The sequence below is a fragment of the Aegilops tauschii genome, chromosome 3 (assembly GCF_002575655.3).
Source record: "Aegilops tauschii subsp. strangulata cultivar AL8/78 chromosome 3, Aet v6.0, whole genome shotgun sequence".
In the NCBI taxonomy this organism is placed as follows: Eukaryota; Viridiplantae; Streptophyta; class Magnoliopsida; order Poales; family Poaceae; genus Aegilops; species Aegilops tauschii.
Genome location: NC_053037.3, coordinates 525,095,959 through 525,168,047, shown reverse-complemented (window position 1 = coordinate 525,168,047; position 72,089 = coordinate 525,095,959). Strand labels below are relative to the sequence as shown.

Sequence of the window (72,089 nt, the reverse complement as noted above, 5' to 3'; positions counted from 1 at the left end):
GATTTCCTCTGGGGATGATGTTAGTTGTGGGGAAACGGTTAAGGTAGATTATGCCTCATTTGCATCCTACTAGAGTCTTGTGAAGTTAATCTCATTGCCTGGTCAGAGATCTTGTGTTTCCACCGGAGTGCATAAACTCATCGTTTAAGTCGTCTGTACTAGCATCTCTTATCCGGCTACCGACTCCTCGATAACCGGATACCTCTGGTGACGACACCGGAAAACAAAGAAGTCTCATACTGCCTGCCTCCCGCCGTTGTTGCACCACCTTCGATCCAGCAACAACAGGCTAAACATGACACCTCCGCCAGAGCCACCATGCATCACCTGCCTCTAGCAGGCATGAGTTGGCGCCTTTGGATGAGACATCGTGTGTAGCTTCGGCCAGTTATGCATGCGGCGGCGGCTTCACCTGCAGGCGACATGCATTGCTCGACGTCCCCGGAAGAGACGCTTGTGTCACCTGCCCACCAGCATCAAACCCAATTTGTTGATGGAGAGGACGTCCTATACTGCCGCCAGCCTCAGAAAGGTCATCACGACCTCGAGATCCAGACTCCGAGCCCACACAACCATGGAGTCCGCGCATCGAAAAAGAGGGGCCGCCGCCCCAATTCCAGGCGCTACAGGGAGCACCCACCGCCGCGCCAGCCGTTGTCGCTGCCTATACAATGGCAACCACCTCCCATCACTATGAAGGCCACCACTAGTTCTGCCACCGGAGGCATTTGCCTCGGCATCCACCGCCACGTTGCCAGAAGGCCATGCCGGCAGGGAAACGTGCCGCCACCGCCGCGAGGAGCAGCTTCCACAGCCACGATGTAGAGTCTACCACGCGAGAGGACGATGGATCCCCGCCGGCACCGGCGTCGGCTGGGCTTTGCCCGGTCGCGCCCTCTGGCGGTAGCGAGGGAGGAGGATGGCGGAGAAGGGGAGGCCCCGGCGGCTCGCGGGAGCGACGGGAGGAGCGGGATGGACCGGATCATGAGTGTGAACCTAGGACTCACAAAGTGTGTGGCCACAGATAAAAAAATCACCAGTTGTATTCTGGACTTCCACAGAACGACGATTGCTTTTGAGTTCTCTACGGGTGCCTCTTCACTAACAAATTTAAAGTAGTTTGGCGACTTGAAAAATCTGAAGCTTCTTGCAGGCCACTTATTTCTCAAGAGAGCAAGCCGTTTAATCCCGGGCCAAGATCATCAAACCATATGCTGACTCCCTTAGTGTGGAGTTGCAGTTCTTTTGTACATCGGATATTAATACATGTGAGGTTGTGGGCATGAAGTCAGTATATAGATAGAACATACATTTACCGTGTCACAAAATTTAAATTACAAATTCAATTCACAGCTGAGAAACAAAAAAGATAAATCATGCTATAAAATTAGTTTATTCAAAATCAGTTGTTAATTAGGGCCATCAGCACCACCACAACTTTATTTCTTATTTGTGTTTCTCGAATTGTGAATTGAACCTGTAGCTCATATTGTATGCCATTTTAAATGTATCCAATGTGTATGTACTGGATCATTTTCAGTTTTTTTGAACTTCTGGTATGTGTTTTTGGCGTTTGATGCACAGGTTGCACAAAAACTCTAGGCGGATAGGATCATAGGATACTGCCCTAGAGCTATTCATGGCAGAGCACCAAGAGCTCTTGTAATAACGCAGAAAGTCAAATACAATACTATAAGTTCTGAAAAAAAATCTGAAAATAATTGAGTACATAGACATTGTACAAATTTAATATGTCATAAGATTTCAGTTATAATTTCAACTCAAGGCTTGAGAAACATACTAAACAAATCTGGTTGGGGTAGTGTTAATGGTCCAGTTCATAGCCCAATTTGACTAAACTACCATATGTAGCATGATTTAGCTTTTTCCGTTTCTCACGTTGTCAGTTGAATTTGATTGAAATCTTTTGACATTATAGATGAACATTATATCTATGCTCATTCATTTTCCAAAACTTTTATCATATACTCCCTTTGTCCGGAATTACTTGTCGCAACAATAGATAAAATGGATGTATCTAGAACTAAAATACATCTAGATACATCCATTTCTTCGACAAGTATTTCCGGACAGAAAGAGTAGATTGCTAATGTAGGGTGCACCAGTTGCACAAGAACTAATTGCAAATCATGGCAACTGGCTGCAGAATAGCATATGTAGCGACCCGACCCAAATGGATCGAAGTCTCTGTGCTTAAGTGCCATCCCTGGATCGGTATGCTGACACACACAGTACACGAGGAATTATAACAGAGTTCAATCACACACTTTATTACATCGAGGTCCTCAAAAGAGTATTCATTACAATAATATGGCCAAAGGCCATCTAAATAAAAATAACTGCGGAAGTTTCGAAGATGAATGTTTCCATCCAACTCCACGGCAAACTGAGTGTAGAACAATGACCTATCGCACCTTTAATCCTCGTCGGAGAAGTCTGCAACATGAGACGTTGCAGCCGTGTAGGTCAGCACATGGAATATGCTGCCAATTTCACACCATAGAATAATAATGACAAAGACTATCTCTATATGCAAATTTAGCTGGTGGAGGCTCTAAGTTTAATTTTTTGCATAAAGCAAATTTTACCCTACAACAAACGAATAAATTTTTAATTACTACTAAATTAAAATGCCATTATTGAGAAGGTTCCTCCAACTCAATCCAAAATTCCCAAGTTATTAGTATCCCAATAATTTCATTAAAAAGGGTGATGAGATCAACCAATAATTTACTTCTAGATGCTCAAGTTGTCCATAACCGGGGACATGACTAATCAGGATTAGATTGTACACTCTGCAGAGGTTTGCGCACTTTTCCCCTACATCAGCTAGTCTACCACGGAAAGAGGTCACACAACTTACTCAACTATGGCAGAGCCCATAATGGCTTGTGGCTGCACACGGAAGTTTCTAGGCATGAAATATCATTTGATCCCTTTGAGCCTGGGTGGCGGACCTAGGGTAATCACACGGGTACTCCGGGATTCCCCTTGGGTAAGCACTGGTTACTCCAGGTGCCCCAAACAATCCACCCAGATGTGTATTAAAGTTGCCACCTTATGTTATCCCAAAATTATTATCTCTCGCAACTTCCTTGGATCACAAATACCAAACCCCGTCTACGAGCATGGCTAAGCAATATATGACATAACAAATATTCCCGGGGTGATCAAAGGTCATAGGTTCCTACCACATGAACTACATAGCATAACCACATGTTCCCCATCCTACTCATGCAATCTTTGAGGGTGAAACTAATGCATAGTAAAAACTGGGTATTGAAAATTATGATCAAAGTGTGAACTTGCCTTGCTGACGTTCGTTGAACTCTAAAGATTTGTAGTAGCAAGCCTCGCACTTCGGATGATCTAACGTAAGCAAGCAATAACATACATAAGCATACAAGCAAAGATCCAAAAAGAAAACAAATAAAAGACTTCGGAAAACTTCAAAAACAACCAAATGAAGTTTCTGTACAGAACGTAATTTTTAAAGCAACAAAAATAGATGGTTTTGGTTTTAACAGAAAGTACATGTCACAAGCTTCGATTTGCAAAAAGAATCACCCAAAACGGAGTTACGAAACTCAAGTTATGGCCTAACGAAGTTTGAATTTAAATCTATTTGAATTCGAAATTTAAAAATTTCAAAAATATTTTTCGTTTGGTTCTTTGGATAGAGGTTATTTTCATGAAACCATAGGAAAAAAATCAACTAAATCGGATCTATAGATTAAAAGATATACTAGAAAGAAGAATTGGTATGGAATCTGTGTTTGGAAAAATCCTGGAAAAAGAGAAGTAAAAGAATTCGGCCGGAAGCCATGTGGCGCTCTCTGATTGGCTGGGGTGTTTGCTGCGGCTATCATGGAGAGAACGTTTGCTAACTAAAGGTTTCGGTAGCACGGCTAAATAAAAAAAAACTAAGCGGCCGGTTCGAACTAAACTGAAGAAAAAAACCGATCTACAAAAGAAAACCAAAACTTTTTTTAATTGAACGAACATGTCCCCGTGCACTTAGAGAGAGGATGTGGGGAGATGGAGGCGATCCGGCGTGGTGGTGGCGGCGGCGGCTCCGGTGGTTGTGGGCGGTGGCAGGAGTGTCTGGAGGGTGCACTAATGAGTGGCTCGTCCGGTGGTGGAGTCGGTGAAGATCGCCCTTCTTTTTTTTACGTGGGCGCTGGTGGCCTCTGGCCACGGTGGGGCTGGGCGTTTCCTATTTGGCGCCTGCAGCGCCAGTTATAGCTCATTTTACAAACTTGTGCCTGCGCGCTGCGAGTTGGGCCGGCCCATCTACTTTCTGTTTTTCAAAAAAAAAATAGAACAGCATACTGCTACTCGAACCGGCAACCTCCTGCTACGAGCAGCAATGCACCAACCACCCCGCCACCAAACATCAAGTAACTAAATTCATATTTCCATTCTTTCCACCTTTCCTCTTTTCTTTTTCCTCCTTTCTTCTTTTTCATTATTCCTGGTTCGCGTACTTTTTTGTTAAAATGGATGAACATTTTTAGAATTTGTGAACTTATTTTAAAATTAGATGAACTTTTTAAAAATGAATAAACTTTTTAAAAATTGATGAAATTTTTCAAAGATGAACTGTTCTTTTCAATTTCGATTAACTTTTTCCAAATCAATGAACCTTTTTTCATTTTGGATGATCTTTTTTCTAAATCGATGAACTTTCTTCAAAATCGATGAAGTTTTTTCAAATCAGTGAACTATTTTCCAAATTTGATGAGCTTTTTTTTTAAATTGATGAACTTTTTGTTCAAAACCAGTGAACTGTTTTCATTACCGATGAACTTTTTTCAGATGGAATGAACTTTTATCAAAATCAATGAACTTTTTTTCAAAATCAATGAACTTTTTTAAAAAATCGTGAACATTTCTCAAATTTGATGAACTTTTTTAGAAATTCGTGAATCTTTCTCAAATTGATGAACTTTTTTTTCACTTTGTATGAACCTTTTCAAATTGATGAACTTTCTTCAAGTTCACTTTTATTTCATTGTGAATTCTTTTTTATTTATATCATTTAAAAATACGCATAACAAACTGGGTACGTATTACTCCTACCTGCTAATGTTGTATGAAAGGAAGGGTCAAATAGAGTATATTCCTCGCACTGCACAAGACAGAGGCATTGGCCTAGTGGTTATTGCCTAAAATGTTTGAGGTGAGCGGGCAGGGATCGAATCCTGTTTCTCCCTATTTCTGCAAATATTACATTCCTATTTTGTGCGGTACGAGTGGGATAACCTTTTCTCCTGGGCCGGCCCGCTATGGCTGCGCTGCGAGCGCCCGTTGCGATAACTGGCGCCTGAAGCGCTGAGCAGGGTGGCTGGCTGGGCCGGTTGGCCTGGCCTGGCGGACTCTTTTATTTTTGGAAAGAAAAAATATATAAAGAGAGAAAATAAAATTATTTTTATATAGGACATATATATATAATATATATATATATAATTTCAGAAAAATAAATCCTACAAGATGCACTATTTTTCAGAGGCTAAATAAGAACTTTATAGAAAACATTTTTTGAAAAAATCCAAATGAAACTCAAATTTGAATTCAAAACTTTTGGCATTGTTTTCTTCTGACTTTTCGGAGTGTCATGTTAGCTCCTCTCATACTTTTGAACAAGTATTTGTCAGAGATTTTTGAAATAAATTTCAAATGCCAAGTTGAATTCAAAGTCAGATAAAACTCAAATGCCTCTGAAATTTCCAAATGCCACTCAATTCAAACAAAATGCATAGATGCTTAGCTAATAATTGTAAAACATTCCAAATTGAAAATTTGGGATGTTATAGCATAGTATCGAGCAGGTCATAGAAGAACATGAGTTAACCGGAAAGCAATATACTCCCAGTTTACAACGAAACATTCAACTTGCGAATGATTAGAATAGGTAATAATAACTAGCTGATGTTTTTCATAGTTTGTTAAACAAAACAATCTTCTAGTCACAATATGGAGATAGAATATGAGGAAAACAGTGCGTTCCCCTCCTCAGCATCATTCATGACACCTCTTGTGGACATGATGCTTTCTGCTGCAGAGGTGCTGAGCGCGAAAGAGCAGGCGATGACCTCTGCAAACAAATTGTGACGAAGTAGGAAAACTGGGGGAGGTTTAGTAAAAATAATAATATTGTTACCTTAACCTCTGCGAGGTCAAATTTATTTGAAGTACTTGTCAATGTAACTTGAGGATGCTTCATACAGTATTGTCCTCTTGGGAGGATGTTGTCATAGTCTTGAGAAAAGTTGCATGTCACCATTTAGAACGCCTCATTTTTCTAATTATCGCCCTTGGATGCGCTATTTTGTTATACTACTATGATGCCGAGACGTCACCGTTGAATGCTAAAAGTTGCACGTGTCAGGCATCATTTCTCTCATAATCTCTCCTCACCCTGTCTCAATCTACTGGTGCATATCTGATAATGTGAATGTACACACCACTTTAAGAAGCCAAAACACTTCCAGTAGGACTAAGTTGTTTCAGGTAACTAATTGTTTTGGGTAAAACTTCTTACTTTCTGAAAGAACTATAGACATTTCAAGATTTTTTGCTAAAATTTACCTTGAGTAAAACAAATCAGACCATGAACAGCAAACAGCCAAAAGTTTCATCTTGAAATTTTCACTCGCTCTGCCTCCAACTATGGCTTGTGAGTCTTCTAGATTCGATGCCAGATAGGTTATTAGCTTCTGTTTTCATTTAAGTAAATAACCACAAAAGGCGATATGTAAAAATGCATATACTGTTTACATATCAATGTCACCGAGGTATGCACTTAACAGATCTATTCTTATAGTGTTGTGTACATTCACATTATCAAATATGCACCAGTAGATTGAGACAGGGAGAGGAGTGACTATGAGAGAAATGATGCCTGCAACGTCGAACAACTTTTAGCATTCAACGGCGACGTGTAGTGTAGCAAAATAGCACATCCAAGGGCGATAATTAGAAACATGAGGCGTTCTAAATGGTAACATGCAACTTTTCTTAAGACTGTGACAGCATCCTCCCAACAGGAAAATACTGTATGAAGCATCCTCAAGTTACATTGACAAGTAATTTAAATAAAATTTGACCTCCCAGAGGTTAAGGTAACAATTTTTTTTACTACTAGACTTCCACCAATCTTCCTGTTTCGTCATGGCTTGATTGCAGAGGTCATTGTCGCCTTCTCCGCCATCAGCACCTCTGCAGCAGAAAGCATCATGTCCACAAGGCATGTCATGAATGATGCTGAGGAGGGGAATGCACTGTTTTCCTCAGAATCTGTCTCCGTCATGGAAACTTCTATCGAATGTGTGGTCAAGGGTATAGAGTTCCTGGGCTCAGAGGCTGTTGCCATAGCCGGCTGCACAACAGTAGCTTTTTGTGCAGTCCACTTTCGCGGTTTCTGCCTCCTACTGCCCAACAAACAAACGTTTCATCTCATTGGAGACATGTTTGGGAGCAGATGGGCAGGCCCTTACCCTGCTACTGCCACCAGCAACATGATGCTTGAGGCTGGTGACACCACCGCTGCGCCCAACCATGGGGCAGTACTTACACTTCCAATGTCTGTTTCCGTCAATCATGGTACCATGCTCCCATCCTTTTCGATCCCTAATTTTGAAGAAACCATGTGCACTCTGTAAATTTTAGGAGTGTTAGATAGTTGTACAGATCGGATCAGATCAGGTTCTCTCTGCTGCAACCTAAAAAAGACTACCATGCCAGAGTTGGAGCACGTGAGGTTTTTGTTTATTGGTTTTGTGAATTGTTTTCCCTCATAATGTTAATTAGTTCAGGGATTGGATGAAAATTCACGGTAAGCCTTCTTTTCAGTCCACAGATTTGAATGATAAAATCTAGCAGAAATCTGCAAGATCTGTAGTTCTTCGAGACAAAAAGATTAAGGCGGATTTGCCTAGAATCCATTAACACAGAATTGCGTCGCAGAAGATAAAACCCATACAACTTTTCTACCACCTGACATTGCCAATAAACAAAAATCTCACGTGAGGAAATAGGAACAAGTAGTAAGAATCTCACAGGGCGGGCAATGTCAGGTGAGGAAATTACCGCCTAGCACTTCCTTTCAGAAGTCCCAAAAGGCTCGAGTTTCTATCCTTGCCTCTACGAATTCATGCATCACCGCCAGCGAGATGCATTTTCTTCTAAATTCATTCTCATCCGTGTTTCTTTCTGCATATAGATGAGCACAAAACTTGTAAGACACACACGCGTTAGGAATAGGATTACATTTCTGGTGGAGTTCAATTTCTTGGCTGGAATTATCAACGGCTAGCTACCTCTACAGAACAGCCGGATCCATGACGTGGACAGTAATAACATGTTGTCTATCTAAGGTAGAAGTATCCATTCTTTAGAAGTATTTGTTCTCTACTAGTCTCTATTTATGACTGGACGCTGACCCGGTTGCGGGGCGTCGTATCTTGTGCATCCAGCATCCCTCGTGCATCCCTGTATCCTTAGTGTTTTGGATATTGCTGTTTAAACTTCAGTTCAGGGTTCAGTAGAGTTTTAGGTGTCAAAAGTTTCAGTTTTGACAGTAGCTAGATTTCTTCAATGCCTCCGTAAGTTAGCCATGTAAATTTGCACAGGCAGTCAGGCACCCCTGCACATTCCAGACGTGCGAACCTCACGTCCCGATCACCACGGCGGCGCCCGACAGTCAGGCGTCACACTACATTGTGCAGCGCCTAACTGACAGGCGCTACACGCCTGTCTAGCGTCGCACTCCGAACTGTCTAAAAATTGGTAAGTCAGTGTACAACGCCTAAGAGCTAGGTGTTGCACTATTTGCATTATCCATGCCGCATTTTAGTTTTCTGTACCGTGGCAGAGACAGGCCTGCCACTGCTACGGGATGCTCGTCAGCAGCGTAGCTTGGCTTTTGTCAGTGATTGTATAGTATGGTCTACTGCTAGCTGCTATAGTATGCTAGCCAGCTAGGCTGGATGAGGTTTATTTTATATTTTTCTTGTTTCTCCACTAGATGTCTGCTCCCTTCCCATGTACGGCGCTACAACATCTTTCTTGGGTTTCATCAACTCTTGGATGTTTCTGCCCTCTCTTTACCACTAGTGGCGTTTGCTACATAATTTGATTCTAATTCATCTATCTACGTTACACCCTCAGCGCCTATGATCTAGGCGCTACACTATACTGTGTAGCGCCTAGCTCTTAGGCGTTGCACATTGACTTAGCAATTTTTAGGTATTCCGGAGTGCGACGCTAGCCAGATGTGTAGCGCCTGTCAGTCAGACGCTACATAGTGTAGTGTGACGCCTAGCTGTCGGGCGCTGCACGAAAGGGTCAGCGCAGTGGTTTTTTTTAAAGACAATTCACTTTGTGAATTTTTTTTTGTCCACAGGTCAAATTTGTCGTTGTTGCCGCGAACGGTGGCAGGCAGTCAGGTACACACATCTATGCCTGGGGCTGCGGGGCTCGCGCTCGGCGACCTGACCGCCTCCAGGAACACCCGCGCACTGGCCAACGACGAACTTGGACAGCGTTGCAGCCCACCGGAGAACAACAAGCTCGGACGGCTCCGGGAATGCGACGGCAGAGGCGCGCACCAAATCCTCGGCCTCTCTAATGCCCGGCGACGGCAGAGGTGTGCACCAAATCCACTGGAGCGTGCTCCTCGCACGCACGCCCGGAGCTCCAGGCTCGCTCTCACCGCCACCGTCGTCACCGCCGCGGCCAACTGACATCCCCGGGCAAGCCACATTGTCCAGAAGCTCCGCCATGCCACGCTCGACCTCGCGGTCAAAGTAATCGCGCCGGGAAGCCCTCAAGATGACGCCTAGGTCCTCTCTTCCCCGACCACGGCCGTCAGTCGCCGCGCCCGATCTCCGGCCATGTGATTCAGGTGAGCCACAGCCGTCTGCGGCAGGATGAATCCGACATGTGCGGCCCTTGGAGCTTGGCAGGACGATGCCGGAGAGGCACGGAGCGAGGGCGGCGATGCACGGACCTCCACCGCGATCCGCGGCTGCTGCTGGACTCGACACCTTCGACTGGTTCGTATGGAAGACGCACTAGAGGGCCGCAGGCGGTGGAGGAGGCTGCTGTCCTAGACAGCGGCGGCGGCGGCCGCCGCCGCCGCCTCCCCGGAGCGCGTCGACGGGAGCACGGCCCTGTCATTTAGCCCGAGGAGGAAGAAGGGGTGAGAGCGTGGACAAGAGTATGACGGGTGGGCCCTTGACAGCGGAGACAAACGGTGTCAGCTTTCACATGCCATGTCATCGGATCATTCAATACGACAGTATGAACACGATACCAAGGAAGAGCAGACACCTCCAGCTGTTCAAGAACTGCTACAGGAGTTTGATGCTTTGTTCCGGGCAGGCTGCCCATGACGGATACGTGTGGGGTGAACCAAATTCATTCTCTTGCTAGTATTCTACACATGCGGATAATATAGAATCAAAAAAATGGCAGCGGGACCCACCAGTCAGTTTTCGCATCAATCGTTGCTTACCGTGCATTTAGTGTTTTCTGAAAACTGTCAGCACAATATTGATGGTTTTTTGAAAATAAAACGAATTATGGTGGTTTTCTGAATTAGGGTCTTCAATTATGGTGGTTTTTTGCAATTTACTCCTTGTCGTGCGTAGTGTTCCAAAGCAGATCGCTTTGCTTCAGCCCAATCGTTGAGTAAAACAATGATCTGATTTGTATGTATACAGGGATTCTTCTTAACTTGATGTAAACAGGGGTTTCTGCGGTACACGTGATGCGATCTGGCTCATATTCATTGTTCGAAATTTTGCTAGTTTTTTAGTGAATTAAAACTTTAACCTGAATGTGCCTCTTCAAGCTGAAATCTCTGCGGGGTGCTGCCAATTTTGTTGTAAAGCCGGGAATTGTTGTTCCGAGTGAGGCACCAGGTTTCCATGGAGTAGCAGCAAGCTGTTTTATCTAGGATTCTTTTCGGCTGCTAGCATGTTAACTAGTGTCTGATGCAGAAACCTTGAAGATACATCAGACTAGCAGCATTTGAGTTATATTACATCATGTACTATGTAAGGAACACCTCAATTGTCAGTAGGAACAAGTAGTAAGAATTCTTAGGGGCTTATTTCTTACATTTCCACTCACAACTCTGAAGCTTATGACAGAGGAAAACGAGATCCTAACTGCGCCTTTCACTGAAAAGGAGGTTCTAGATGCGATATCACAAGTGAAACCGAACAAAGCACCGGGACCAGATGGGTTCCCTGCGGAGTTTTATAGAAAATATTGACATATTATTAAAGACGATCTTATGCCTATGTTTTATGATTATTTTAATGGGCAGCTAGAACTATTCCATCTTAACTTTGGTATGATTACGTTATTGCCAAAGAACGAAGGAGCGATTCGTATCAAGCAGTTTAGGCCGATCTATCTTCTGAATGTGAGTTTCAAAATATTCACGAAAGTAGGGACTAATAGACTGACACGGATCGCCCATTCGGTGGTGCAACCTAGTCAGACGGCCTTCATGCCTGGGAGGCACATCCTATAAGGCGTTGTCGTTCTCCATGAAATGCTCCATGAAATTCATTCGAAGAAGCTAGATGGGGTTATCTTCAAAGTGGATTTCGAAAAGGCATACGATAAAGTTAAGTAGCCTTTTCTTCGGCAAGCAATGCGCATGAAAGGTTTTAATGAGACCTGGCGGAACCAAGTGGGTTCTCTTGTCCAAAAAGGTAGTGTTGGCATTAAGGTTAACGATGATATCGGTCACTATTTTCAGACTCATAAAGGCTTGAGACAAGGGGATTCGATGTCTCCCCTCTTATTTAATATAGTGGCGGATATGTTAACCGTTCTTATCGGCAGGGCCAAGGAGAATGGCCTAGTAGATGGATTAGTTCCTCATCTAGTAGATGGGGGAGTTTCCATTTTATAATATGCGGATGACACTATTCTTTTCATGGAACATGACATTGCAAAAGCTCGAAATATGAAATTAGTTTTATGTCTCTTCGAACAATTGTCGGGGCTAAAAATTAACTTCAACAAAAGCAAACTGTTCTGCTTTGGTCGGGCCAAAGAGGAGCAAGACACATATAGACAATTGTTCGGTTGTGAATTAGGTTCTTTGCCCTTTAGTTATATGGGCATACCAATTCACCATCGGAAACTTTCCAACAAGGAGTGGAAATGCATCGAAGATCGAATTGAAAAGAAGCTTAGCTGTTGGAAGGGCAAGCTAATGTCGTATGGTGATCGACTAGTACTCATTAACTCAGTATCACTAGTATGCCGATGTTCCTGCTATCCTTCTTTGAGGTACCCAAAGGGGTACGGAAGAGACTAGACTTTTTTCGATCTCGATTCTTCTGGCAGTCAGATGAGGCCAAGAAGAAATATCGCCTAGCACGTTGGGATATCTTATGCCGACCCAAGGATCAGGGAGGTCTCGGTATTGAGAACCTGGAAATCAAGAATAAATGCCTTATGAGCAAATGGCTTTATAGGCTATCAGTAGAGAACGACGGTATGTGGGCACAAATATTACACAACAAATATCTACAATCGAAAACTCTAGCACAATTCACCGCGAGGCCGACTGATTCGCCATTCTGGAAGGGGCTTATGAGAACGAAAGACTTGTTCTTTCGTAGGACCAAATTTCTTGTTGGTAACGGGATGACAACAAGATTTTGGGAGGATACATGACTAGGGGAGACGCCATTAGCCATACAATATCCAAGCCTTTATAATATTGTGCAACGTAAGGAAGATTATGTAGGAACAGTATTACAATCGGTTCCTTTGAATATCCAGTTTAGGCGATCTTTAGTTGGGGAGCGATGGAATTCATGGATACATTTGGTAGGGAGATTGATGGATGTTCAATTATCCGACCAACCTGACTCATTACAATGGAAGTTAGCTAGAAACGGAGTGTTCACGGTTAAATCTTTTTATTTGGATCTCATTAATTCTGGCCCAATCCCGAGATCTATTCATATCTGGAAAGTTAAGATTCCCTTGCATATTAAAATCTTTATGTGGTTTGTCCACAAGCAAGTGATCCTCACCAAAGATAATTTGTTAAAGCGACGATGGGTAGGCAGTTCACGATGTTGTTTCTGTGATCATGATGAAACAATACAACATCTATTCATAGATTGCCCTCTCGCCAAATTACTGTGGCGAACGATGCATACAGCCTTCAACATCGTCCCTCCAGTTAGCATTGAATCGTTATTTGAGACGTGGTTAGTTGGGGTGGAACGTACTACTGCGGCTCGTATTCGAATTGAAATATGCGCACTAATGTGGGCTATATGGAACCGCACGAATGATATGATTTTTAACAGACAAAACATTTTAACTTTCTTGCAGGTCATCTTCAAAGCTACCGCATGATCCGTACGTGGTCTTTACTCACTCCTATAGACTCCAGGTAGCCACTGGTTACTGGGTGCAACCAATGGGAGATGGTAGCACAGGCTATATTCAACCGGTTTGGATGGCGGTCGCATAACAGGATAGGAGTTTAGGGCCGTAGTCCTGTATCTATCACCGGTTGTAATTTTGAGTTCTTTTATGTCGTTTTGCTCCTTTTGCGAGCTGTAATATTTTGAATACTTTGTTTTTCTTTGAGATTTTTAATAATATGGCTGCATGCATCGCTCAGATGCAGAGGCCGGGGGCAAGCCTCCTTTTCCAAAAAAAAAAACTCTAAAGCTACACGTACGAGCAACAAAGAACAGTTGCATTGTACAAGCTTACAATCCACTTTCAGGAGCTCAGTGTGCAAGTAGTAGAGGCGTAAATCACACAAAAACAAGCAAAATTCAGAGATGTGGTTGTCGTCGGTGGCCTCGGCGGCTTGGGTCAGCAGCGAGGTGCCCAACTATCTTTCTCTTATTTTCTTTGACATGTTGTGTATTGAACAGAGTGTACCAGGAGCACCATAATACATTATGTTCTCGTAAACCTGGACATGGTCTGTTTTTTCTATCACCCAGGAGAAATTCATGTACAAGACTACTCACACTCTGAGCTCACCTGTTTATTCTGTTGTATAAGCAGTGTTCAGTATGAATCACACAAGGAACAACTCAGCTTACAAGTCCACATCAACCTCAACAATGGCATTCAAAAAAGAATGTAACACGCTCTTTTCTTCAGAGGAAACTCAGAGCTTTTAAAGAAGTTTACATTGTCATTTTCAGTCATTGGATAAACTAACTTTGGGTGTAGGACTAGCCAAGATTCATTTCTCACGTGAGTTCAAGCTCAGGCAGCCAACAAATGGTGTCCTGTTGCTCTCTCTCCCAACTTTCTGGATAACTAATTCACAGAACCTAAATTCACTTTTCTGAATTTTGCATGCAGCAAATACATGTTTGCTCCAGTTCTGAAGCTCAACTCGCACATCCAAACAAGATCAATTGCTACTGCGATTCGCAACAGGAGTTCATCGAAAAAATAGTACTGCTACTACTACCTACGTGGCCACAGTAGTGGCCATCTACTGCAGTGATATTATCAACGGCTACTTCTGCAGGACACCCTGATTCGTGACGTGGACAGTAATAGTCACAAGTTGTCTATCTAAGGTAGAAGTATCCATTCTTTAGAAGTATCTGTATCTTCACAAGTATCCCAATTCTTCTCAATTAACCAGAAAGTTAACATGAGTAAATGCTTCAGTAGCGATTGCGGCACACCCACCAGTTCAGGTCCTGTTAAAAAAAAACAATTCAGTGCACATGAGAGAAATCTAGTGATTTCTTCAGATTAACACACATGCTCGTGCTCATGCACCCAGGTGCTTGGACAGGGCTGCCATTGTCACGGACGAGAGATGCCAACCTGAAGCGACCATGGAGGTTGTGCACGGTGATCCAGGTGGAGGAGCTCAAGACTGCTGCGGATGGCCCCGATATGGCTCACATGCGCCGTCAACTTCGTCGCCAACACGCAAGTGCAGAGCATGTTCGTGCAGCAGAGCACGAAGACGGACCCCCACCCACATCGCGGGCGCCGCCGCCCCCGTCCTGAACGCGTTGCTGACATCCATCAAGACGGTGCTCGTCGCCGCCTTCGTCACGCTCAACAACAGGGATGTCGCGCCATCCATGGCGTTCACGCCGCTGCAGCTCAGGGGGCTCTGGCACGCGACGTCAACCGGCGCGATGGCCGTGGCCGCGTGCACCGAGGCGCGCAGGCTGCGGATGGCCGGGGACCAGGACGCGGCCCGAATGGGCATAGCGCGGCCACTGCTGCAATACGTCTTGATGGCGGTCTCGGACAAATGAAGAATGAGCTGGTAGCAAAGTCCTCGACGGGCTCCCTCGCCGCCGCATACAGGCGGCGCCGACAAGTTCGAAATCGTTCGGTTCCGCTCCAAAACCACCTGAAATCCTGTTCAAACCCACTCAGGGCCTGATTGATTCGGTATTACAGATCTGAGGGGTGATTAATTCGGTTTTAGACTTGAGGGGGATTTGATCCATCAACAGGGATTTAAGAGGAAAAGTATACTTTCCTCTCTTTTTTGGAGGGGTGGTTATTTTCTTTTTACAAGATTTTGAGGGGTGTTTTTTTTTTTAGAAACTTTTGAGGGATGATAGTTGCTGCACTGCTGCCGGACCAGCCCTGCCGCTGGTATGGCTGCTAGCCCGGTGATTCATATATTAACATTCTCGATTACCCCAAAAAAATATTAACATTTTTTCACTTTTGTATATATCTATTATAAATAATCACTTTATATATAACAGATGAAAAATGTTAATCATGCATTAAAAAACGTTAAACGTTTGTAGAAAAATGTTTTTAATGTATGCGAAAATTTTATAAGGTGTATGAAAAATAAACATCAAAATATACATATAAAAATGTTAATAATGTATTTTATCAATGTTAAACATGTGTATAAAATTTGTTCCAGGTGAATAATATTTTTGAAAGACAATTACTTGAAGAGTGATATTTTCACAGGAAAAACAAATACTATGTCTATGAAAAATACTCCTGATGTATGAAAAACATATACAATGTGTATGGAAAAAGGAAACACCAAAAAATATATGTTTTAAAAAATGTTAATCATGTATTTGGAAATGTTAATTGTGTATATACATAATGTTCCTGATGTATACAAAAAACATACTATACTTATGGGAAAAAGTAGACATAAAAAATATTAGTTTAAAAAAATTTAATCATGTATTTGGAAAACGAAAAATGCTTACATATAAAATGTTGCTGATGTACAGAAAAAATGTAAAATGTTTACGGATTTTTTTTTACAAAAAATTGTTAACCATGAATTTGAAAAATGTGAACATGTATATAAAAATATTTCCTATGTATATGGAAACTGTTTTGTTTGTCTAAAGTTTGAGAGAAAAATAAATAAAAGAAAAAACAAAGAAAGCCAAGAAAGAACCAAAGAAAGTAGAAAATATAACAAAAAAACCAGTAAAAATCATGAAACAAAGAAAAACAATGAAGAAACAAAAAACCAAGAAAACTGATGAAGAAACAAAAGAAAACGAACAAAACGAAGAAAACAGGCTAAACCAATACATCGACCGAGGGAGCAAATGACATGAGCTAATAAGGTGGCGTTATCTTCATGCGAGACGGATGCTATTCTCGATATAGGCGAGATATAACATGCATGCCTGAAGCGAGCCAACGCGAGCGTCGCCTGCAGCTAGCCGGTATTGGGCCCACCCAGTTATAACATGGTCATGTCACACTGACGTCACATGTTCTTCTTTTCTTTATATTTTAAAAAATAAAATAGATATAGTATGAAAATAAAAGTAAATGACAAAAATGTAAACGCTGTCTAAAAAAATGTTTGCCCCACTCTTAGGAAACGTCTCTACCATTCAAATAAATGTTCACGTAATTCAAGAAAAATGTCTCATACCATTCGAAATAATTTATATCCTGAATTTATTTCAGGATTTCCGGCAATGCGCATTCAATGGGAGGACACGTTCCCGTCGACGACGAGGTGCCTATGGTGACTTCGTAAATTTCAAGATGATATGTCGGCTCAGTCTTTCGAAGGTGCTCATATGGGTAGGGTTTGCGTGTCGTTCATAGGGGTGAGTGTATGCGCGTGTATATGAATGCCTGCGTCTGTACTGTGTTAAAAAAAGAATGTAAAAAACTGTTCCTTGACTTCAAATAATTGTTTCGTATCGTAAAAAAATATACAACATGTATTTAAAAAAATGTTTAACTCCGATTCAAAAAATGTCAAAACAAGTATGTTGGAAAGTGTGAAAATCATATATTAACAATATTGAACATATATAAGAAAATTTTAGATGCATAAAAAATATACAATGTGCATGAAAAAATCAGAATGAAAACATATGTATTGCAAAAATATTTATCATTTCGATAAATAATAAGTGAGAACAGAAGCTGTTCTTTCTATATATGAAAAATGTACTGTGCTTAGAGTTTTGTTAAAACCGGAAGAGACCCGATGAAAGAAAAAATACGAAGAAAACCAAGAAAAAGAAATGAAAATCGAAGAACAAAACCACAGACCGGAGAAAACCAAAGAAGACACATCGAATGCAACGACCGACAGCAAAACACTCTAAAGAGCCCGGCCCACACGTCCAGGCGGTAGGGGCGAGCGCTTCTTCCTCATCGCAGGCAGCGACATATAGTTCCACCACAGCTTCTATACATCGCTTATAGTAATCGTTTGCTTATCTAGCGCTCAATAGCGTAGGGTAGACAGGCCAGCCAATTATAAGAATCTTCTGGAAGGTTCCTAACCAATTTCGGGAACCATCTGCAAGGTTCCTAAACCCTTTTTATGTAGTGTACTATCCGGTATTATGTTTTATTTTTACTTGTTTTTTGTTTTTCTTATTTTTGTTCTATTCTCTGTTTATTTTTTGTTTTCTTTCTTCAAAATTCCAGAAAATATTCACAATTTCAAGAAGTGTTTATATTTTTTTTGAAAACACCCACATCCTTTCTAATCCAAGAACAGTTTTTAAATTCACAATCAATTTTTTAAAATCAATGAACAAATTTTATATCCACAAATTGTTGTGAATTCATGAACATTTTTGGAATCCATAAACATCTTTGAATGTGCAAATTTTTTGTTTCATATCCTTGATTTGTTTTTAATTTAAAAAACTTTTTTTGGACTTATGTAAGTTTTTTTAATTCGTGATCAGTTTTCAAATAAGCTAACAATTTTTTAATTCGTTAATAATATTGAATTGGCGAACATTTTTTCATTTTGCAAACCCATGAAGATATTTCAAATCCCTGAAAGAAAACTTAATTCATGAGCATTTTGTGAATTCATAAACATATATGAATTTGAGAATTTCTTGAATCTGTGATCCATATTTTTCAATCTATGAACAATTTTAATTTTTGTGCACATTTCTTTAATTCAGGGGCATTTTTTTTGAATTCATGCTTTGTTTTTTAATTCATGTGCACTTTTGGAATTCATAAACGTTCATGAATTCGAGGACATTTTTTGAATTCATGATTTTTTTAAATAATTGTGAACAATTTTTTCTTGTTATGCACATTTCTTTAATTCTGGGGCAATGTTTCTGGATTGTCGGATTTTATTGAATTGAAATGGCACCACTTAAAGAATCACCTCGCGCTAGCTTGCGGGTAGGCTAGTTGGTGCCGTGTGCTGGGCGAGGAAAACCGTAGTAGCATGCGGGTAGATTAGTTAGCACCTCGAGCTGGCGACCTGAGCGACGCCCACGCTCATGTATCATTGAGAGCTCCTAGTCACTGCTTTAAGCATCAATTAGAAAGCTGGCGCTCGGACACATGGAAACGGGCCCAAGTCAAATATTGCGCCAGCTCGCTCGCAGCTAGCTTTTTTCTGTACTTTCACTAAAAAAAGCTAGTTTTTCAGACTTTTTCCTTTACTTTCACTAAACAGCCATTTTATATAGTAGTTTAACAAAATCTATGAAATAAAAACGTTTCTGAGTTCTAATTTTTTCATGAGTCAAACTTTTAAGAATTTCATGTATTTGAAAAACGTTCCTGAGTTCAAAAAAAATGTTTGTGAATTTAAAAATAATTCCCAATTTTGTATCTTACAAAGTTCATGGATTTACAGAAAATTACCAGTTTGAAAAATGTTCAAAACTTTGTAACACTTTGTGGATTTGAATTTTTTTTCAATGAATTTACAAAAGTTCACAATTTAGAAAAAAAATCACAAATTCAAAATAAGTTCGTGAAAATTAAAAATGGAAAAAGAAAAAAATGAAACAGAAAAAGATAAAATTGAGCCAAAACCATGCATGAAAAACCGAAGGAAAAACTGCCAAAAAAATCTGCGATCTTGAACTGGTGAAAAATAACTACTTGGGCCGGGCCATATAGAGACTAGTGTAGTGGGGATGCGCCGGATTGACAAATGTCCTAAAATCGGTGCCTTGACTGCTCAATAGGATCTAGCTATATCGCAACAAGTGGTAGATAGCAGCGCCCTAGCTCCCCAACACACAACAACGACACTCTTGGTGAACGACCGGGTCGGCCGGACTAGGTAGCTTATAGACAGGTGGCTTACTGGTTTGAAAAGGTTCCATCTCCCCTTTTTTTCTTGTTGGAACCTTCTAGAATGTTTTGATCTGACTTATTTCCTAAATAGAGAGTATGCGGCTCTCAAGTGTAATAAGCACGAGCTTTCTCAACTTAGTTCTACATGACGCTCAAGCACAACTAAGTTTTGGCTCAGGAGTTTTATCTCAGTGGGGTTCGCTCCTCTCACAAATGGGTGCTCAAACAAACACTTGTCAAAACCAAACGGAGACGCCAACCATCAGTTCTTGGGACGGGTGGCTATTTATAGCCAGCGCAATCCCGGGGGTGAAATGACTAATAGGGGCTTGTGGCCTAACCAATGGTGAACCGACGCGCTTCCAACAGTTGGATTTCAAACTCACACAAGAACTTTACTTGAGAAACAAGTAAAGCTGACTCCACTGCCTAAGGATTTCTCTCGAAGCCGAGAAGAACTTTGTCTTTGGCGTACGAGTAAAAACCAAGCGCACATAGAGATTTCTCTCAACTCACTTGGGATAGTTATCGTTAGGCATCAACGTAGACACAAGTCTCGAAACACTTGAACCCTTCTTAATAGTACAGTTAATCCATGACTCAAATGAAGAAAATGAAACTACGAAATAAAACTATGTCTTCACTTCGTCTTCATTCTTCTATGTTACAGTAATTCTTCTCGAATGGCACCCATAGCAATTGCTTCAGCGCAACCATTTTTGGGGGTCGTCTCCGGCACACAATCTTCTCAGTAGCATACTCCTCTAAGGATAAGCATTTTTCTCTGCTGCGTAGATAATCATCGCATGAGTTTGTGGCAAACTCCTCAGAACTAAAGGGACCATTTTACTCTATGTTCACTAGCAAACCCATTAGTTCATCACTGTTTTGTCCAACAATCTCCAAAACACTCAAAGGGCACTAGATTGCACCAACAATCTACCCCTTTGTGGACGATGGTTGACAAAAGTGAAGCCTGGGAGAGGAGTAATTTTATCGTAATCTGCAGAATCTAAATATCTAAAACATATAAATAAGCTCCCCCAAAATGTATTCAGTAAGAAAAAATTGCTTTAGATAAACCTGCATAAATTAAGATAACTTTTTGGAGAGATATTTGATATCTTGGAGGGAAATGGATTGCATTGAGAATAAAGAGTCATGATGAATATTCAATGCATCCAACAATTATTTCTGAGAATAATACCACCTGCAAAATATCTTCGAGGTATAATTTGGTAGGAGGGGTTATTAATATTACAAACGTCTGAGAGTATCACGAGAGTTCTTACAACACGGTAAGAATCAAATGAAGAGCAAGTGTTGTAAAACTCAACAGAAAAACCACCCTGCAAAGACCCGCAATTATTAACTCTCGATGTCTACTCCCCCCTTTTGTCAACAAGTGTCAAAAGGTATCAAAGAAGATGAGGCAAAGTAATCGTCCAAAGAAGAATATCCGGAATCGCTCGATGAAGATGGTGCTTCGAAATTTTTGAAAAAAGGCCACCGCGTCAACCCCCACATCGGGCGACTCGGGCGGCGGTGGCTCCCTCCCTCCTGTCTCCTCCGCCCCTTCTCCTTCCCGCCGCCGCCGGCCGGATCTGCCTGGGCAAAGCCCCTTGTGATGGCAAGTGGCGGGGCACTTTTTCCCTTCGCGCGCGAACGGCTGGAGCGAGGCGGCTCGTCCGGGCAGGACGGGCGTCATCTACCTCCAAGGGCGTTGTTGTGGGTCTCTTCACGTTGCCTGGGCTCCAGGGTGAAAACCATTGTCCGTCCTTCGGACTCGACGACGGTGGCGCGTTGCATCATTACCCTCTTGGGGGCGTCGGCGCAGAACCCCGGTCCATTTCGGTTGTAGCTTGCCAGCGGATTCGGGCTTGCCTTGTTCCTGACTTGTGGCGCCCAATACCTTTGGCGTGGGGTGGTCTCCTATCTTCTAGACGTGTTCCTGTGGTTATCGTTCTCGGTCCTTGCGATCTCTTGGCAGGAGCGGTGCTCCACGGCCCGGAGCCGGCGGGGGGGGGGGGGGGGGGGGGAGCCTACGGTGAGTCGTCCCCTTTCGGAGATGGCTCGGTGTGTTCGGGGCTACAAGGTACGGTGGTTTTCTCGTGGCGACGAGGTTTCACCCTTGTAAGTAGTTTTGGGTGTCTCCTGTTTTCTTGCGGCTTCAGGTTAGGGGCACTTGTGCCTATCGCTCAGATGTCGTTGTATTTTTCTTTGGCCTGCTTTGTTGAGGGTTCCCTTACCACTTTGTACCGGTTCAGCCGTTTGTGTCTTTATTTATAAAGGGGGACGAAAGGCTGTTTCAAGAGAAGATGGAGCTTCAAAATGATTTGTGAGGTTCCAGTGGAAGTTATTGGTGATGAAGTATCTTCTTCAGATGTGGCCATAATTTGATAATGTGAGATAATCATCTAGTATTGGAAATTCTCTTAGAGTCTTAGTCACTCGCATGAACTTAATATCCAAAGCGTCTAGTTGCAAATTCGCGAACTGGGTATCGCCCCACCTACTAGCGCCACCTTCCGCTCAAACCGGTGAACAGAACCAGCACACGAACAGCAAACCGCTGCCGCTCAACCCCAGAAAGCGGAGCAGCGAGTCTCCCGGCCTAGTGAACGACGACGGTGTCAGAGAAAGTTCGAGGAAGGCGACCCCGCCGCTTGGTTTTGGTTTTATATGCCAGATTAACCTCATCCTAGCCGTAGCAGTCAGCTGTTTTGTCCTCGGCCTAAAGCAGTGTGCACACATCCATAGCAGGATCAGGTCAGGGCGGTGGTCTCCGCGGATACAACGGCGGCGGCCGCCGCCGCTCTGGCCATTCCGGGGTGCGGAGTACCTGGACGATCCCTCCCGAACTAATCCCAGCGATCCAGCCGGAGACATCGCAGTCGTGTGTAGAGTGTAGTAGTCGGTTGTTGAAATAAGAGCAACTACAAACCATCGACTCAAAATGAACGCATGTTTTTGTCCCTTTTTTATCCATTTGAATCAGCTCGTCCACTCCCTTCTGTATTTGGGTCGGCCGTACGTCCAATCCACCGACCAAATTCTCGTCCGCGCAGAAAACAATATGAATTTCGAAAAGGTCCGTGGTCATAGATCATGTCAGCGGCCATGCTATCGCCCAGAGTTCATGCTGGCGCCATGCCAGCCTCCAAAAAAAACACCACACGGTTCATACTGGCGCACTTGCCAGCGGCCGGCACACATGCCAACACACATAAATGGCAGGGAATTCAACCACGTCATCTCGGCCGTGGTCACGCCGGCATACAAAACAAATGTCGCTCTCCGCCATAGATCACTCGTCATCGAATTTGAGCATGTCAGCCTCGAACCAAGGCCTCTTCCTCGGGGACACCGTGCTCAAGTCAACCTTCATGATCTTCACCCTGTTCGCCATGCAAGCAAGCGCCACTTCTTTTGCTTTGGTCTTGGTATTGGTGGCCTCGATCTCTAGTGTCTTCCTTTGCTTCTCCGCCTCCATCTTGAGCTTCTCCGCTTGCTTCTCCGCATCCAGCTCAAGCCTCTTTCTTTGGATCTCCATGAAGGCCTTCATTTTCTCTTGTCTTCCTGGCTTCCGGGAATTCGTGGTCTTGCGGGAAAGTGCTGCCCATGCCATGTTGGCCTTGCGTGAAGGGGTCGGCCATGCCTCCATGGCCTTGATCAAGGGTGTTGGCCGTGCCCTCGTGGCCTGCCATGAAGGGGCCTCGGTCGTCTTGGCTTTGGGTCTCGTCGGGATCGAAGGCCGCAGCACCCACACTGCCTTCGAAGATGATGTTCTTGATGATGAAGTGGTTGCCCGTCTCGTCGTCCATGGCCGACATTCTGTTGAACAGGTTGCGGGCCTGCCATGAAGGGGCCTCGGTCGTCTTGGCTTTGGGTCTCGTCGGGATCGAAGGCCGCAGCACCCACACTGCCTTCGAAGATGATGTTCTTGATGATGAAGTGGTTGCCCGTCTCGTCGTCCATGGCCGACATTCTGTTGAACAGGTTGCGGGCGTCGGGATGCATGTCTGCTGGGATCTCCCGCGGGCGTTTGCTGGCCCTTGGAGGATGCTCCACCGGCCATAGGTGTGGCATTGAGGTCGATGGCCATGGGCGCGGGCGTGGCCGGCGTGACCACGCTCACCTTCGGCGAGCGGTCCCCAGAGAAACGAGGGGCTTGCGGGTAAGGATGGAAGCCGGCCATCAACGGCGTGGTGGACGTGCGCGGCGACTCTGGCAGTGGCACACGAGAAAAGGCCGACGAGCTCGTGCTGGTCGCGGCCACGGCGGCGCGACGAGCCCATGTTGGCCTAGGTTTAACTCTAGGTAGAGTAGGGTGCCTCCCTCATTGTTGCAGCGAGGAGGGCCTTGTTTTCCTCTTATTGTGCGGCGGCGGCGGATGCGGCTTCTAGCTTGCCGACCTACACGTTCCTCTGGACCTTCCTCTTGGCCGACCGCACGGCCCTGCTTGTCCGTCAACGCCTTCTTCTTTGTCGACACCGAACTCTTGCGGGCGGTGCGGGGCTTGCCTTTGGCGGAGGCGAGGAAGGAAAGGCTGGGGGAGGCGAGGCCGCCGTCGTCGTCGAGAGTCGGTGCGTCATTCATGGCGAGCAGTCGGTAACACGAGCGAGCGAAAGTTTTTATGGGAAAGAGGGAGAAATGTGGGTGCACTAGTAGAAAAGAGGGCTTTGGTTCAGTCCAGAACCGGGACCAATGGGGGCACTGGTCCCGGTTCGTGAGGCCAGGGGCCTGCCGGGCCTCGTGGGGGCATTGGTCCCGGTTCGTCTGGCCCCTTTGGTCCCGGTTGGTGGGACGAACCGGGACCAATGGGCGTCGCTCCTGGCCCACCACCATTGGTCCTGGTTGGTGGCTTGAACCGGGACCACGGGCTGCCTTTTAGTCCCGGTTCATGCCACGAACCGGGACCAATGAGGTGCCTATATATACCCCTCGCCCGCGAGCAGAGCACTCCAGTGCTCTGTTTTTCTCTGGCCGGCGAGGGGAGGGCTTTGTGGTGCTCTAGCTCACCTCCTATGCACATGAGGTGGTCGATGAAATGCCCGAGCCACACTAGTTAAGTTTTCTCCTCTCGAAGCTCGACCTCAAAGCTCCATTTTCCTCGAGATTTGTCTAGATTTAGCGGCCCGTCACGTCCCATTCCCGTCTTCACCGCCGTCGATCGCCCGCGCCGATCTCGTCGCCGGCACCACCGTGGTGAGCCTCTTGTTCTTATCTTCTTTCTCAAAGAAAAAAAAATCTTACTTTAGATAGATACTTGTCTAATTTTCTTACTATTTTATTGCTTATATAGTGCGATGGTTTTGGTATCCGCCCCCGTCGGCCCTCGTCCTGTCTATGATTCGGATGTGGTATATATTATCTTTATAACTATTGGTTCATTTATTGTTTATGAAAATTATGCCGACCAACGTGACATAGATTTTATTTATCTAGGAGGTATGTGAACCGGAAATTCCAACCGACCCTATTATCGAGAGGTTAAATTTAGTTGAAGAAGAAAACAATTTCTTGAAGGAAAAAATAAAAAAATTTGAGGAGGAGAAGATGATATTGGAGTTGCATGTTGCGGATGTCGTCGATGATCACAAGATCAAGATGGATGCAATGCGCTTGAAGATTAGAAAGATTAGAAAATATGCCATTCATACCGAGGCTTGGTATCATTATGCCGTTGGATCAATTGTTACCTTGGTTGCGATTATGATCGCATTTGTTTTCACATTGAAATGTTTTACATAGTTTCAATATATGGTTTAATTAATTAGATGCTCTGGAGAGCTATATGTTGTTAGATGAGAACTATGTATGTACTTTGGTTTTAATGTGATGATGAACTTCTATTAATTTGGTCATTTAATTATCTATTCATGATGTTCTGTAATGGTTTTTGACACACTTAATTATATATAATGCACGCAGATGAACCAGCAATGGATGTACGGTGACAGACACACCTCCGAGTACATTAAGGGCGTGCATGATTTTCTCAAAGTGGCTGAGGCAAACAAGCAGAATGATTTTATGTGTTGTCCATGCTCTAAATGTGGGAATACGAAGTCTTACTCTGACCGGAAAATCCTTCACACCCACCTGCTTTACAAGGGTTTCATGCCACACTATAATGTTTGGACGAGGCACGGAGAAATAGGGGTTATGATGGAAGACGGCGAAGAAGAAGAGGACGATGACAACTATGTGCCCCCTGAATACGGTGATGCTGCAACGGGGGAAGCTGCTGAAGATCAAGAGGAACTAGACGATGTGCCCAATGATGCTGCAACGGGGGGAGCTGCTGAAGATCAAGAGGAACCAGTGCCCGATGATGATGATCTCCGCCGGGTCATTGTCGATGCAAGGACGCAATGCGAAAGTCAAAAGGTGAAGCTGAAGTTCGATCGCATGTTAGAGGATCACAAAAAAGGGTTGTACCCCAATTGCGAAGATGGCAACACAAAGCTCGGTACCGTACTGGAATTGCTGCAGTGCAAGGCAGAGAATGCTGTGCCTGACAAAGAATTTGAGAAGCTATTGAAAATATTGAAGAAGAAGCTTACAAAGGATAACGAATTGCCCGACAGTACATACGCAGCAAAGAAGGTCGTATGCCCTCTAGGATTGGAGGTGCAGAAGATACATGCATGCCCTAATGACTGCATCCTCTACCGCGGTGGGTACAAGGATCTGAACGCATGCCCGGTATGCGGTGCATTGCGGTATAAGATCAGACGAGATGGCCCTGATGATGTTGACGGCGAGCCCCCCAGGAAGAGGGTTCCTGCGAAGGTGATGTGGTATGCTCCTATAATACCACGGTTGAAACGTCTGTTCAGAAATGAAGAGCATGCCAAGTTGATGCGATGGCACAGTGAGGACCGTAAGAAAGACGGGAAGTTGAGAGCACCCGCTGACGGGTCGCAGTGGAGAAAAATCGAGAGAAAGTACTGGGCTGAGTTTGCAGCTGACCCAAGGAACGTATGGTTTGGTTTAAGCGCGGATGGCATTAATCCTTTCGGGGAGCAGAGCAGCAATCACAGCACCTGGCCCGTGACTCTATGTATGTATAACCTTCCTCCTTGGATGTGCATGAAGCGGAAGTTCATTATGATGCCAGTTCTCATCCAAGGCCCTAAGCAACCCGGCAACGACATTGATGTGTACCTAAGGCCATTAGTTGAAGAACTTTTACAGCTGTGGAATGGAAATGGTGTACGTACGTGGGGTGAGCACAAACAGGAGGAATTTAACTTGCACGCGTTGCTGTTTGTAACCATCAACGATTGGCCCGCTCTCAGTAACCTTTCAGGACAGACAAACAAGGGATACCACGCATGCACGCACTGTTTAGATGACACTGAAAGTATATACCTGGACAAATGCAGGAAGAATGTGTACCTGGGCCATCGTCGATTTCTTCCGACCAACCATCAATGTCGAAAGAAAGGCAAGCATTTCAAAGGCGAGGCAGATCGCCGGAAGAAGCCCGCCATGCATACCGGTGGTCACGTACTTGCTATGGTCAATGATTTACACGTTGAAAGAACATGCGGTGCCCCCATGTTTGGTTTTGGTAATTGATGACAATCTCTATGGACTAATGGTTGCCTTGAGTTATATTTGAAGGATTTGTCCATAGGCATTTCTTGAAGTCCACGTGTTGGTTTCAAGGAGTTTATGTGGTGACCAAGGTGTTATTAAGGAATTATCCAAAGATTGGTCATGTGAGAGTAGAGCTTATTGCAAGCATGTCTTGAAGAAGAAGATTGTGTGATCGTTCATGTTTACCTTCAAGACATCATCCAAATGAAGAGAGTTGGAAAGAGTCAAGGTTGATCAAGACTAAGTCAAGAGTGAATCAAGTTGATCAACACACAAAGCGCACAAGATGTACCGAGGGATCAAGCGATCCCATGGTATGGTAAGCATTGTCAATTACGCTTTGTGTACTAACCCATGGTCTTCGTGAGAGTTCTTTGTGGGGTTAGGTTGCGGTGTGCAAGTTCAAGTGAAGCATCATGAAGAGATCAAATGCTTGAAGCTTGCCGTCCATTGTGGTGACAATGGACTTGTGAAGATGTTGCCGTGTGCAAGTTCAAGTGAAGCATCATGAAGAGATCAAATGCTTGAAGCTTGCCGTCCATTGTGGTGACAATGGACTTGTGAAGATGTGCGGAAGAGTGGCTCACCCATAGTGGAGCATGGGGGAGCAATCAACTAGTCTTCATCGAGCCAACACAACCAAGAAAGGTGGTCCAACTTGAGGGAGTCAAGATCGTCATCATCTAGCTCTAGTGGACCATATGCAAGGCAAAGGTTTGCTCTTGATAGGTTTTCTATTTTACCGGTCTCATGATGGTAGTTGGGAGACCGGGTTATAGGATCGATTGCCGTACTATCAAGGGGGGCTCTCGATGAGTAGCTTGATCGTATCGTTCATAGAGAGCTCAAACCATTGCATCCTTGCATCATCTTTATTGGTTCTTGTTTGGTTCTTCTCTTTGTGAGTTTTGGAGCTTATGGTCATCTTGATGACAAGCTCGAGTTCATCGAAAACGGAGTTCACTCGCATCTTCTATGATGTTTTCGATGTTGGAGGTTATGCCGGTTCTTCTCGGTTGGAGGTTTTACTCCGCTATTTTGATGCTACTCGTCTTTCTCAATCCAACAAGCTAGAGTTTGCTCAATTCGGAGCTCATATGAAGAAGTTATGGCAGCTCTGGTTTTCTCCCTGCGGTAGTACCGCGGCCAGAGCGGCAGTACCGCTTATCGCCCCAAGCGGTAGTACCGCTGTCCAAAGCGGTAGTACCGCCTATGGCCATAAGCGGTAGTACGGCTACGGTTCCGCGCTGGTACCGCCTCGATTTTGGGTCTTGCATTTTTCGTGTCGAGTTTTGCAGTAGTTGCACAGCAGTAAGGCACGGCAGTTCCGCCTATAAGCGGTAGTACCGCCCCGATGGGCGGTAGTACCGCTACTGCATTTTTGGTCCCGTGTTCTGCTCCTCCAGCGGTAGTACCGCTGGGGTGCGCGGTAGTACCGCTTATATGCGGTACTACCGCCCCAAGGTTCATGTTTGGTTGCTCCTTTTCCCTGCTTCTTCCGCCAGAGCGGTAGTACCGCTCGTGGAGCGGTAGTACCGCTCGTGTGCGGGCTGAGCACATAACGGTTGGATTTTTCCCCTTCTATAAAAGGGGGTCTTCTTCCCCAATGAACCTTATCTCTTGAGCTCGTGTTCTTCCCCCATTGTTGACCTTCTTCGAGCTTGCTAACTCTCAATCCCTCCATGGATTCTTGCTAGATTTTGAGGGAAAAGAGAGAGGAGATCTAGATCCACATTTCCACCAATCACTTTCTCCTCTTTGTGAGGGGAACCCCTTGGATCTAGATCTTGGAGTTCTTGGTGTTCTCCTTCTTGTTCTTCCTCTCATTTTCCTCCCTAGCATTAGTTGCTTCGGTGGGATTTGAGAGAGAAGGACTTGGGCACTCCGTGTGCCCTTGCCATTGCATTTGGTGCATCGGTTTGAGTTCTCCACGGTGATACGTGGAAGTTACAAGTTGAGATGCTTATTACTCTTGGGTGCTTGGTGCCCTTGAGCTTGTTCCTCTTGGGTGCTTGGGCTCCCTAGACGGTTGGTGTTGTTCGGAGCTCAATCATTGTGGTGTAAAGCTCCAGGCAAGCGTCGGGGTCTCCAATTAGGTTGTGGAGATCGCCCCGAGCAATTTGACGGGTTCCGGTGACCGCCCCCAAGGGTTGCCAAAGTGTACGGGTTCGGTGACCGCCCCAAGGGTTGCCATTTGTACGGGTTCGGTGACCGCCCTCAAGGGTCCCTTAGTGGAATCACGGCATCTTGCATTGTGCGAGGGCGTGAGGAGATTACGGTGGCCCTAGTGGCTTCTTGGGGAGCATTGTGCCTCCACACCGCTCCAAACGGAGATTAGCATCCGCAAGGGTGTGAACTTCGGGATACATCGTCGTCTCCGCGTGCCTCGGTTATCTCTTAACCGAACCCTTTACTTATGCACTTTACTTTGTGATAGCCATATTGTTTCTTGTCATATATCTTGCTATCACTTAGTTGTTTGTCTTGCTTAGCATAAGTTGTTGGTGCACATAGGTGAGCCTAGTTGTTGTAGGTTTTGTGCTTGTCAAATTAACCGCTAGGTTTATTCCGCATTTGTTCAAGCCTAAACCGTAATTATTTTAAAGCGCCTATTCACCCCCCTCTAGGCGACATCCACGATCTTTCACACGTAATCTTTGGAAAGGGTCCCGGCGGACTAGCTGTTCCGAATGACGCTGAGGGACACGCACCCATGTGGAAGAAGAAATCTATATTTTGGGACCTACCCTACTGGAAAGACCTAGAGGTCCGCTCTTCAATCGACGAGATGCACGTGACGAAGAACCTTTGCGTGAACCTGCTAGGCTTCTTGGGCGTGTATGGGAAGACAAAAGATACACCTGAGGCACGGGAGGACCTGCAACGTTTGCACGAAAAAGACGGCATGCCTCCGAAGCAGTATGAAGGTCCTGCCAGCTACGCTCTTACGAAAGAAGAGAAAGAAATCTTCTTTGAATGCCTGCTCAGTATGAAGGTCCCGACTGGCTTCTCGTCGAATATAAAGGGAATAATAAATATGCCAGAGAAAGAGTTTCAGAACCTAAAGTCTCATGACTGCCACGTGATTATGACGCAACTGCTTCCGGTTGCATTGAGGGGGCTTCTACCGGAAAACGTCCGATTAGCCATTGTGAAGCTATGTGCATTCCTCAGTGCAATCTCTCAGAAGGTGAACGATCCAGAAATCATACCAAGGCTAAGGAGTGATGTGGCGCAATGTCTTGTCAGTTTCGAGTTGGTGTTCCCACCATCCTTCTTCAATATCATGATGCACGTCCTAGTTCATCTAGTCGACGAGATTGTCATTCTGGGGCCCGTATTTCTACACAATATGTTCCCCTTTGAGAGGTTCGTGGGAGTCCTAAAGAAATATGTCCGTAACCGCGCTAGGCCAGAAGGAAGCATCTCCATGGGCCATCAAACAAAGGATGTCATTGGGTTTTGTGTTGACTTCATTCCTGGCCTTAAGAAGATAGGTCTCCCTAAATCATGGTATGAGGGGAGACTGACTCGAAAAGGCACGCTAGGAGCGGACTCAATAATATGCAGGGACGGGCATTCTTGGTCTCAAGCACACTACACAGTTCTATAGAACTCTACCTTGGTGACCCCGTATGTCGATGAACACAAGAACAGTCTGCGCTCCAAACACCCGGAGCAGTGTGACGATTGGATTACATGTGAACACATCAGGACTTTCAGCAGTTGGTTGGAAACACGTCTCAGAGGTGACACCACTGTTTGTGATGAGTTGTACTCATTGTCCAGGGGACCATCTTCGACTGTATTGACTTACAAAGGATACGAGATAAATGGGAATACATTTTACACGATCACCCAAGATCAAAAGAGCACCAACCAAAACAGCGGTGTCCGCTTTGATGCAGCAACCGAGAGGGGAAAGGACACATATTATGGTTACATAATGGACATATGGGAACTTGACTACGGACATGATTTTAAGGTCCCTTTGTTTAAGTGCAAATGGGTCAATCTGTCAGGAGGCGGGGTACAGGTAGACCCACAGTACGGAATGACAACAGTGGATCTGAACAATCTTGGGTACACCGACGAACCGTTCGTCCGAGCCAATGATGTGGCACAGGTTATCTATGTGAAGGACATGTCTACCAGACCGAGAAAAAGAAAAGATAAGGAAGCGAATGCATCATACGATGAGCCAAAGCGCCACATAGTTCTTTCAGGAAAAAGGGACATTGTGGGAGTGGAGGGCAAGACAGACATGTCTGAAGATTATGAAAAGTTTCATGAAATTCCTCCCTTCAAAGTCAAGGCTGACCCAAGCATCCTGATAAACGATGAAGATTATCCATGGTTACGGCGCAATAAGCAAATGACACAAGCGAAGAAAAAGTGAAGACTTTCTCCCGCAACTATTATGATGATACCATGCCAACTTTGTAAGAGACGAGTATGATACCATTGTCCATTTTGTACACGAAGTGCATCCAGTTTTTGCCGTAACCCTCTCAACTTTCTTGCACATGCTATGTGGATGAAATGATGATACCATGCCAACTTTCAACCTTTTCAGAGTTCATTTGAAATGCTTTTCAATTTCAGGGTCTTATAGCTCAAAATAATCAATAAATGCATGAAAAATAACAAATGAAGTCAGAAAGGGTTGAAAATTGATGATGTTGCTTTGAATGGTGCATTTTGAACACACAAAAAACCAGGAGTTCAAATAAGTTTTAAAAAATGAAATCCCTTTGTAACAGACGAGTTTCCGTATGAAATCCTGATACTTCGAAAGAGATTGTCCGTTTTGTACACGAAGTGCATCCAGTTTTTGCCGTAACCCTCTCAACTTTCTTGCACATGCTATGTGGATGAAATGATGATATCATGCCAACTTTCAACCTTTTCAGAGTTCATTTGAAATGCTTTTCAATTTTAGGGTCTTATAGCTCAAAATAATCAGTAAATGCATGAAAAATGGTGCATGAAAAATAACAAATAAAATAAATAAGTAATTAGAAACAAAATAATATAAACTTTAATAAAATATATAAGTAGAAACAAAATAAAATAAACGTTAATAACATAAATAAAATTTATGAAACTAAAATTATCAAAGTATTTTCTGTTCAAAACATTATAAACAACCTCTAGTATTATTGAAACTAAAATTATATAAAATTGATGCAACTAAAATTATCGAAGTATTTTTTGTTCAAAATAATTGAAAGCAAAAATAATTTTCATAAAGAACTTTTTTTGTTAGAAACTTTAAGAGCAAAAAGAATTATCATAAAGTAAAATAAAAAGTAATTAGAAAAAAAATAAAATAAAATAAATAAGTTTTTTGTTGTAAGTAGAAACAAAACAAAATAAATAAAGCAAAAAAGAAAACAAAAAACAGGCAAAAAATAAAAATTATGCCACCTACTAGGCCACCACGGCCTGAATACGACGAGAAACCCGTCCATGGGCCAGGATTCAGGCCCGCAGAAGGCCCAGTAGGCCCACAGGCATGTACAGAGAGGTTTGGCCCGTAAGCCTGCTTTAGAGAGGAGCTTGATAGCTCAGGCGCACCGCACCTTATAAACAGGTGCGGCTCTCTCTCAGCTAGCGAGGTGGGACTAAACTCCCACCACCACACCACTGTGCAAGGCTTTCCGTCCCAGTTGGTGGCACCAACCGGGACTAAAGGGTGCCTTTGGTCCCGGTTGGTGGCACCAACCGGGACCAATGCCCCCCTTTAGTCCCGGTTGGTGCCACCAAGCGGGACCAAAGGCCGCCGCTTCCCACCCTTTGGGCTGCTGAAAAGAGGCCTTTGGTCCCGGTTGGTGGCACCAACCGGGACTAAACGTACCATTGGTCCCGGTTGGTGCCACCAACCGGTACCAATGCTCTTTGTATATAAGCTGGACTTGTGAAATTTCACAACTTCACCGTCAGTTCGTGCCTGACGCCCTAGCGCCGCTCCTCGTCGCCGTCATCGCCCCTGCCTCCGACGCCGTCGCCGCGCTGCCCCTGCCTCCGATGCCGTCGCCGCGCCGCCCCTGCCTCCGACGCCGTCGCCGCGCCGCCCCTGCCTCCGACTCCGTCGCCGCGCCGCCCCTGTCCCCGACCACGCTGGCCCCTGCCCCGCGCCCGAGCCCCTTCCCGCGGCCTGCCCCGCGCGCCGGCGCCCTCGCCTCCCCCGCCGTCACCATCGCCAGACGCCCCCGCTGTGAGCCGCCGCGCCGGTCCGGCTCTGTTTTTATTTTGTATTAGATTAATTTTTTGTTCATATATATAAAATGTATATTTGTATGTATGTGGCTATATGTAAGTTCGGAGCATGTTTTTTATTAGATTAATTTCTTATTAGATTTATTACATTAATTTTTTTGTTCACAACATATTTTTGTTCATATATGTATTTTTTTGTTCATATGTGTATTAATGTTTTTGTTGTATATATGTAATTTTTTTCAATGTATATATCTGTATGTGGTAGCTATATATGCATGATGAGGGGGTGGGGGTCGATATACCCCCTCCCCGATAATTTCAACATGAGGGGAGGTCGATACCCCCTCCCCGATAACATTTTTTAGAAAAGTTTTATATATCTAGCTAGGAAGAAAGGAAGAAGGAATGAACTAAGAAGAGGATTAAGAAGAAAAATAAGAGGAGAAGAAGAAGGAATAGAGGAGAAGAAGAAAAAATAGAGTCTATTTTTTCTTCTTCTCCTCTACTCCTTCTTCTTCTCCTTTTTTTTCTTCTTCTCCACTTTTTTTATCTTCTACTTCCTCTTCTTAATTTTTATCGGGAACTCCATTCCAAAATAACTTTGACATGATGGGCGGTCGATATATATACCCCCTCTCGACCGTGATAACTTATACCATGGGAGCACCCCCCCGGGCCCTCTCGCTCGACCAAAACTCTCGAGGACACCCAAACCCTAGAAAAAAACGATGTCGGTCTCCTACCCCCTCCCGCCGCGCCCCTACCCTTGAAGCGTTGCCGAGGCCACCCCAAACCCGGAATAAGCTAGGTCTATGTTTGCACTAATATATCCACCTGCTGTCATGTTTGTGTAATAATTTCCATGTTGTAATATTTGCAGAAACAATGTAGCACGGACGAGACGAGGAAGCAGAAGAGGTGTTGGGGGACATAATCTTAGCCGGAGGTGATATCTTGTCGTATCTTAACGACAATGATGGTCTGGAAGAACAGGGTGAAGAAGCAGGCTACGGTGATCGAAGAGTGGAGGAGGAAAGACTGTTGGGGATCGTAGCAGAAATTCAAAAAATTTCTACGCATCACCAAGATCCATCTATGGAGTATACTAGCAACTAGGGGAAAGGAGTGCATCTACATACCCTTGTAGATCGCGAGCGGAAGCGTTCCAATGAACGGGGATGATGGAGTCGTACTCGCCGTGATCCAAATCACCGATGACCGAGTGCCGAACGGACGGCACCTCCGCGTTCAACACACGTACGGAGCAGCGACGTCTCCTCCTTCTTGATCCAGCAAGGGGGAAGGAGAGGTTGATGGAGATCCAGCAGCACGACGGCGTCGTGGTGGAAGTAGCGGGGTCTCGGCAGGGCTTCGCCAAGCTTCTGCGAGAGGGAGAGGTGTTGTAGGGGAAGAGGGAGGCGCCAGGGGCTGTCATGCTGCTGCCCTCCCTCCCTCCCACTATATATAGGCCCCCTGGGAGGGGGGGCGCTGGCCTGGATCCCATCTGCAAGGGGGGGCGGCGGCCAGTGGGAAACTTACCCCCCAAGGCAAGTGGGGCGCCCCCCCACCCTAGGGTTTCCAACCCTAGGCGCAGGGGGGAGGCCCATGGGGGGCGCCCCAGCCCACTAAGGGCTGGTTCCCTTCCCACTTGAGCCCATGGGGCCCTCCGGGATAGGTGGCCCCACCCGGTGGACCCCCGGGACCCTTCCGGTGGTCCCGATACAATACCGGTGACCCCCGAAACTTTCCCGGTGGCCGAAACTTGACTTCCTATATATAATTCTTCACCTCCGGACCATTCCGGAACTCCTCGTGACGTCCGGGATCTCATCCGGGACTCCGAACAACTTTCGGGTTTCCGCATACTAATATCTCTACAACCCTAGCGTCACCGAACCTTAAGTGTGTAGACCCTACGGGTTCGGGAGACATGCAGACATGACCGAGACGCCTCTCCGGTCAATAACCAACAGCGGGATCTGGATACCCATGTTGGCTCCCACATGTTCCACGATGATCTCATCGGATGAACCACGATGTTGAGGATTCAATCAATCCCGTATACAATTCCCTTTGTCAATCGGTACGTTACTTGCCCGAGATTCGATCGTCGGTATCCCAATACCTTGTTCAATCTCGTTACCGGCAAGTCACTTTACTCGTACCGTAATGCATGATCCCGTGGCTAACTCCTTAGTCACATTGAGCTCATTATGATGATGCATTACCGAGTGGGCCCAGAGATACCTCTCCGTCATACGGAGTGACAAATCCCAGTCTCGATCCGTGTCAACCCAACAGACACTTTCAGAGATACCCGTAATGTACCTTTATAGTCACCCAGTTACGTTGTGACGTTGGGTACACCCAAAGCACTCCTACGGCATCCGGGAGTTACACGATCTCATGGTCTAAGGAAAAGATACTTGACATTGGAAAAGCTCTAGCAAACGAACTACACGATCTTTTATGCTATGCTTAGGATTGGGTCTTGTCCATCACATCATTCTCCTAATGATGTGATCCCGTTATCAACGACATCCAATGTCCATGGTCAGGAAACCGTAACCATCTATTGATCAACGAGCTAGTCAACTAGAGGCTTACTAGGGACATGGTGTTGTCTATGTATCCACACATGTATCTGAGTTTCCTATCAATACAATTCTAGCATGGATAATAAACGATTATCATGAACAAGGAAATATAATAATAACCAATTTATTATTGCCTCTAGGGCATATTTCCAACAGTCTCCCACTTGCACTAGAGTCAATAATCTAGTTCACATCACCATGTGATTAACACTCACAGGTCACATCACCATGTGACCAACATCCAAAGAGTTACTAGAGTCAACAATCTAGTTCACATCACTATGTGATTAACACTCAATGAGTTCTGGTTTGATCATGTTATGCTTGTGAGAGAGGTTATTAGTCGACGGGTCTGAACCTTTCATATCCGTGTGCGCTTTACGAATATCTATGTCATCTTGTGGATGCTACCACGCGCTACTTGGAGCCATTTCAAATAACTGCTCTACTATACGAATCCGGTTTACTACTCAGAGTCATCCGGATTAGTGTCAAAGTTCGCATCGACGTAACCCTTTACGACGAACTCCTTTTCACCTCCATAATCGAGAAAATTCCTTAGTCCACTAGATACTAAGGATAAGTTCTACCGCTGTCATGTGATCCATTCCCGGATCACTATTGTACCCCTTGACCAACTCATGGCAAGGCACACTTCATGTGCGGTACACAGCATAGCATACTGTAGAGCCTACGTCTAAAGCATAGGGGACGACCTTCGTCCTTTCTCTCTCTTCTGCTGTGGTCAGGTCTTGAGTCTTACTCAATACTCACACCTTGCAACACAGCCAAGAACTCCTTCTTTGCTGATCTATTTTGAACTCTTTCAAAATCATGTCAAAGTGTGCGTTCTTTGAAAGTATCATCAGGCGTCTTGATCTATCTCTATAGATCTTGATGCCCAATATGTAAGCAGCTCTATCCAGGTCTTCCTTTGAAAAACTCCTTTCAAACAACCCTTTATGCTTTCCAGAAATTCTACATCATTTCGGATCAACAATATGTCATTCACATATACTTATCAGAAATGTTGTAGCGCTCCCACTCACTTTATTGTAAATACAAGTTTCTAACAAACTTTGTATAAACCCAAAAACTTTGATCACTCCATCAAAGCGTATATTCTGACTCCGAGATGCTTGCTCTAATCCATGGAAGGATCGCTGGAGCTAGCATACCTTTCAGCATCCTTAGGTTCGACAAAACCTTTCTGATTGTATCACATACAACCTTTCCTTACGAAAACTGGTAAGGAAACTTGTTTTGACATCCATCTGCCAGATTTCATAAATGCAGCTAATGCTAACATGATTCCGACGGACTTAAGCATTGCTACGGATGAGAGAATCTCATCGTAGTCAACTCCTTGAACTTGTGAAAATACTCTTTGCCACAAGTCGAGCTTCATAGACGGTAACATTACCGTCCATGTCCGTCTTCTTCATAAAGATCCATTTATCTCAATGGCTTGCCGATCATCGGGCAAGTTCACCAAAGTCCATGCTTTGTTCTGATACATGGATCCTATCTCGGATTTCATTGTTTCTAACCATTTGTCGGAATATGGGCCCACCATCGCTTCTCCATAGCTCGTAGGTTCATTGTTGTCTAACAACATGATATCTAAGACAGGATTACCGTACCACTCAGGAGTAGTACATATCCTTGTCGATCTACGAGGTTTGGTAGTGACTTGATCCGAAGTTTCATGATCACTATCATAAGCTTCCACTTCAATTGGTGTAGGTACCACAGGAACAACTTCCTGTGCCCTGCTACACACTAGTTGAAGTGACGGTTCAATAACCTTATCAAGTCTCCACCATCCTCCCACTCAATTCTTTCGAGAGAAACTTTTCCTCGAGAAAGGACCCGTTTCTACAAACAATCACTTTTGCTTCCAGATCTGAAATAGGAGGTATACCCAACTGTTTTTGGGTATTCTATGAAGATGCATTTATCCGCTTTGGGTTCGAGCTTATCAGCCTGAAACTTTTTTTTCACATAAGCGTCGCATCCCCAAACTTTTAAGAAACGACAGCTTAGGTTTCTCTAAATGGTGTCGTCTCAACGGAATTGCGTGGTGCCCCTTTTAAAGTGAATGCGGTTATCTCTAATGCCTAACCCATAAACGATAGTTGTAATTTGATAAGAGACATCATGGTATGCACCATATCCAATAGGGTACAGTTATGATGTTTGGACACACCATCACACTGTGGTGTTCCAGGCGGTATTAATTGTGAAACACTTTCCACAATGTCTTAATTGTGTGCCAAACTCGTAACTCATATATCTCTATGATCATATCATAGACATTTTATCCTCTTGTCACGACGATCTTCAACTTCACTCTGAAATCACTTGAACCTTTCAATAATTCAGACTTGTGTTTCATCAAGTAAATATTCTCAGCATCTACTCAAATCATCTGTGAAGTAAGAACATAACGATATCCACTGCATGCCTCAGCACTCATTGGACTGCATACATCAAAATGTATTACTTCCAATAAGTTGCTCTCTTGTTCCATCTTACTGAAAACGAGGCCTTTCAGTCATCTTGCCCATGTGGTATGATTTGCATGTCTCAAGTGATTCAAAATCAAGTGAGTACAAACGATCCATTTGCATGGAGTTTCTTCATGCATATATACCAATAGACATGGTTCGCATGTCTCAATCTTTTCAAAAACGAATGAGTCCAAAGATCCATCTACATGGAGCTTCTTCATGCGTTCTATACCAATATGACTCAAATGGCAGTGCCACAAGTATGTGGAACTATCATTACTATTTTATATCTTTTGGCACGAGCATGTGTATCACTACGATCGAGATTCATTTTAGGTGCAAGACCATTGAAGGTATTATTCAAATAAACAGAGTAACCATTATTCTCCTTAAATGAATAACCGTATTGCAATAAACATAATCCAATCATGCTCAACGCAAACACCAAATCTCGATGGTAGAGAGAGCATGCGATGCTTGATCACATCAACCTTGGAAACACTTCCAACACATATCGTCATCTCACCTTTAGCTAGTCTCCATTTATTCCGCAGCTTTTATTTCGAGTTACTAACACTTAGCAACCGAACCGGTATCTAATACCCTGGTGCTGCTAGGAGTACTAGTAAAGTACACATTCATTTAATGTATATACAATATACTTCTGTCGACCTTGCCTGCCTTCTCATCTACCAAGTATCTAGGGTAGTTCTGCTTCAGTGACCGTTCCCCTCATTACAGGAGCACTTAGTCTCGGGTTTGGGTTTAACTTTGGGATTCTTCGCTAGAGCAGCAAATGATTTGCTGTTTCATGAAGTATCCCTTCTTGCCCTTGCCCTTCTAGAAACTAGTGGTTTTACTAACCATCAACAATTGATGCTCCTTCTTGATTTCTACTTTCGCGGTGTCAAACATCGCGAGTTGCTCAAGGATCATCATATCTATCCCTGATATGTTATAGTTCATCACGAAGCTCTAATAGCTTGGTGGCAGTGACTATGGAGAACCATCACTATCTCATCTGGAAGATTAACTCCCACTCGATTCAAGCGATTGTGGTACTCAGACAATCTGAGCACATGCTCAACGATTGAGCTTTTCTCCCTCAGTTTGCAGGCTTAAGAAACTTGTCAGAGGTCTCATACCTCTTGACGTGGGCACTAGTCCGAAATCCCAATTTCAGTCTTCGGAACATCTCATATGTTCTGCGACGTTTCAAAACCGTCTTTGGTGCCACAATTCTAAACCGTTAGCATTACACACTGAACTATCACGTAGTCATCAAAACGTGTATGTCAGATGTTTCGCAACATCTACAGACGACGCTGAGGTTCAGCACACCGAGCGGTGCATTAAAGACATAAGCCTTCTGTGCAGCAATGAGGACAATCCTCAGTTTACGGACCCAGTCCGCATAATTGCTACTACCAACTTTCAACTAAATTTTCTCTAGGAACATATCTTAACCAGTAGAACTAAAGCGCAAGCTATGACATAATTTGCAAAGACCTTCTGACTATGTTCATGATAATTAAGTTCATCTGATTAATGAACTCCCACTCAGATAGACATCCCTCTAGTCATCTAAGTGATACATGATCCGAGTCAAACTAGGCCGTGTCCGATCATCACGTGAGACGGACTAGTCATCATCGGTGAACATCTCCATGTTGATCGTATCTACTATACGACTCATGTTCGACCTTTCGATCTCTTGTGTTCCGAGGCCATGTCTGTACATGCTAGGCTCGTCAAGTCAACCTAAGTGTTTCGCATGTGTTCCGAGGCCATGTCTGTACATGCTAGGCTCGTCAACACCCGTTGTATTCGAACGTTAGAATCTATCACACCCGATCATCACGTGGTGCTTCGAAACAATGAACCTTCGCAACGGTGCACAGTTAGGGGGAACACGTCTCTTGAAATTTTAGTGAGGGATCATCTTGTTTATGCTATCGTCGTTCTAAGCAAATAAGATGTAAACATGATAAACATCACATGCAAATCATAAAGTGACGTGATATGGCCAATATCATCTTGCGCCTTTGATCTCCATCTTTGAGGCGCGGCATGATCACCTTCGTCACCGGCATGACACCATGATCTCCATCATCATGATCTCCATCATTGTGTCTTCATGAAGTTGTCTCGCCAACTATTACTTCTACTACTATGGCTAACGGTTAGCAAAAGTAAAGTAATTACATGGCGTTTTCATTGACACGCAGGTCATACAATAAATTAAGACAACTCCTATGGCTCCTGGCGGTTGTCATTCTCATCGACATGCAAGTCGTGGTTCCTATTACAAGAACATGATCAATCTCATACATCACATATATCATTCATCACATCCTTTTTGGCCATATCACATCACATAGCATACCCTGCAAAAACAAGTTAGACGTCCTCTAATTGTTGTTGCATGTTTTACGTGGCTGCTATGGGTTTCTAGCAAGAACGTTTCTTACCTACGCAAAAGCCACAACGTGATACGCCAATTTATATTTACCCTTCATAAGGACCCTTTTCATCGAATCCGATCCGACTAAAGTGGGAGAGACAGACACCCGCTAGCCACCTTATGCAACTAGTGCATGTCAGTCGGTGGAACCTGTCTCACGTAAGAGTACGTGTAAGGTCGGTCCGGGCCGCTTCATCCCACGATGCCGCCGAATCAAGATAAGACTGGTAACGGCAAGAAGAATTGGCAACATCTACGCCCACAATTGCTTTGTGTTCTACTCGTGCATAGTAACTACGCATAGGCCTGGCTCATGATGCCACTGTTGGGGATCGTAGCAGAAATTCAAAATTTTTCTACGCATCACCAAGATCCATCTATGGAGTATACTAGCAACTAGGGGAAAGGAGTGCATCTACATACCCTTGTAGATCGCGAGCGGAAGCGTTCCAATGAACGGGGATGATGGAGTCGTACTCGCCGTGATCCAAATCACCGATGACCGAGTGCCGAACGGACGACACCTCCGCGTTCAACACACGTACGGAGCAGCGACGTCTCCTCCTCCTTGATCCAGCAAGGGGGAAGGAGAGGTTGATGGAGATCCAGCAGCACGACGGCGTCGTGGTGGAAGTAGCGGGGTCTCGGCAGGGCTTCGCCAAGCTTCTACGAGAGGGAGAGGTGTTGCAGGGGGAGAGGGAGGCGCCAGGGGCTGTCATGCTGCTGCACTCCCTCCCCCCCACTATATGTAGGCCCCTTGGGAGGGGGGGCGCCGGCCTGGATCCCATCTGCAAGGGGGGGGGGGCGGCCAGGGGGAAACTTACCCCCCAAGGCAAGTGGGGCGCCCCCCCACCCTAGGGTTTCCAACCCTAGGCGCAGGGGGGAGGCCCATGGGGGCGCCCCAGCCCACTAAGGGCTGGTTCCCTTCCCACTTCAGCCCATGGGGCCCTCCGGGATAGGTGGCCCCACCCGGTGGACCCCCGGGACCCTTCCGGTGGTCCCGATACAATACCGGTGACCCCCAAAACTTTCCCGGTGGCCGAAACTTGACTTCCTATATATAATTCTTCACCTCCGGACCATTCCGGAACTCCTCGTGACGTCCGGGATCTCATCCGGGACTCCGAACAACTTTCGGGTTTCCGCATACTAATATCTCTACAACCCTAGCGTCACCGAACCTTAAGTGTGTAGACCCTACGGGTTCGGGAGACATGCAGACATGACCGAGACGCCTCTCCGGTCAATAACCAATAGCAGGATCTGGATACCCATGTTGGCTCCCACATGTTCCACGATGATCTCATCGGATGAACCACGATGTCGAGGATTCAATCAATCCCGTATACAATTCCCTTTGTCAATCGGTACGTTACTTGCCCGAGATTCGATCGTCGGTATCCCAATACCTTGTTCAATCTCGTTACCGGCAAGTCACTTTACTCGTACCGTAATGCATGATCCCGTGGCTAACTCCTTAGTCACAGTGAGCTCATTATGATGATGCATTACCGAGTGGGCCCAGAGATACCTCTCCGTCATACGGAGTGACAAATCCCAGTCTCGATCCGTGTCAACCCAACAGACACTTTCAGAGATACCCGTAGTGTACCTTTATAGTCACCCAGTTACGTTGTGACGTTGGGTACACCCAAAGCACTCCTACGGCATCCGGGAGTTACACGATCTCATGGTCTAAGGAAAAGATACTTGACATTGGAAAAGCTCTAGCAAACGAACTACACGATCTTTTATGCTATGCTTAGGATTGGGTCTTGTCCATCACATCATTCTCCTAATGATGTGATCCCATTATCAACGACATCCAATGTCCATGGTCAGGAAACCGTAACCATCTATTGATCAACGAGCTAGTCAACTAGAGGCTTACTAGGGACATGGTGTTGTCTATGTATCCACACATGTATCTGAGTTTCCTATCAATACAATTCTAGCATGGATAATAAACGATTATCATGAACAAGGAAATTTAATAATGACCAATTTATTATTGCCTCTAGGGCATATTTCCAACAAAGACATGATTATGATGGCTCCGGTGACCCAATGCTGGTGCAAGAAGGAGCCCGTGGTGACGGCTCCGGTGACCGAACAGAGTCCGGCCAGGTAAATATAATAGTTAAGCCTATGCTGACTAGTTAATTGATGCATTCATTGTTTTGGTATGTACACATATTAATTAACTCTCGTCTTTCTTCTTTTTTCTAGCCCTCCGGATCGAGCACAACTTCGGTAAAGAGACGAGGCCCGAAGAGAAAGTTGCGCTCGGATGAAAGGTTTGAGATCACAGCAATCGCGCGCGACGGCCAACCGATTGAACCCATCCGGACAAAGGAAGCATTTGCTGCTCAGTGCGGGGTTCTTGTTAGGGACAAGATCCCGATCAGCATCCACCAATGGTATAAGCCTAAGAAGGAAGACCCTGAGGTGTCTTATGTCAATGATATGCAGAAAGATGATCTTTGGACTGAGCTGAAGGCAAATTTCACCCTACCGCCAGAGGAGGATCCGGAGAAGCCAGTTAAAGAGCAATTAATCAAGTCTCATGCTCTTAAGAAGATGTCAGACCTATTCAGGAGGTGGAAGAATGAGCTGAAAACGTTTGTCGACAAAGAAGAGACACCAGAATTCATCGGTCGGTATTAGAAGATCAAAGATCACTGGCCCGCATTTGTGGCCCACAAGACATCGGAAAAGAGTAAGAAGATGTCAGCGACAAATAAGAAGAATGCTGCGAAGAAGAAGCTTCACCATCGCACGGGGTCAGGTGGCTACCTCAAAGCCCGGCCTAAGTGGGCCAAGGCTGAGAATGATCTGCTTGATAAAGGGATCGAACCACAGACAATGAACTGGCCAGACCGTTGCCGGAGTTGGTTCTTCGGGGTTGGCAGAAAATTGGACCCTGTATCAGGGAGGTGCGTTTGGACGGACGAGCTTTTGAGAATACCAGTCAAGAGGCTTCAGCACTATATCGATGCAGCGCGGCAAGGGACGTTCGTTCCAGACAGAGAGAACGACGAGCTCACAATGGCCCTCGGGAATCCTACCCGTGACGGACACGAGGCACGCCAGGCTCCATTCCATGGAAGGCTGGTTTTCCGGACGCAGGCGGTTACAAAAGCCAGGAGAGGAGGAAAAAAGTGGAGCAAACCCAAATTTAGAAGCTGCACGAAAGGGTTCAAGCGCTAGAGGAACGAGACGGCAATCGACATGCCGAAACTACCCCCGAAGCTACCCCGCCATCTCAGCGGAGAAGCAGCGTGGCTTCCACCGAGCTGCTTCAGCCGGAGCATGTCTTGACGGCTCCTGCTAGCTACCCCATGGATGCTATCACGGAGTCTCAACATTGCAACCTTATGACGCAATGGCAGAACTTCAAAGTCAAGGCGGCTATTGGCTCTGTTTTACCTCCTGAACCCGGCGCAACCTACCACTGCCGGCCGATTCCAGAAGGATATGCTAGGGTGATGGTGGATGAAATAACGGAGGGATCTGAGGACCTCCAGCTTGACCACCCTACCGGTGAAGGGGAGACTCGGCTGGGTTCTGCTCTGAAGACTCCACGCCTATGGCGGAAGGAGCTCATCAACCTTCCGAACTGGACGCCTCCGGCGAGTAAGGGCACTCCGCCTCCTCCTCCGCCTCCTCCTCCGGCGAGTGATTAGGGCACTCAGCCTCCTTCTCCGGCGCGTGGCGGCACTCCGCCTCCTTCTCCGCCTGCGCCGGCGCGCTAGAGCAGCCAGCCTCCTCCTTCTCCGCCTTGTCAGCAAGGGCGAAAGAGACCCGCCGCCGCTCTGGCTGCTCCGGCGCGTCGTAGTCGTTCTCCTCCGCCTCGTAAGCAAGGAAAGAAGACAGCCGCAGCCGCTCCGTCTGCTCTGCCGGCGTCTAGCAGTACAGCCAGAGGCGGGAGGCAATACAGATTCAGTCCTTCTCTGAAGACTCTAGAGAAGTTACCATACGAGAGGACCGAGGAGGAAACCACGAAGATCGTGCGAGCCGAAGTGACGAACTTCTTTGAAGGGGTGAAAGCAAATAAACATCCACCTCCGGAGGAGAAGGTAGATCCGGTGAAAGCGAAGCGCACTCTGGCTGCCCTGACAAAACCACCAAAGTCTCCGCCGAAAGGCAACTATGAGCGCATTATTGCAAAGACATTTGCCGAAGCGGAGCGATCGGGAAGTACTGTCAGTGATCAAAGGTTAAAAGAACGACGAGCTGGGAAAAAAATTGCCCAGCTCGGCGAACAAGCGAACCAATCGTGCCCCCCGCTCAAGGTGTCTAGCGACATCGTCGCTGATGATCCGAGGATGGTGCCCGGTTATAGCAATCTTGGAGATTACCTGCCCGACGATGTACATTATGATATCTTGGAGGTGGACGAACACAAATACCATTACAGGAAGCCTCTCGTCAAAGATGAAAGATCTCTAACAACGATGATGCGAAGATTACATGATTGGTACATGAAAATCTGCAGAGAGTCTAGGGGGAGGAATACTTTGACGCTGAGAGTTAAACCGGAGCATGACCTCGTTGGAATTGAACTGTTGAATGTTCCATTTGAGGAGTTCTTCCAGTTTTTCAATCAAAAGGCCCTCGATAAATCAACGATCACTTGCTACTATCTGTAAGTAGTACTACTTCTGTCATTATGTCTCTCTATATAGGCCAGCTCTTTCATTGCATGTATTTATAATTATCCTCACTATATTATGCAGATTGAAGATCGCCGAATTGAAGAAAAAACAAATCGGTGGTATTGGGTTCATTAACACAAATCTCATAGATGCAACTGAGGTTAAATATCATGCCGAAAATACCGAGGCCAACTTGCTACGATCGTTGGTAATAAATGAAAACAAAGATATAATACTCTTTCCTTACAACTTCAAGTGAGTGTTACTGTCTTGTGCATATTCGATTTCCCTTATTAGTCCAGGTTATAGTAATGTAATTGATGACTTATGCATGCGTGCGCAGCTTCCACTATATTCTCCTAGAGATTAAGCTTGAGCAGGGAGTAGTAACCGTCTTAAACTCGAGACGAAAAGATCCCCAGGACTATGCGGACATGACAAATGCTCGAGAAGTAAGTTAAATCGATCATTATCCACCATATCAGCAACTTTGTTCATTTCCTGATATCAAGTAATTGTTTTCTTTCTCTGGCAGGGTTTGGAGAAAATTCACCAAAAAAACTCCGGGACTGCCGAAGAAGCTGCAATTTAAACACCCGAAAGTAAGTACTATAGTAGCATGTTCCGCGCATCTCCTAGTGATTCAAGCGCTAGTTTCATCAATACCATTTAGCATGTTTGCTTATCAGTTTGATTGACCTCTATTTCTTGTAAAGTGGTTGCGGCAGGAACCCGGGTATAATTACTGTGGATACTACGTTTGCGAGTCCATCCGCTACACGACCTATGAGCGGGGCTACTCTGACGAACAATATGAAGTGCGTAAGCAATAATATTCACAATTTTATTTTATTACCATCATTTGTGTTGAGTTTCATTTATTCATATATATATGTATTGACCCCTTCTTCAAATTAGATCTTTCGGATGCGGGATGAACTCTTAGCACCAGATCGTATGCGAGCAATTCAAGAGGAATTGGCGGCATTCTTCCTTGACCACGTGATCGCTGAAAACGGAGAATACTATGTGGACCCTGTGTTCTTACAATTTAGTTAGGAGATTATATTGTAAGAGATAATTATTGTATATATGTAGCCAGTAGTGTCGTATAGATATACGAGAACTTGTTGTTCGACCAATCTCTCGGAGAAGGAGAGGTGGTCGATATCACTTCACTCTGTATGCATATGTTCATGACGATCTTCTGTTTCCTTCATTTGATTACTAGCTAGCGTGTCTAGTCCTCTTCATACGTATATAGTACGTAGCGTCGACCAAACACGGAGATAAGAGAGGACACTTCTCTCTATTAATTAGCTAGCTAACACAATATATGAAACACCTAAATTAACCCCCCAAAACCCCTTTCAAAAAAAACAAAAACCCCAGCCCCTGAAATGCTGACGCGTGGATGCCTATTGGTCCCGGTTAGTGCCACCAACCGGGACCAAAGGCCCTCCTGCCTGGTCTCGCCGCACCGGCCACGTGGAGGCCCATCTGTCCCGGTTCGTGTAAGAACCGGGACTAAAGAGTTAGGGCATTAGTAACGACGACCCTTTAGTCCCGGTTCAAAAACCGGAACAAAAGGCCCTTACCAACCGGGACAATAGGCCCTTTTTCTACTAGTGGTGGCTGTGCCGCCTACTGGCCGGCTGGAGGGAGAAGTAGGAGGGCGTCGCGCACGTCCTTCTCTTGTCCGCACCGGAAAACGAGGGCCAAATTTGAGCCTGAAATGGATCACGCGGTGGATAAAAAGCGGACGCGCGTCCGTTTGAAACGGAGTGTTAGACCGACTTTTGTGTTCATTTCAATCCGAACGGGCACGCGCAAACGAAATGGATCGGCGCGTTGGCTTGCTCTAAAATGCTGGCCACGGAATCCCTGCATGCACCACCGAATTGTTTTTCGCGGGAGTTCTGTGGCGTGCTTCAACGAAAACGCACTCGTATTCGGTGATCTGATCGGGAATAGTCTTCTAAGAAAAAAAATGGATCGGGAATAGTCTGGCGGACGGGTGAGCCTTGACGATGTCTCGCCGCGCCGCCCGCCGGACCGGAGGCGATAAGCACGAGGTTGTCCAACGTGATCCATCCACGTGTGAACGTGGAAATCAGCCGGTCCAGGCGCACGGCCGGCGCCGTGAATTCTCGGGGTCCACCCGCCCGCACACACGTGCACACGGTCTTCCTCGATAAGCATCAGCCGTACGTGCGTCCAAGGTTAAAAGTCCGCTCAACGCCTGCACCGCTGATTTCCGTCACGTTTTCCCCTCCTCCTTCCTGGAAGGCGCGGCCACAAACACGTTTCCTCCGTACGAAAGCTAATCTCCCCCACAGCTGGACCGCGTGCAGCTAGCTAGCGTCGGTGAAGAGTGCTCTTCGGGAGCGGGTAAATACGCCAAGAATATCACTGTTTACACACCATTTTTTCTCCGGAGATCACCAACCGCAGCTCGATCGCCTAATTCAGCCACGGAGAATTTTTCTTGACAGATCTCAGCAAGTGGAGGGGCAAGAACAATAAAATATTATTCAGTTTCATTTGATGAATGGCTTACACTACCATCGGACTATAGGTATCAACTTATCAATAAACCCTTGCAACTAACCAATCAAGAGACAGCAACCCCTGCACCGAACCAATCATGTTCTCCATGTATGTACACCCATCCATATACACACACACATGCATGCATGCATGCTTGCTAGCGCACGACCGCCCGCCCGATATGATGCAATGCGGCGAACGCTTTGAAGCATCTTTGGCGCACGTCATGTCATGCTGGTGAGAGCCCGGGGACCCACGGTGTCATCGCCGCCACCTTCCAATCTTCGTCGTCATCAAGCACCTGATTTTGTCTTATCTCCCGTCTAATATCTTCTTAAATTATCTCCCCTTCATCAGGTCAACAATGGCGGCTCGCCCGTTTCATCGCCCAAACGCCAAGGATAGGAGGTACTCGCTTCAATCGACCGATCGGTTTCTTTGCTGCCTAGAACGGCTTGCCCCAGTACATGAGGATGTCCTGGAGGAGCGGGTCGCCGCCGAAGCCGCCGTTGGGCTCGAGCATGGAGCCGGCCGCCGGGTTCACGGGGTCGCCGCCGGAGGCGAACGAGCGCTCCCACTCGCTGATCTTGGGCTGGCTCTGCACCTCCCCGGCCGGGAACTCCGGCGACAGCACCTGCTCCGAGCAGCTCGAGTCGGCGTGCAGCCGCGGCATCGAGTCGGACGGCCGGTCGTAGTACGCCGCGAAGTCCGGGAACGGCTGCACGCCGCCGCCGCCGCCGTTGGCGTTCATCCCCATGACGGGCTTCTGCTCCTGCGGGGAGCTCACCATGGCCCCAGGGCCACCCCCGTAGCCGCCCATGGCCGCCGGCTTCCGGTCCACGGACGCCGGCTTCTCCATGCCGCCCTTCTTGTTGTAGATGCGGCACAGCACCCAATCATCCAACTGCACCGAACAAAATCACAAACATGTCAGACAAACGATCGCAGATCACACATGACGAAGTACACCAGTCGAATCATTTAGAAAGCTTCATTATTTTAGCATTATCGAGTCGGCCAGTTGCTGCGATGCTATCTACCGGTACAGCGCCGTTCCCGTCGGCGCCGTCGCCGTCGCATGGGCTCCCATGGCTGCACGAGTCATGGGTCCATAAACTGAAAGGGACGATGGCATCGAACGCATTCACACAGCGCGAATCATTGAGCAAGTGGCACCGGGGTGCGGCCCCCCTGGCCCATCCGCCGCGAAATCCCGCGGCCCAAATCCACGGGCGCCGCCTATCCGCCCATTTATCTCGAAAGCAACAATCCACTGTGCCGTCGTAATTGGCATATCGTGGAAATATCGCACTAAAATATCTTCGGTCGATCTAATCTATCTACGGCGATTTCATTTTAATCAATAAGGTGATTTATTAGTAGAAGATACTGGAATTACTGCTGCGAGGCTGGCATGCATGGGGATGGTTTGTTTACCCTGAGGCTGTTCTTCTTGCGGGCGGAGCGGTCGACGTCGGCGAGGCGGTACTCGTGCATGATCCAGTTGGTCTTCTCGCCCTTGGGGGCCTTGCCAGCGTAGAAGACGAGCGCCTTCTTGATGGCCAGCGGCTTGGGGGTGCCCACGGGCTTGTCGGCCCCGGTGGCCTTCCAGTAGCCGGACCCGGCGGCCCGGTTGGGCCTGGACCCGTTGGGGTACTTGCGGTCCCGCGGGGAGAAGAAGTACCACTCCTTCTCGCCGTACAGCGCCATCTCTGCAAGCAGATCACGAGGACATGCTTAATTCCAAAGATTAAAACATATAACTGGACGGATGAAGCGCGTGGAGGATTGATGGAGGACGTACTCGGGAGCTGCCAGGGGTCGAACTTGTAGAGGTCGATCTCGGTGATGATGGGGACGGCGATGGGCGCGCCGGCGCAGCGGCGGCAGAGGTAGTGTGTCACCAGCTCCTCGTCCGTCGGGTGGAACCGGAAGCCCGGCGGCAGATTCAGCTCCTGCCCGCCGCTCATCTCCGGTCGATCGGTCGGCTAATCGGCCTCCTCACGCGAATCTCCTCGATCCAACGAGCCTCACTGTGATTCTATCGCTCACTCGCTGCTACTGCTGCTCTGAATTCTACTGCTAATTCTTTCTTCTCTTGTGCTGCTCTAGGTGGGAGGGAGGAGAGGAGGCCTGAAACTTGTTCCGGGCGAGGCGGGGGGGATTTATAGGGGGCGAGGGGCGCGACACGTGTGGTCCGGGCGGGGCAGGGCACACGTGGTGCGGGGAGGGGCGGGGGCGCTGACCGGCTGACCGGGACACGTGGAGCCCCTATCGGCGGCGCCGCTTCTGTCATGGCTTACGTCAGCGCGCTTGGACGGGGGCGGCTGACGCGGACGGACGGGCGTTCCGTTTCGGGAAGGGGACCGCGCGCGCGGCCCGTGCCGTCGCGACACGTCCGTCCTGGGTCGGGACCGGCGGCGTGGTGGTACGTACGGGTGCGGTGCTCGTGTGCGCGGGCCGGGCGTCGGGGACGTGGTGGATAAGGATGAGTCGTGTCGTGCCGATCGACGACGGGTCGACGATGAGGACGATGATGAGACGACGACGATGCGTTGTGTGCGTGTGTGTTGGGCGTACGTACGTGTTGTTGGGGGTTGGTAGGTCTTGGGTGGAGAAGACTAAGCAATAGGCAGGGAGTACAGTGCTAGGTTTATCGAACAAAGGTACAGTGCTAGGGTTTTCTGTTGAGGAGCTGCCTGTAGCTTTGGATCCATGGCATGGCACGGGTGATGTAGAAATGCGCGCAGATCGATGGACGGATGGATAGGACTGGTAGATTCCAGCGAGCTCGATCGGTGTTGGACGCCCAGCTCGCGGGCGGTTTGTTGCTTTCCGCTCGGTCGATCGATCAATCCATCAATCAACCGCCTCTCTTGGTTCGTCCCCGGCCGGTGTTGGACGCGCAGCCCGGTGCAGAAAACCGACACGAAAAGACCATCCAGGCCTATCCAGATCCGGCCATGGCCCATGGGCTGAGAAAAAGAAAGTGCGCCCACTGTCCACGCGCGGGGGGAAGGAATATGCCCCGGATACAACTGTTCCGGATCTCGCCGTCCCGTGAGCCGCGCTGCGCTGCAGTCAGTGGCAGCGCCGCCAGCGTGATCCGGCTCCTGTTCCCGCCGGCAGCACGAGCGTGCGCGAGGTCCCCGGAAGCAGAGGAGATGGCGTGCTGACCCGTCGACCGCGCGTTCGTTTCCTTTTCGTCTCCGATTTTCTTGGTGCGACTGCGATTCGATTTGATCGTCGGGGCTTCGGTCGACGTGCAGGTGGATCGGTGACGTCCAATCATGCACGCGCGCACCTAGCCGTAGCCGTGCAGGGTTGTTTCGTGCTTGAACGGGACGCGTCTGCCTGCTCAAGGTGCCTGAGGAAAAATATATTAGTACAACCCATGATCCGTTGGCTGACACCTGTGGCGTGGATCGGCCAGAACTACAGAGGGTGTTTAGCGATACGATAATCCTCAGCGTCGGCAACGTAGACATGGAGCACGCGAGGCGCTTTTCTATCCCCTCTTGCGATCTTTCCTTCCTTCCCTCCCGTGTAGGCGGAAAGCTGGAGCTGGACGCGCGTGCAGATAAAGATCGAGCCTGCTGACTGTCAGAACTACAGAAAGGATCTTGCCTACTGTGAGAAGGTGCTGCCACGTACTGCCGACTAGTGAATGCTTTTTACTTGATTGATGCTGATTTGCCGAAGCATCAGGACCAAGTTGATTCCAGGACAAGTCCACAGTCTCGTTAGCAACACTCTTGTTCGGCAGAAATAAGTTTCTTCTCTAAACTACTCCCTCCGAAAAAAAATATAAGAGCATTGTTTAGATCACTAGCTTATACTCCCTCCGTCCCACAATATAAGAGTATTTTTGACACTAGTTGTAGTGTCAAGAATGCTCTTATATTGTGGGACGGAAGGAGTAATTGTTTATGAAGAGAGTATATTGCTTGTTCCTCACAAAAAAAAACTATATTGCTTGTTTTCACTTAATTATAACTCCTCTGTAGTAGTGATCTAAAACATTTTATATTAGTTTACGGAGGGAGTAGTACGTATCCCTAAAAATGCAGGGAAAATAGGGGAAATTCTTTTTTGAGCCCGGGCTCATCTGCACCCGTGTTGAATAAAAAATTTAAACAAATATTAGAAAATTTCAAAAAAATCCAAAATTTTAGGGATACGTGAGGTTCGACCCAAATTTCAAATCAATTGGACAACTAAGCAACCCTCGGCAAAAAAGATAAATTCGGGGTCTGTAAAACAGTTTACTGTTCATGTACTGTTTTGACCCGATTTGTCTTTTTTGCTGAGAGCTACTCAGATGTTCAAGTGAGCTAAAATTTGAAGCGAACCTCGCGCCATAAATTGTCTATCATGGGAAAAAATTCGGAATTTTTTGAATTTTTACAGTATTTTTTGTGAAATTTTTTATGGCCAGATGGAGATGAGTCTGGGCACCGAATCGCTGCACCCGGAAAATAGTGAGTAGACAAACATTAGCCGATTGGCGTGATGACCCATATACGCAGCCATGATTCATGATTGCACCCTTTCCTCCACACTGACAGACGGCATGTTCACGTCCGCATGGCAGAGAACGAACCCATTCTTTACATGCTGCTTCTCTGATTGACGTAACTTCATGGATCCTGGGTGTGATCCTCACTACTCCGGATAAACTAATATAACCTCCAATCTGCTTACGCTGCACTCTTTTAAAAATCCTGATCCTCAGCCGATCGCTGGATGCTTCCAAAGACGATAGCAATGCTGCCGATGCAAGCATTATTTCCCCGACTAGTTTATTCAAATCGCCCAGGCTGTCTCTTGATCAGTCGGCACCACTGATCGAACCAAACTAATGGCGCCCGCCTGATTCCGTTTATATATAATTCAGGGGCGAAAGCGGTCGCTGACCTAACTCCGTGACCTCAGCCCTCCATTATTGTACTACTCCAATGGCGATGTGGAGCTCCCGAAGCCTCCATCCATGGCTTATTTAGTCTGTTTATCTGCGCCTGCTTGCTTGGCTGGATGAGCACGTCGGATTAGTATAATCGGGATCGATTAGTGGCTGATAAACAATGCGCGTGCGTACATGGTATGTGACAGTCTGACAGAGCTGGAGGGCATATATATAATCGTGTCTCCTGATTCCTGGCACGCAGACAGGATCCGGCATGATCCGTGCGCGCCTTTTGATTGGGGGTGTGTTTTTTCTTGGTTTTTTTTTATCTGGAGGGTGATCGACACTGGTTGCTAGCTGCGCTTGACCTTGCCCACTGTTTCTGCAATTTGAGATGGTAATAATCTTAGCTTATGCCTCTGGAGAGTTGTCCAGCCATTTATTCAGAAAGATGAGCATCACTGTGATCACAGTATCCTCACAGTATTCAGATAACAGTGACACAAGTGGACAGTATTCGTATCCGCACGAGATTAGAATGAATCCTCTGGCATGCAACGCGTTCGGTGGACAAAATTAGTTGGAAAAGGTGTGCTTGATTTAATTTTCAAACAAAAAAAGGTGTGCTTGATTTAAGTCCAGAAAACTGCATTTTATTGTTAAAAACTTAACATATATGCCGTGCTTGACTCCGAGAGTGGACTTTATCCTCTCGGGCTCCATGGATCTCCAAATTTTGAGCAATTCAAAAACCACATTTCAAAGTTTCGAAACAATCTGGAAAGAAATGCGTGTGTACATAGGATAGGTGGCTACAAGTGTGTACACTTTCATTCTATGAAATGCATTGCTATGTGATATGCACAAAAGTAACAAAATCATGAACTTTTTATGGTGAATAGTACATGTACTATTAATAAATGATTTTTTAATCTAAAGAAACATTTTTTGTGTAGCTCATATCATAATGTATTTCATCATGAAACTTTGCACACCGTGGAAACATGCCTAGGTACAAGTGTAAAAAAATTATAACTAGCATGATGCCCGTGCGTTACCACGAAAGCATTGGCTTAGAGGTGGCGAAATAATGCCACTGTCCTACCTTTGCTTGATTTACGACTAGAAAAGATAGCAAAAATACAGTGAGAGACATGCAGCGTCAGAGAAATTTAAATGACCATAGTAGGTTGGGAAGAGAACTACAACCAAGATCGATTTTAAGTTTTCTTTTCGAAGTCACATTTTTAGCTCTTTTTTTATGTGTTCCTTCTACAAAGAAGTTGGTCTCGCATGAAAATAGTGTATTTTGTTATTTATGTAGATCTCACATGTGAGTAAAATACGATGTGTGTGTTTATTTGGAAAGGATGTTCGACCTATATGTGAACTCACCACCAACTTCAATCTTTATGAGTAGGAAAGATTTTTTGGAACTCTAAATTTCAATTTTTGAATTTGTCAAATTCCAGGCTCCATGGAGCTTGATCTCCATTAGAAATTTCGCTTGACTACTCGAAAACACGGATACTACCACCAACCATCACATATGTATTAGATACCATATCCGATACTAATTCGTTGATGATACGTCCCATACGTATCAACGGAGTATCGATAAATATAGACAATAAATTTAATGTAGATATGTTTTATATACTTCCTTGATACGGCTAGCGCACTCAAAGCCCTAAGAGCATGTACAATGCAGGCGCTAGCACAGGGACGCTAGGATATATATCCTGCTGGATTGACGGTTAGGCCTTCAATTCCTGGCGTCACATGATGCGTCGACGCAAGAAATAGAAGCGGGCGCTTAGACCTTTTTTGCCGTACGGGATAACACGCTGCTGCACCGGCTGATTTTATTAGCGTCTATTAATTAGCGCCTAGCGTTGAAACAGACCGACGCTTGGTTGCTTTCTAAATTATAATATTTATTTTTATTCACCTAAGCGCCTGTATAAGCAGCTTGCGTTGAAGATGCCCTAAGGGGCATATGTTAACCACGGATTGTCCCGATCCCGGTGTCTAAACTCCAACTCCCTATCCTCTTTCTCTCTTTTGTACTCACTATTGGCAGCGGTGGGATACTCGCCTCCCCCTCTCAGGCTCCAGCAGTGCCATCGGTAAGCCGGTGGTGGGCTTCTTTCTTCGGTGCCCCCGCTTTCTCTTCCCACCACTCTCCTATAGATTTCTATCTAATGGCAGGCTGATGATTTCCTCCTCCTCCCTTTTTCTCTCTAATTGAACTTTTTTTTGCCAGAACTGTAATTGAACTTTTATGTTTGTTTGGCCGTTGGTTATCGGCTTTTGTTGGAATTATGGATAAGAAGATAGAGGAGAATGGACTAAATACACGCTAAATAGCTCGATGCTTAAATGATAACATGTTCATTATTATTATTTTTCATACGCCTCCCAGATGGGAGCCAGGTTCCATTGTTATTATTATAAAACAGTCGAACGTATCCCCATATTGACGCTTTAAAAAGGATGTATGTACATATTCATATCGCCCCAGTGCAGTGGTTATCCGTATCGGTGGAAAATTTAGACTCTGCACAAGGTGCGTGATTTGAGATGTTTCCTGCTTTATGCATGATATAAGCTTGCTAGACTGGTACTCCTTTGTTCCTAAATATAAGTCTTTTTAGAGATTTCAATATGAACTATATATGAAGCAAAATAAGTGAAGAATTATGTTATAGATCCGTATGTAGCTCGTATTGAAATATCTAAAAGTGCTTATATTTAGAAAGTGCTTTATCTCCTAAAAGTCGCAGCCCTTCCCTTTGGGCGGGCCGGAATGGGCGCTAACAGCTAAAGATGCATCTTAGCTCGTCGGGTGCTTATCGGATGGCAAAGAGCTGCTACGTCGCTTTATGGCCCTCCTGCTCTGACGACTGCAGATCAAAGGGTGTCAGCGCAAGCATGGGCAAAACCAGCAGCTCGTTATCTATCTATATACTATCTGATCACATTTCGAAGCGCAATCCAGGAATTCTCCGCGGTACGGCATAGGAAAATTAGGCTGCGGTGTGGTGACCTGGTCATAACTAACTTCAACAAAAGATATGTAAGCTATAATAGTTTGTTGGGAATGTGGCTAGAAAACAGGTCACAGATTTACAAGAACAGTGATAAACAAAACATTTGCCATGAAAAGTCAAAAGTGTACCAGCTTTTATTCAACAAAGTACGGGCATGAATCAAATAGGCCCAAACTATTGCTGTCAGGATCCAATCTACACTGACAACACAAAACAAATCTGAATTTCAATGCTATGGGAATTAACTGCATCAGAATCTGCTAAAAAATGACTATGTTGCTGGAATGGAGAGGAGCAAGGAGTTGGCTGTACAGCAAGAGAGTTTTCCACTCTGGACCATCTCCTACCCAAACCAAATATCCACAATAACATATCAACTATAATGGTGCCCGGCTCAGTTACAGTTGAGCAAAGCAACGAACAAAATTGTACTCCCCAAGGCTTTCCAAGCAGAATGCAACGCAAAGAGGCCACTGCACTAGTGCAGCCGCATGGCATCTATCAGCAACATGTAGCCTCTCCCCCGCCTTGATTTCCCTGCTCTCCACACGCGGAAGCCCTCAGGGAAGTACCCACTTTGCTGCCACTCCCGCATTTGAGCCATTGGGTATGGCCCATGCTCTCGCCCCTGAAGATCCTTGTACAGCCACCCTTGATCTGACTTGCCTGTCCCATTCACGGTTACGGGATCACGCGCCATGGCCTGTGACGTACTGCATGCAGGCCCCGTGTTTCCATCCAGATCATTGGAAGCACGGACTGTAGGTACGGTGACCCCATTGACGGCTTCCGGTCCGTCATGTGCATGCGCAGCGATCCCATTAACGGCTTCTGGTCCATCACATTTTGCCTGTTCTGGCTCACGCTGCTCCATTTGAACATCCTCGTCGTCATCACTGACCAGATCGATGATATCTTGTTTGTCACAACCACTGTGATGGCTAGGACCATTTCCATCCTCCTCGTTGTCGATATCAATGACTCCAGTAACTGCAATAACTTCACAAGATTATTTTTTATTAGGGAAGGGAAACAGGCAGAAAAGCAGTTACTATCACATGGTTTAGGAATAGTATTTCAATGCATTTAATAAGGTGGTATTGATCAAACCTCCGACCATACAACCAGAATAGTAAACCATGTATGTACGAACGGGTAAAATGCAAGCTAAATGCTAAGCATCTTTTTCACAGTCCACTGCGATCTAATTATACTTGCGTTATTAATAGGACCGAACTCATAAATTGATGGAAAATGGAGCTCAATATGCAGCATAAAAAACCTCCGGCAAGTTAACATGTTCATAACTATCGAAAGGGTCGAGTAGCAAAATTTGACCTGTGTTCAATGGAGTGTGCAATCCAGGACCAGGACTGCCACCATTACAGAGGGCTTTGCCGGCAGCTGCAAGGATTAACATGGATACATAAAGATCCAACTCTAACAATAGCAATTGCATGCAATCAATAAATCAGGATCCATGGAAGTAGATAGATAAGAGTAAAATAAGAGGACAGTTCATAGCAGAACGATCACCAATCCTCGGAAACAGATAAACTATGCTCATATGTGAATATTCTTATTTACAGACATTGTATCAGCATGTTAGACACAAAGTAGAACTCTTCATAGGGATCACACATAGTGCTAACTCCTCACAAGACAAGTAGCTCAATATGCAGCATAAAAAACCTCCGGCAAGTTAACATGTTCATAACTATCGAAAGGGTCGAGTAGCAAAAATTGACCTGTGTTCAATGGAGTGTGCAATCCAGGACCAGGAGTGCCACCACTACAGAGGGCTTTGCCGGCAGCTGCAAGGATTAACATGGATACATAAAGATCCAACTCTAACAATAGCAATTGCATGCAATCAATAAATCAGGAGCCATGGAAGAAGATAGATAAGAGTAAAATACTAAAATAAGAGGACAGCTCATAGCAGACACAATCACCAATCCTCGGAAACAGATAAACTATGCTCATATGTGAATATTCTTATTTACAGACATTATATCAGCATGTTAGAGACAAGAAAGTAGAACTCTTCGTAGGGATCAGACATAGTGCTAACTCCTCACAAGACCAGTAACTCAATATGCAGCATAAAAAGCCTCCGGCAAGTTAATATGTTCATAACTATCGAATGGGTCGAGTAGCAAAATTTGACCTTTGTTCAATGGAGTGTGCAATCCAGGACCAGGAGTGCCACCATTGCAGAGGGCTTTGCCGGTAGCTGCAAGGATTAACATGGATACATAAAGATCCAACTCTAACAATAGCAATTGCATGCAATCAATAAATCAGGAGCCATGGAAGAAGATAGATAAGAGTAACATACTAAAATAAGAGGACAGCTCATAGCAGACACAATCACTAATCCTCGGAAACAGATAAACTATGCTCATATGTGAATATTCTTATTTACAGACATTATATCAGCATGTTAGACACAAGAAAGTAGAACTCTTCATAGGGATCAGACATAGTGCTAACTCCTCACAAGGATCATACTGAACTTTACTGGGCAACAGCCGCAGGAGGGGGGGTAGCGTACGTTGTAAGTCAAATGTTAATAGTGGCTACAAAAGTGGAATGTATAGCATTAGTTCCTTGCAATTTGTCTGATATTTAAGTAGTTTTTTCTCTAAGCGCCAAACGAGTACTGATTTGCTATTCCATTTTCAGGTAGCAGTATAGAGAGGACATGCAGATTTTATTTTATTTGCAGTCTACTACATAAGAATAGATACTTGGCAATGGCTACTAACAATGCAAAAGATGCAAATAAGGAAAGAAAGAATTGCTGTAGAGTACCTTCAAAAGCAACTTCACAAGCAGCGTCATGTCGCAGAGATGCACCTGGAGACAGAGAGAAGATTGCCAGTACGTTAATTAAAGAAAAGATGGGTATAATAGTCTCTTCAAACATAAGCTTTCAGAAAAACCCATATCTGGTTACCAAATACAAACCTTCTAGCGATTCATCTATGCCAACTTCCGAAGGGTCAGCTACTGTCTGTATCACACCTAAGAAAAGAAAGGAGAGTAGATCTTTATATTGAAAAGTTTGATCTAATAGTAAGAAGTAAAGGCTTAAGCAATGAAACTTATTGTTAGGTAGAAAAGTAGAGGTGACGAATAGAAAATATACATGGAATGGAACCCTAAGGGAGAAAACATGGTGAAAATAAACTCAACTCCAAAAATATGAATCGACTCATGACATGCACCTCAAAAATAAAACTCCAGATTATAAAGGTGCAATTCTGAATACAAACAAATTTACACTCAACACTTTAAAGTTTGCACACTAGGTATCTAACCTAAAAAAGGAAAGCATAAGCAAATATGAAACTGGGAAGAAATATGAACCATAATTTATGTTGGGTCCAGATTATACGTTGAAGTAATATTGCAACACTACAGAAATAGTCAAGTACTTTCCGGTAAGAAAATCTAGTATTTGTTATGAAAATATATAAGGCATCTAAACAAAACAAAAAGAGGAAAGACCCAGTGCTAGAAGGTCCCACACCAGGTGGGATCCAGGGAAGGATTATACGAGGCATGCCTTCACAAGTGCAATGCAGAAGGGCTGCGTCGAACCCGGGAGCTCTTGGCACAAGTAAGGAGTACTTCACCGCTGCGCCAGGTCGGTCTTTAAAAAATAATCAACAAACACAAAATTTTAAAGCAATCTGGCGACAAATTTGTTCATGCAATACCTATTCGCTTAAAATTAGGACCCACTGCTTTATTTTAATATACCTATATATGCACAACCCGGTGTTTAATACGGAGCATGTGATCTGAGTCATTGGTGGTAATTGCTGAGAATACAAGGTGCAAAGGCATGCCTTCACCCTGCACAGTGCAATGCAGAAGGGCTGCGTCGAACCCGGGACCTCTTGGCACAAGTGGGGAGTACTTCACCACTGCGCCAGGTCGGTCTTTAAAAAAAGCATCAGCAAACACAATTTAAACGCAATCTGGCGACAAATTTATTAACACAATACCTATTCGCTTAAAATTAGGGCCCACTGCTTTATTTTAATATACCTATATATGCACAACCCGGTGTTTAATACCGAGCATGCAATCTGAGTCATTGGTGGTAATATGGTGAGAATACAAGCTGCAAAACATTGAAGGCGTATTATGCCAAATCCACCCGAACCTACCTATCTAATAGCAGGTTATACCATCGCTTAAGGTAAACTTGCTAGAATATCATCTAGGTTTGACTAGTTGCTCCAGTCAAATTGCAGCAGAAATTGCGAGCTGGGGTTATAGTACAGGTTGTTTCCTTATTTAACGAAGCTTGAGAATCTATGAAAATCGGACGATGCTTTAGTTTGATCGCCAGGATGTAGCTAAGGTACTGATTGAGCAAATAATTTAGGCTTCAACGGCTAAATTTAGATGAACCGGGATTGCATCGGGATAGTTGCTAAATATTGCTCGACCTAACCATATAGGCCTCACCAGCTAAAGTGCTCAAGCAGTTTAGGCCTTATTGCCACTTGCACGCATTGGTGCAGTATTGCTCAAGTTATCCACAGTTGTAATGTCAGGAATTCAGTAACCACGTGTACATACTACCAATTTGTGTTGGCCACTCCTCCATGCGCTAGTTTCAAGTGCAGGTGTTGCAGAAGTTTTACAGGGAGCACTCCTAATGCAGATGCCTCCTAGTGCAGATGCAACGAACGACTGGTTTCAATGGGCTACTGAACAATGGAGGTGGCCGACAACTTATCTCAGCTTTCTTCTAGGACTACAAATGTCTCTTGATAGCACTCACGATGCATGGATAATTGGTGTTAAATGGAGTTGTTTCAGAAGGTAACATTCATGTTTTAAATATATAAGATAAGTGTTATAACATTTAGGCATGCAATTGAAAAGGCCAGTCTATTACTATCTATGTCAAAAATTGGTGGGCGTCGCAGGAGTTTGGCTTCTCCCAGACATTGGCAGTTAAATGGTTTTCCGTGTTTATGGAGGGATGGCCTATCCCTAGGCATGTACATGTACATAAACCTTGCTGTTTTGGCATTTTTTATCAATGCATCGAGATAACAATCTTTGATGTTTTCTCGAAATAGAAAAAAAACTTGGGTGCAAAAAGGAAGTGGCCAATGTAAACATAATGTTCAATCAATTGACTCCACAATGTTTGGTAAACAGGTCACAAAGTCAACATTTATAGTTTATACAACAAAAGCAAAAAAAAAAATCCAAAACGTTTCCTTTTTTCAAATGAGCATAACTTCTGAAACACAAGACCTGTGTCGACTCGTACTTCTAACACACATGCACATGTTCTGCATCGACCATGTTACAAAATAGGTGACGGCTCCTTTTTCACATAAAGGATTAGTATTTCAAAGGATCATAAAAGAACTGATGTAAGGCGTCTTCATGGGGATCTCTGAAACACCTCTGCAGAGGTAAGTTACTTGGCAGTTGAACCTAAATAAGATGGCAGTTTAAGGACCAGGACTATAAATATATTGAAAGGGGAAACAGTTCAGGAATAGTTTAAAACACGACCAAATTCAATGGTAAATAACTTCAGATCAACTAATGGATGAGTCATCCAAGATAAAGTACACTACTTTTAAGTTCTGGATGATGTTGAAATGTGGATGTAAACAGCCTATGTTTTAGAGGAGTTGATGTTTGGCATTCCCTTGTAATCATATTATGCTATGTCAACTGAATGTTTACAGCGGGTTTTCATAGTCTGATGTCTACTCTTATACTCCCTCCGTTCCTAAATATTTGTCTTTCTAGAAATTTCAACAAGTAACCACATATGGAGCAAAATAAGTGAATCTACTACACTCTAAAATATGTCTATATACATCCGTATGTGGTAGTCCATTTGAAATCTCTAAAAAGACAAATATTTAGGAACGGAGGGAGTACATCGTACCAACCCCTAAGCATACATACTATATGCATTCACAGACACATGCATAAATTCTGATACTTAGGAGGTATTAGTCATATTCACTCAAAATTCATTCACCTCCGCACTATGTTTCATTTACTTGCCTGCTTGTAAATACTAAATCACAATCTTCCCTGACAAACAATTCCCATGTAATGATGTAATAAATAATAGACTTCTACAAGGGTAAATACAATCAAATGCTGGACTTAGAAAAAATGATATGGAAAACTTATGCTGCAACTTCACACAAGAATTGTGCAGTGACAAAATCAAATAGTTGGTGACAGTATAATTAACAACTAAAAGTTCTCCAAAGAATCAGCAAAGAAATAACTTCTGTAATGTTGGTTTCCATAATGGGAACCAATGGGGAGATATTGGATGGAGGATGCAATGTTTTGAACATATTTGGCAGCATTAAGGACATACAGCTTATAGAATGAAAGATAAAAAAAATCTATATAATTAAGAACAGAAGTTTCAAGCGTTTGTACCTCGATTCCCTTGAAAAGGGCTCCTTGCTGCTGATTCAATCTCAGTTTCTTTACTCCCTTCTTCTGCATCTGGAATAACTTCGGGGATCACCTCAAGACGTCGCTGTCTTTCTTCTGCTTTGAACATATTTGGCAGCATTATGAATATAAAGCTTTTAGAATGAAAGAGAAAAATAACTAGTATTATATATTTAAATTTGTACCTCGATTCCCTTGAAAAGGAATGTTCGCTGCTGATTCAATCCCAGTTTCTTTACTCTCCTCTTCAGCATCTGGAATAACTTCCGGGATCGCCTCAAGACGGCGCTGTCTTTCTTCTGGTGTGCTTAGAAGCATTTTTTGACAACTTATGTCATGGATAGTAAGAATTGGTCAAGGAAAAAAGAACCACACAAAGTTTCTTTCCTGTGCATTAAGTCGTAGGCTGGCAATACACGATAGTAAAATAATATGAAAAATTATACAAAACTACGAATCACAAGCATGGCAAGTTACTGCTGCATGATCATTACAGTCAATCTGGAAAGGATATTCCTGGCGCCACCCCTTCTCACGCGCTCGTTCCAACTCCATTTCCAATTTTCGAAGCTCCTTATGAAACCACTAAAGGAAAAAAAAAAGGCAACTTTGCCAATTATTGCGTAGAAGCATATGGATATCGAGAAAGAAACGATATATATTAGTAGGGAGCACTACTATTCAGTTTGATGAGAACCCAGATTTTCTCTTTCAAGCTCCATATGGTATCTATATAACAAACATAAGCAATTCAGCATGCAATGAAGGTAGCATTCTACTAAAAACATCTAAAAAGTTTCCTTTTGAAGAATGGTTGGGAAAATCTAATAACCCCATGAGTACGCCATTAAATCCAGCCAACTTAGGAAAAATGATATCCAACCACCTAGCTAGAGGTCATTCCAGCGCCGAACCTAAAGCCTGATCTTAAAAGGTCATGTCCACACTAAAAACATTGTTGATTTTCAGGGAAGAATATTGCATTCATAATCTTCTTAATACAATATCTGTCTATTACATTTTACCTTTTATCAGGATTCGAAGAAGGCCGAAACTGTTCAGGTGTCAAAAAAACAGTCCAGACTGACTCACCTGAGCATGAACAAGTCTACCCTAAACTTATAATACTAGAAGATTTCAAATATCAAACTAAAGACAAAGACAAAACAACTACTGGTAAATATATACAAGTTCAACACAGGCCAAGGTTGAAAGTGTGATACTCCTTTATGCAGTTAGAGTTAAGACTTAAAAGAGTACATAAGAATCTTTTGCTGAGTCATGCACTATTTTACTCAAAAAGATTTATAATCAGCTGGCCTCTTTCTATATTGCTTCAGATAACCAATTAGTTATAAATTTTTCCCATTTATATGTATTTTCATTCAATATTTACCACAATAAGTTCCAAATTGAAGTGATCAGAGTGCACTTACATGATTTACTATGTCTGCATGTACACTTGCCTCTTTTTCCTCTAACTCAGCCTGTCAAAAAGCACAAACCTGAGCATTAAGAGAAGCACACGAATGTTTTAAAAGGCTTAAGTAAAACAAGAGACTGAATGACACTAAAAAGGGATAAAGAATAAGCCCTTCAAACATTTTCAATATATTAGAAACTAAAAAGCACAAAATTAACAAGCTGGTTTGTACGGTACCAAAATATTTGCTGTCTGATCTCATGTGCACTTTCTACATTACCCCCTCCAATCAAAGAGTGACACCTTGGGACACGTGGAGTCTAAATTTTGGCCAAGAATGTAGTCGCGAATATTAAAATACTTAGATTGATTTCGTTTCAGGAAAATCGTATGGGCAGATCTATCTCAAAAATACCTCATAATTTGTATTTTAATCTGGTTCTACAATTGTTACAGGAGAAGCTGCTAATCCAAACTGCATTTGGAGAACTTACTGCCCAGAATGACATTTATTTTATGACCAAAAGGAGTAGACTAAATACATCAATGATCAGGTATTAACAAACACAGGAGTTTCCTGATGAGACACTCAACATTTTCTATCCTACATAATGTCAGAGAAAGAAATACTCCCTCTGTCTCAAAATGTAACTATGTTAGGCGTTTTTTGATACAAAGGGAGTATCAGAAAATGTCTTACATTTTGAGACGGAGGGAGCAGTATCCAAAAGGACTACCGACAGTCAATTCCTTGAAAACAAATCCCTTCCTTACGAGTTGTGACTAAATAATGCAGGCCTGATCTTCCTCCTCAAGTATTATTTGTTTGTCATGGATGCATCAAATGGGAACAGAGAAGAAAGAGAGATAAATGCCTAGACCAATTTGACTACAGACGCATAGCACAAGGAGGCCAAACATTGCAGTTAAAAAACAAAACTTACCACAGTAGGCCTTTTGAAGAGCTCTTTCTTGGCCGACTTCAGAAGATCATTGCACTCATCCTGTTATCAAGAATAAAAGAGAATTATTTGACCAGGCCAGTTCAAAAAGAAGGCTGTATTTGGAGTAGGTGACCAGGCCAATGCTAAAATAAATCCTACTGGAGTGAACAAAACATACCTCCTCAAAGTCCTCTTCTGATAGCATTGAGATCTTGACATCATCCCACATACCGGAAACACATAAAAGAACATCTGTACATGTATTCTTAATCTTGTATTCTTCTGAAGATTTCTTAATGCCTGTTATGGATGTTTTCACGGGGTGAGAAAATTAAGGCCTTCCTAAAAATGGGAAAAAAAAATAGCAGGATCATCAGAAGACAAGTGGATTCAACTGGACATTACCTGTAACTAGTCCAATCTGGTAATATTTCTTAGTCATCATATAAGTATAACTCTTGAGATCATTCTTCACTCTGACCAAACAGCCAATAACCTTCTGTTCAAATGTGTCTGGCTCAGTCAGAAGTTTTGCAACTAAGGTTCTTCTCAGATAAATCAGATTCAGGTTATTCGGATTGAGAGCAGCAAGACATTTCTTGTTTATTCCTGAAACACTCTTAGGAATTATTGGGTCTATTCCTGAAACACTCTTAGGTATTTTTGGCTCCAAACTATTCCGAGGCTTCTTTTTCACCGTGTAACCATTATCATCCACAGATCCATCACTTTCATCCTCTGAAATCGCATTTGCGGAAAGATGCGTTTCCACCAGGCTATGGATCATGTTGTACTTAAATTTCCTTTTGTTAAATAAAGAATGCAGGTTCTCATCACACATGACAGATTTCTTCTTCTTACCATCTAGAAGATTGTTCTGTCGAACATACTCCCTGACAACTTCAGCAACTTTGAAATGGTCAAGAGGCGTGCTTGCATCCTTACCAATACATGATAGGAATTCTGTTAGCTCTTTTGAACCCCACCCAACATATGTTCTCTTCTCCAGTTTCTTTCTCTTCAGAGTTGCTTGCACTTCATTTGGTTTGTCCATTGTGTCAAGAAGAGATGATGGACCAGCACCATCATTGTCACCCAATGGCTTTCCATCTGTCTTGTGATACTCGTCCGAATCCTTCCCTTCTTTACACTGTAGGCTTCTTTTATGACGAATACTTGCTAGTTGCAAGTCGAGCAATGTAAAACACTCCTTGTCATTAAGTATTGTCCAGTAATCTTTAAACAATATTTGATAGTGCTCCGGGGTACCTCCGAAAACAACCTTTGCCTGGAGATGCACATGAACTCTTGTCAGAAAAAGACAAAAGGGAAAAAACATATTGGATGAGTAAACTGGCATTTTTATTTAAGCCAGCCTGACTTCTATCTACTAAGAAATCCAACACAAGTGCAGGTAAATATACACTGAATAGCTTTATGGTAAGGAACAAGGCTGTTAATTTTTTGGGGGGAAGGGGGGGGGGGGGGGTGACAACTAATGGAATAGCATGCATGCTAATTGGAACTTAGTGCCACTTTGAAAAATGGAAGCTTGTTATTGTAATTAAAAAATGAGCTTGGGGGGGGGGGGGGGGGGGTATGCATATGACCATATTCCTTATGCATGTCGTTACCTCTTCAGCATCATCTTTCTCAGTCGCTATTGCCATATTAAAACAGCTGCGGCAGAATCCCATGTTGAATTCGTTGCTCTGCTTCACTGGGACAAAATCAACTTTTCCAAAGCAGTCTCCACAAGCAGAGGAACTTGGACAGCATAAGCATAAATAGAGTGCATCACTTCCACAATTAGAACATTTATGCCAATCTGAAAATAGTTAAAATTAGGCGCAAGAACCAGTACCATTATTTTACAGGACAGAAGTAAAGGAAGCATTTGATAAATTGAAGTCAGGGCGAGAGTTATGTAGTGTTTGGCATAATCAAGGCTGTGAAGTGAACACCAAGGATATGTGTTCCCATTGCAACATGTTGTGCTTATGTCTGCGAAGTTCCTAGATGGAGATATTGCGGCGCTGGAACAGAGTTTACTATCATGCTGCATGATGATGGGACGATGATAAAAACATATGTGTCCTAAAGGTTAAGCATCCAGCAGTTTTCTGTTTACATGAAAGAAAAAGACGGGAACATGAAGAGCAGGTATTTCGTCTCACAGGTGCAGGACATGATCTAGGATCCTCGGCCGTGACCAAGGAATAATGAATGACTCAATGTGGACACGCAGCATAACAGGCGCACAAACGTAGCGCCGATTCCCGTAGCAGGTCGCGCGTGGTAAAACAAGCAGGGGCGACTATGCGTAGGCGCTCACCACAAACGTATTGGTCACTGGAATCAATGAAGTCGTCCTCCTTCCCCACGCAGCCCGGGTGGTAGCTCTTGAGGCAGTTCCTGAAAGGACGGCACGGCAGGGCAATTAATATTCAGCGAAATTCACAGCGGCGATTGTCTTCGCCGGCCGCCGACGCGGCGCGGGTTTCCCGCGGAACAGAGGAGGGAGAAAACCCTGGGGCGCGGCGAGGGGCGGCGCTCACCTGGCGTCGCACACGCGGACGTCGCCGGCGTCCTTGCAGACGAAGCACTGGAACTCGGCCATGTCGCCGAGCTTCATCCCCCACCGGCCCATCTTCTCCTCCTCCCTGCCCCCCTGCGCCCGCGCGGCGGGCGGGGACGCGGCGGCGGCGGCGGCGGCGGCGGGTAGGGTTTGGGGATGATTCGAGGGGCCGGAAATGGATTGGAACGCGGCGCGGATTGGTGCGGGGATGCGAAGGGGAAACTGATTAGGAAGGTGTTAATGCGCCCCGGGAGGTGAAGGGGAGGAGTCGAGCGAGCGAGAGGCGCGGGGTTGAGTGGGGCGGGGTGGGGAGGCGGAGGAGCGTCGGGGTTCAGGTGGGGAGCGGCCGTTTCCGGTCGAGGCCGCGGGGGGCGGCAGAGCCAAGTGTCGCCTGGCCCGTCGCCGCGTGGCGGGCGGGTCGGGTCGCGTCGCGGTCGCGGTCGATCGCGTGACGTCTGACGGCTTCCGGCGCCGCATGTGCGCGCTGGCGCTGCGGTGTACAGTCCCGACGCCAGCCCGTTCCGTGCAGTGCGATCACGCGATCTGCGTTACTGCGTATCACCTGCCTGCCCCGATGGGGAAACGGAGCTTCGCGAGGTCCGGGACCAGGAACTGCCTAGCGCTGATCGGGCAACCCAGTCCAGGGGAACCGGGCACGCTTCTATGCTCTGCCCCCGTTCCCATGCCGCCATGCGTCTGGACTCTGGAGCTCCCTGTCCTCTCGCAACAAAGAAACATGCTACATGGTGATCATTCCTTTGTTGAAGGAAATTAGAGCATCTACGGGCGTCTCAAATCCGACTCAAACGGCCGCGCGAACGATCTTGTCACTGACTGGTCACGAAAATACGACCTAGACGGGTGTTTTAAATGAGTCTCAAACGTTTGGTTGACCAGCACCTCTCATGTTCAGCCCAAATATGGGGTGGATATAAGAGCGCCCGGGCGCGTTCGTCACGTCGGACCCTACAGTCCGACCCCACATGAAAACACACCAAATCCACCCCCTCGACCTACTCAGTCCATTTGCTCTCTTCTCTCTTCTTCGTCCTCATCAACGTCTGTCTCACCGCTCCGCCACCGTGCGCGCTCCGCAGCCGTTTCTAGCCTCTGTGCTGCCAGCACCGGCACGATTGTCCTCTCTCCCGTCGTCGCCGGCCCGGACGTCACCGCGGTACATCCGGCAACTCTCTGACTCCGCCTTGCGCTCTATGTGTTCGACACATTGTCTGATCGGATTTTTTGTGATTTTATTATGAAAAACCTTGAATTCTGATGCTTCATCGGGCGAGGAGTATGGATCGACGGAGCTTGATCAAATGATTCAAGATGAGGTTTTTGGTTCCTCGGATTCGGACGAAGAAGTGGACATGATCATGCTCATGAGCATGCAAGAGGAAATGGACTGGCAGGCGGAGCATATTCTCAACTTCAAGGGCTCAATCAAAGGAAGAAGCGTGATCAATCGGGATAGAGTATTTGGAGCACGGCTATTGCAGAAGGACTACTTTGTTCCGAACCCAACTTTCCGGATGATCCATGGTTTCATCGCCGTTTTCGCATGCGGAAACCATTGTTCTTGCGCATTATGGAGGAAGTGGAGGCACACGATGACTACTTCAAACTCAAAAGGGATTGTTGCAGCCAACTTTCTTTCTCTGCTAAGCAGAAGTGCACGGCTGCTCTGAGACTTGGTACTGCCGCAGATGCCGTTGGTGAGATGGTCAAGATGGGGGAGAGCACATGCCTGAAGGCTACTGTCAAGTTTGCCCGCGTCGTGGTGTGCAGGTGTTTGGAGCAGAATATCTGAGAGAACCAAATGCGCAGGACACAAAAAGATTATTGGCTATTGGAGAGGCCAGAGGGTTTTCATGAATGCTCGGATCAATTGATTGCATGCATTGCCAATGGAAGAACTGCCCCAAAAAGTTTGTAGGGAATATATCAAGCTCACACCAAAGAGGCCAACATCATACTGAAAGCGGGGTGACATCAATGACTTATGGATTTGACATGCTTTCTTTGGAATGTCGGGATCTTATAATGACATCAACGATCTCCGGTCTTCTGGAGGCTTTGCAATGGGGAGTCGTCGCCGTGCAACTACACAGTCAAGATCGTGAGTACAACATGGGATACTATCTTGCCGACGGCATCTATCCTCAATGAGCGGCGTTTGTGAAGACCATATCCGAACCACATGGTAACAAACAAAGCCACTTTTCAACAATGCAGGAAGCAACTAGAAGAATGTGGAGAGGGCATTTGGAGTGTTTCAAGCTCGTTGGGGAATTGTTCGTAGAGCTGCAATGGTGTGGGAATTAGAAACTTTGTGGCAGCTCATGACATGTTGTGTTATTTTACACAGTATGATTGTTGAGGATGAAAGTGATGGTGTAGTCCAAACCAATGATTTTGAAGCACTTGGAGAACAAGTTCAAATCCCGGAAGATCAAGATGTAGCTCAGCTTATAAACTTTCTGCAGATGCATCAAAATCTTTGAGATCATCAGGTGCACACGCAGCTACTTTATGATCTTGTGGAGTATATGTGGACCCACAATGGAAATCAATGAGCTAATGTTTGAGTCGTGCACTTAAAAAAATTATGTAAGACCTATGTATTTTCGCTACCAACATTTGTTATTTATGTGCGATATTGACGTGTATGATGAATGTGCATGGGTTTGCATGGATTTGAGAGTGTGGATTTCAGATATGTGGATATCTGGCACAAAATATGAGGGGTCAGCGGACGCTGTACACGGACACGCCCGCGGATTAGTCAAGTTCGGCGGTAGATGCTCTTAATGAGGAAAAACATTTACCTTGAGCTATGTCATTCAACTAAAAGGATTGTGTATCGGAGCTGCATGAGTTTGTGTTTCTTGTAATTGCAACAAAGAAACACGATATATAGTGTTTATTCCTCCATTGTGGGAAAGTAAAGGGAAAAAAATGCTTGCACATCTATCTCTTATAAAATTACCCTCCTGAAAAAGAACGTGGTGAGCAGGATTCGAGCGAGCTATGTTCATTCAAATAATGTGTCGTTTTTTGTAATCGCAACAAAAAAACACAATGTATATTTTATTTTTGTTTTGAAAAAGAGAGCTCCCTCTTTGATTTTCATTTATCAGAAACCACAATAACTTCCCTGAACAAACTACCAGCAACAGAAAACTAAAAAAGGTAAACGACCCATGGTTTGAAGATGACTTCAGCCAACCTATCCCTGACTATCCATCCAAACCATAAAAAAGGCTAAAACTGCAAACTACCGCAAAGCCTAGAGCAAGCTAATAGTAAGGTTCTAGTGCCAACATAGAAATTCCATCCTAGGATAACCACATGCCGGAATCTCCAGGAGATTATACTTTATTTAGAGACCGACTAACACCAACCAAAAGTTCTCACACAGATAGTTCTAAATGCAAAGCAAAATACTGGGAGAGATCAACCAAAGCTTCATCGGGGTAGAAGAGACCCCCCCCCCTTCAGCCAGCCGTGAGCCGAAGTGAGGTCCTCCATCCGTGCGCAGCTTTGAAGACTTTCCCCAGCGATCATTTCAACCCTTCTTACGCCCCACTTCAACACATTTCATCTTTCTGGGTTTGTCTGCAAAACAAACCAATCATAGAGGATTTTAACTACCAGATTAACAGGAACACAAGAGTCAACAACCTTGTTGTTTTCAAAAGTCACCCAATTCCTTAATTTCTATATTGCCCAAAATACCAAAGATATCCCAGTAACTACAAAATTTCTATCATTTTTACTGAATTTCTTCTGCCACACATCAAACATGTTTTGAATACTAACAAGTAAATCAAAAGCACATTTTATAATATTTCGTAGCAGTCTGGCTACAGAGCAATCAAAAACAGATGAGTAGTGTTCTCATCTCTGTCACAGAAAGGACATATCTTGTCCCCAGACCATCCTCTTCTAAGTAGATTGTCCTTTATAAGGATACTATTTCTAAGAACTAGCCAAAGAAACACTTTAACTCTAGGGGGTATTTTGATTTTCCACAAAAAAATCATGTGGATATCTTATTCCATTCTCAATCAAGTTTTTGTAATTTGATTCAATAGTGTTTATACCATTTTTGGTTAAGGTCCATTGGATCCTATCTTTGTGATCCGTTAAAGTCACTACAACACACACCTCTTCGATGCAATTCCAAAGTTCAAGAGAATTCCCATAAATTTTGTTCCAAACTGTACATCATCAAGCCCTTTACCCAATATCTCACCAACAAATTTACTTTTGTCAAAACACGTTGAAAAGATCGACATAGTTGACTAGAGGGGGGGGGGGTGAATAGGCAACTAACAATTTTTAGCTATTCTTTACCAATTTAAACTTTGCATCAAAGTAAGTTGTCTAGATATGCAACTAGGTGAGCAACCTATATGATGCAACAACAACAAGCACAAGAGCAAGCAAGGGATACCACACAATATAAGCTTGCAC

General features: G+C 44.9%; 2 protein-coding genes across 4 annotated transcripts; both read right to left on the bottom strand.

Annotated features, from left to right (window-relative positions):
* Positions 1-48,185: 48,185 nt before the first annotated feature.
* On the bottom strand, positions 48,186-50,371 carry LOC109773651 (NAC domain-containing protein 48). The gene is made up of 3 exons (XM_020332360.4): positions 50,034-50,371; positions 49,667-49,941; positions 48,186-49,133 (listed from the first exon to the last, which is right to left on the bottom strand). The coding sequence occupies exons 1-3, from the start codon at positions 50,197-50,199 to the stop codon at positions 48,675-48,677; spliced, it is 900 nt and encodes a 299-aa protein (XP_020187949.1). The 5' UTR covers positions 50,200-50,371; the 3' UTR covers positions 48,186-48,674.
* A 5,919-nt stretch (positions 50,372-56,290) lies between these two features.
* Positions 56,291-68,338, bottom strand: LOC109773649 (uncharacterized protein At5g08430). Of its 3 annotated transcripts, none has more exons than XM_045235086.2 (16): positions 67,591-68,338; positions 67,368-67,447; positions 66,667-66,860; positions 65,438-66,320; positions 65,211-65,332; positions 65,033-65,092; positions 64,102-64,152; positions 63,180-63,250; positions 62,851-63,008; positions 62,648-62,764; positions 59,162-59,218; positions 59,006-59,050; positions 58,359-58,424; positions 57,937-58,002; positions 57,527-57,592; positions 56,291-57,178 (listed from the first exon to the last, which is right to left on the bottom strand). In XM_045235086.2, the coding sequence occupies exons 1-16, from the start codon at positions 67,680-67,682 to the stop codon at positions 56,667-56,669; spliced, it is 2,640 nt and encodes an 879-aa protein (XP_045091021.1). In that variant the 5' UTR covers positions 67,683-68,338; the 3' UTR covers positions 56,291-56,666. The 3 variants fall into 3 exon arrangements, with proteins under 3 accessions (XP_045091021.1, XP_073367072.1, XP_073367073.1); XM_073510971.1 differs by having other exon boundaries at positions 62,648-62,761; XM_073510972.1 differs by lacking the exon at positions 57,937-58,002.
* Between the last annotated feature and the right edge of the window lie 3,751 nt (positions 68,339-72,089).

Coding starts and splice junctions, on each gene's coding strand:
- LOC109773649 (XM_045235086.2), bottom strand. CDS start 67,682: ATGGGCCGGTGGGGGATGAAGCTCGGCGACATGGCCGAGTTCCAGTGC. Junction 64,153..65,032: donor TCTTCAAAAGGCCTACTGTG/GTAAGTTTTGTT, acceptor GCTTTTTGACAG/GCTGAGTTAGAGGAAAAAGA. Junction 58,003..58,358: donor GCACACTCCATTGAACAAAG/GTCAAATTTTGC, acceptor TAATCCTTGCAG/CTGCCGGCAAAGCCCTCTGT.
- LOC109773651 (XM_020332360.4), bottom strand. CDS start 50,199: ATGAGCGGCGGGCAGGAGCTGAATCTGCCGCCGGGCTTCCGGTTCCAC. Junction 49,942..50,033: donor CGACCCCTGGCAGCTCCCGA/GTACGTCCTCCA, acceptor ATCTGCTTGCAG/AGATGGCGCTGTACGGCGAG. Junction 49,134..49,666: donor GCAAGAAGAACAGCCTCAGG/GTAAACAAACCA, acceptor TGTTCGGTGCAG/TTGGATGATTGGGTGCTGTG.